Here is a 72,089-nt window from a genome sequence, read left to right as displayed (position 1 = left end):
TCTGGTCCAATCCCTCTGCTGCCTTGCTCTTGCTGTCTTGCACTTACTCTCGCTTGCATCTCTTCCTGGTTTAGTCTCTGTCTATCTCGGCCCAGGGTCTTACTGGATCAGATGTGCCCTTGCCCTTTTTATCCACTAGCCATCCCCAATTTTGCCTTGTGGCTCCAATTCATTGTGGGTCTTCCACTTCCTGCCTATCCATAACAACTTTAATACCCTTGTAGTCTAAATGGAAAGAATCAAAGCATAGAAAGTAAAGCATAATCCAGAAGAGGTGATATCTGAAGTGCTAAATAAACAGAGTTCTTTTAAAATCCTTATAGTACTGATACTGATGACTAATTTGTAATAAATAAATAAATAAATAAATAAATAAATAAATAAATAAATAAATAGAGAATGTGTAATGCTATTTTTAGTAGATATCTAGAGAGTTAGGTTTCACTTTTGTGTGTTAATGTAGAATCTTCTTCTTTGTAGAAATGTAGAATTTCTATCTTATTTGTTATAAATAGTCATTTAGTGTATTGTATTATATTAGATTATTGCTGTGTGTCCCCGAGTGGTCAAGTGGACTCAGGGTCTCACCTTTGCAGCCTGGGTTCGATTCTAGCGCAGGGAACCGACTCAGTAGCTTAGGGGTTACTCTTGGAGTTGGTCCCAAGCCTGGCTAAAATTGGAGGGTTGCATCAGGAAGAGCATCCGTTCTAAAACCTGTGCCAAATTCAGATCTGTGGATCGGATGATCCTCTGTCACAACCTTAAACATGGAGCAGACGAAGGACAACGGCAACATGTTGAATTAACGCTGTAAGTGGCAGGTGATGTTTACAGAAGATGCCACTGCAAAAGCCGTAGGGAAAGGCTTCTGGATCTTCTGGTGTCCATTACATTTGGTAGATTATATTTAATTTTGTTTATTTAATTTAACTTAATTAAACAAACTTTTTATGTCATTTATATAATGATGAAATACAAGGCTGAGTGCAAACAAATGTATTTGCGATGAGATTGTAGGATGATTGACAGGAAGACTTTATATGCTAAGACTTTATATGGTTAAATGGTGGCACTTTCTTCTCACTGCTTCAAGATGCCCAGGGTTCTTGCAAGGTTCTCCAGTTTCCTTCCACTGTCCTGTGACCCCGGCCACCATTAACACTTTATGTACGTGATGGAATGAAGGTTTATGGTTGAAATGAGTTTGTCTCAGAATAACATACAGTAAAGAGTAGACTAGAGGCAATGGGGATGAGGCTGTAGGTTACGGTACAGCTGAAGCTGGTGGATCATGCTTAGATTAATTTTAGACTTGTGGGTGGTATCATAAAATGAGATTTGTTTTAATGCTATTTTATATTTCAAGTATGCACTCTTATTCTCTCCACCAGCTAAAACACATACATGTATTGTCACATAGAAGTATATGTGACTGCTGTCATTTACCAGTTTACTAAGCAAAAAGAAAAATGGGTTTCCCTTAAGGGAATTTGCAATCTTTCAAACATCCTGTTCATCGATTATAAAATTTTCAGAACTAGAACGAACCTGATACGTGGGTACATAAAGCATATAGGGCATAAAGGGATCAGCCTATAGGGTGTGTTTAGCATGTAAGACTGTAGGGACATTATTAAAGACCTGTACTGTGCCCTTAAACAAGGAAGTGTGCTTGTGTGAACAAAACATCTTTAGATTTATAATTATAGATGATTGAACTATTCTAAAAGTATTGCTCATGGTTATTTTATGCAGCAATAATGGAATAAATTAACATTTAAATCTTACTCAGGGCGTCATATTGTTATCCAGGTAATATTTATACACATTAGGTGTCATTTGTCAAGCTGTATATGAACAGATTTATTCGTAAATCATTTGTAGGAGCATTTACAAAGCCTTTATCAGGCTGCCTATGACACACACCCTTATGCTTTTCCTAGCCAGTGTCGACAAGCATGCATTGGTATGCGAGAGCTTTCTGGCTGACGGTTGTCAGAATAGCAGCTTTCTCATGTTATGTGCTTGGCAACCACTATCACCTCTACAGAAAGTGCATTTTTTTTTCTCCATTCTAATGTCTAATTTTCATTTCACCTCACTTATTCAGAACATCACTTCTAAATATGAATACATTATTCTGATTGAACAGATAATGCATAAATGGATATGAACAACAGGCAGAGTATTCTTTTTTCCTTTTTTTTTTTTTTTTTTTTTCCAGGGACTGGGATCCCATCGAAAAAAAAAAAAGAATTGTGTGCGCACAAGGTTTTCACTTTAATGTTAAGTTTTAAAGAACAGCTTGCTGGAGCTGGAGGGTTGACAGACTTCTGCAAAATTCCCACCCCAGCTTCAACTCAAAACCACACAAAATGACTTAAAAATAGCTCTGAATGTTTGAACATAGGAGAAGGTAGATTCTTCTTTTTAGTGGTTGCGCACATTTTTGATTTGCAGTACTGTATATATCTGCAGTATGCGGACATGCAGAATGCTATATTTTCGTACAAACAAGAAAATTTGGAAGATTTACAAGAAATAAACTTTTATGTATTGAAGCCACTTATGATGAAGCTTATGCTGACAACATGCTGTCTTCTTCTTCTACTTTCCCATTAGGGGTCGCCACAGCGAATAATCTGTTTCTATTTAACGTTATCATCGGCATGCTCTACTCTCGCACCACTTAACTTCATGTCCTCATTTAACACATCCATATATCTCCTCTATGGCTTTCCTCTTGACATCTTACCTGGCAGCTCCATCTCCAACATCCTTCTACCGATATAACCATCTCCCTTCTCTGTACATGTCCAAACCATCTCACTATTCTTTCTAACCTTGTCCCCAAAACAGCCGACCCTGAGTTGTCCCTCTGATGTGCTCTGATGTAGAGTTTTTTCCCCAGCTTTATAATGGATTCTGATACGTCCAGCTAATTTAAGTAAATAAGAATTCCTGCCTTCAATCCTGTGTTGGTGGAGTTTTACATGTTCTCCCTTTGCTTCGAGGGTTTCCTCTTCAGTCCAAAGACAAGCATGGTAGCCTGAATAGCATCTCTAAAATGTCTGTAGAATTCGAATGTGTCTGTGAAAATGTAATTCTGGGATAGATTCCAGGTTCCCCATGATCCTGTGTAGGATAAGTGGTACATAAAATGGATATTTCTTGATTTGAGAAAGACGTCGATTTGAAACTCACACATCAAATCAAATTAGAAATTTGAATTGTTCTGAATACTTTCCAGTCTGTGTTTTTCTTATTTTCTGTGTGTGTGTGTGTCTGTGTGTGTGTGTGTGTGTCTGTGTGTGTGTGTGTGTGTGTGTCTGTGTGTGTGTGTGTCTGTGTGTATGTGTCTGTGTGTGTGTGTGTGTGTGTGTGTGTATGTGTCTGTGTGTGTGTGTGTGTGTCTGTGTGTGTGTCTATGTGTGTCTGTGTGTGTCTGTGTGTGTGTGTGTGTCTGTGTCTGTGTGTGTGTCTGTGTGTCTGTGTGTGTGTGTGTGTGTCTGTGTGTGTGTGTGTGTGTGTGTCTGTGTGTGTGTGTCTGTTTGTGTGTGTCTGAGAGAGATAAAGAGTGAGAGGATCATTATAGAGAGGTATAGTAACATTTGGTTGTGTTTCAGCTGGTGTGTGCAGTACTGAGGATGCAGAAAGGACGGGGCATGTGGAGACCAGAGAAAAAGCTTTTATCTCACCTGGCCTGCACTCAGTAAATCATCTTTCATCCTCTACTGCAGCATTCGTTGTCTGTGAGTATTCTTGTTAATATTTCCCAAAGCCTGACATGACAAGGATGAAATCTTACGCACTTAATCAAAAGCTTGGAAATCCAGAGGCTGAAGGTGCATAACACATAAAATCACATAATGTGTATTTACTAGTCACATAATAATAATAATAATAATAATAATAATAATAATAATAATGGGGGCACAGTGGCTTAGTGGTTAGCACGTTCGCCTCACACCTCCAGGGTTGGGGGTTTGATTCCCACCTCCGCCTTGTGTGTGTGGAGTTTGCATGTTCTCCCCGTGCCTCGGGGGTTTCCTCCGGGTACTCCGGTTTCCTCCCCCGGTCCAAAGACATGCATGGTAGGTTGATTAGCATCTCTGGAAAATTGTCCGTAGTGTGTGATTGTGTGAGTGAATGAGAGTGTGTGTGTGCCCTGAGATGGGTTGGCACTCCGTCCAGGCACAGGCTCCCCATGAACCGAGGTAGTCCGGATAAGCGGTAGAAAATGAGTGAGAGTGATAATAATAATAATAATAATAATAATAATAATAATAACAAAAACAACAACAACAATAATAATAATACCATAGCAAAGAATTAATCAATTGAGTCTTATTTTGATATTCATAATGTACAGTGGATCCAGTATTTATAATATCTTGTATACTAATTTGCATAATTTAAATCTTAACAGCATTTAATGTCAGACAGCATTATCCGGAGTGACTTACAGAAGTGCTTTGTAGTCTCTGTCAAAAACACATCCTCATGCAAGTTCACAAGGTCAGGGACTAAAATTATCATCAGTTCTCAGAAGATTAGTATGAAAAGAAAACACAAGATGAAATTTTGTTTAATTGGTATAAAAGTGTGGATTCAAGTGCTTAGTGAAGAGGAAGGTGTTTAGTCATCGTTTGAAGACAGTCAGTGACTCAGCTGTACAGACAGCCAAGGAAAGTTTATTCCATCACTTAAGTGCCAGAGAAGACAGAATATTCTGGATTCTGGTGCAATGAAAAAGGTCGGTGGGAAAGAGACGGTTTTTGCTTTGTAGGCAGATACAGGATGTTAGTGGAGAGAGCGGAATAATGGAGCGGTGTTGGGAATCTTGGAAAGGTTGCAAGAGAGTCAAGTCAAGAGTCAAGAAGATTTTATTGTCAATTCAACCATATAGCTGATGCAGTACACAGTGTAATAAAACAACGTTTTCACAGGACCATGGTGCTACAGAAAACGACACAGATCTAAGGACCGAAGTCCTAGCCATATAAAGTGCAACGTGTGCAACCTACAGTAGTGCAACAGTGTGAGACAAAAGACATGTGCAAACAATTCATGAAGCTCATACATTCATTCATTCATCCTCTACCGCTTATCTGAACTACCTCGGGTCACGGGGAGCCTGTGCCTATCTCAGGCGTCATTGGGCATCAAGGCAGGATACACCCTGGACGGAGTGCCAACCCATCGCAGGGCGCACACACACACATTCACTCACGCAATCACACACTAGGGACAATTTTTCCAGAGATGCCAATCAACCTACCATGCATGTCTTTGGACCGGGGGAGGAAACCGGAGTACCCGGAGGAAACCCCCGAGGCACGGGGAGAACATGCAAACTCCACACACACAAAGAGGAGGCGGGAATCGAACCCCCAACCCTGGAGGTGTGAGGCGAACATGCTAACCACTAAGCCACCGTGCCCCCCTAATTCATGAAGCTGTATTCTGGATTAGATATTGTAGGGTCATCTCGAAACAACAACGAACTGAACAAGAACCTTCATTCAGAAGTAAGAACATACTGTACAGTATATAAAGAACTTGTCTTGCACGTGGTTCCAAGCCATGCCAGTATGTAGAGGATTGCGGATTGGACAGGGACAAGCACGATTTGGTCTAATCTATCTATGGACATGTCTTTATCAGGAGAGATAAAAAGAGAACAACAGGATATACAGTATGTTCTGGGTGTGAATGAATAGAAAACTACCGCCCACATCTAGTTCGAACTGGATTTAGATCACCAAGAGGGTGAAAAAAAATAACCCATATATGACCTTTATTTTTAGATTCAACAATTGTTGTTAAAGAGAAACCTGCCTGATTGAGATCTTGAGATAATCGTGCTCCAAAAAGTTAGTTTCAGTTGTTGAGTAGCCATCCATGATGAGATGTCTGCCAGGCATGCTGAAGACCATGTGCAAATGTGTGTCTGGGGGAGGAAAGAAGAGGATGAGTTAAACATTATCAGCATAGCAGTGGTAGAAAAATTGATAGAGGATATGACCTCACTGAGCCTTGTGGGATAGCAGTAGAGAATCTGCATGATATGAAATTTGAGGTTTATGGACTCTTAGACAGGAGAGATTTATGAGAGAGCAGCCTAGAGTTTAAGGCGTTGGACTACTGATCAGAAGGTTAGGAGTTCAAATCCCAGGTCCACCAAGCTGCCACTGCTGGGCCCCTGAGCAAGGCCCTTAACCCACAATTGCTCAGTTGTATAAAGTGAAATATAAATGCAAGTCACTCTGGATAAGGGTATCTGTAGAGAGCATAACAAAGTCATTCATTGTTTATTTGTTACTCTGGTGTTCTTCTAGCTCTCTAGATATCTGTATGCTTTTAATTTGAGCAAGATGTCATTATATGCCTAGTAGTTTAGTGTGGTGAATGATGGCAGATCCTGTAGGTGTGTGAAACAGCCACTTGTAAAGTTAACCAGCCAACCAAATTGGGTCAACACCCACATGAGCAAACTGAACACATCAATACACCCACCGGAGCGCTTTACATAATCACTCTACCATATCATTATCTCTTACAATAACCTAGCTTTGTCTTCGTAATGTGATGGTTGTCAAAATTCTTACCTACAAAAAGTTGTCCCATAAAAATGTGTCTGTAGTGAGTTTTATTTATAAAGCACATTTAAAGTAAAAAATAATAATAATAAAAATAACAAAACGGTACAAAAATAGAGGAAAATTCAGGACAGACTGATCAGTAGACCTCAGGGACCTGAGCTTGGAGCTGATATGAAGCTTTGATACCGATATCTCCTGACTTGGGATTGCATTCTGGGTGATAAAGAAATCGGTTCGCTTTAATACACTGGTTTATTTTCGATTGTGAACATGGAATAGATTCATATCTATCAGTATCTCTGGGTGGAGAAGATTATGTATTAGGAGTCATCCTAAATGGTTCCTTTCCCAGGTCTGTGTTGTTTTTGAATCTCATCACATACTCACTCATAGACAGGAATCAACATTATAGATGAAATCCTTCTATATCTTACTATTTTTTATTCTCAACCTTTTTTTGTGTGTGTGTAGGGTAAATTCATTCATTCATTCATCTTCTACCGCTTATCCGAACTACCTCGGGTCACGGGGACTCAGGCGTCATTGGGCATCAAGGCAGGATACACCCTGGACGGAGTGCCAACCCATCGCAGGGCACACACACACACTCATTCACTCACGCAATCACACACTAGGGACAATTTTCCAGAGATGCCAATCAACCTACCATGCATGTCTTTGGACTGGGGGAGGAAACCAGAGTACCCGGAGGAAACCCCCGAGGCACGGGGAGAACATGCAAACTCCACACACACAAGGCGGAGGCGGGAATCGAACCCCCAACCCTGGAGGTGTGAGGCGAACGTGCTAACCACTAAGCCACCTTGTAGGGTAAATAAAATAACACAAAGGGGGAGAGAGAGAGAGAGAGAGAGAGAGAGAGAGAGAGAGAGAGAGAGAGAGAGAGAGAGAGAGAGAGAGAGAGAGAGAGAGAGAGAGAGAGAGAGAGAGAGAGAGAGAGAGAGAGAGAGAGAGAGAGAGAGAGAGAGAGAGAGAGAGATTTTCCATCTGCTTTTTGTACTTAATGCATGTGATGGCATAAAAAAGGGGTTAAAAAAATCAAGCTGCTCATTTCCATTAAATAGATTTTCTAACAAATAAATACATGAACTGTCTTTCAGGTATATCGCAAACTTCCCAGCTTTTATTAACTGCATGATGCAAGTGACAAAAGCAATAATGAGCAGAATTCATAGACCACGTCTCACTAATGATTAAAAATCATTTAAAGTCTCATTAGTGAATCCCTGCACTGAACAATAATACCGGAACATTACTGTGCCCTTTAATCTCCTGCAGTTTACCATCAAATATAGAAGTCAGATTAATCTCTATAATTAAAATAAGAAAGATTCTTATCTCCTCCCTAATCCAGCTGCAACGATCCTGCAACGTCGTGTTGTGCAAACCTTCCTTCCTTCCTTCCTTCCTTGCTTCCTTACTTCTTTCCTTCCTTCCTTCCTTACTTACTAACAGAAAACCTTTATATGAAAATAAATTAAAAAATAAAATGCTGACATGACATTTCACATGCTTCTATGAGCTTCTATCTCATAGAATTTGAGGATTATGAATTGTGTGTGTGTGTGTGTGTGTGTGTGAGAGAGAGAGAGGAGAGAGAGATAGAGATCTCTAAACAACAATTTAAATTGTACAGCACAGAGATAATAAATGTTAATAATAATACAATATTGCAAACTCTTAATACCCATTACCATGTAGTATTTGGAGGGGGTGTTTTTATTTTTTTTTCACTATTAGAAACAGAAGTTATTAAATAGAACAGCTGTGAGGGGGAATGCTGGCGTGTGCATGTTCATGCCAAGGGGCAGGGAGATAATTGCAAAACAACGACAACCTGCTTTTCTTGCTGATGTTTTTTTTTATTTTTTTTTTTATTTGTACAAGTGACAAAAAATATGCAGAAATACAGTTGCTCACTGCACATCAGAAAACATTTCGGTTCGTAAAATCTGACGGATCCGTATCTTGTATTTTTTTTGTTGTTGTTTTTTTTTAATCTATACAACACTGTATTTAGATCCATTACAGTTCCACCCCTTAACCACAAGGTATCCGAACCCTTTACTACGACAATGTAATGATGCCGTTATCCAGATATTTAAAAGAGCTCGTATAGCACCCACTAAATCCATTTCATTTTCAATATATATTATTTTTTCATGTCTAATCTCCTGAAGCCCTTAACCTTTATGAAGTCATAATTCAGAGCAGCGGTTATTAATTTTACAAAGACTGATAAGCTTGGAGGAAGCTGGCTTGCTTTCAGGCCATAACTGAGCCTCATAGTTCTCTCCAGTCCACATGAAATCGTTCGACTGTGCTTTTCGAGAAGGCATGATATCGCATCGGTGCTCAGCAACAAGAACAATGAAGTGCTTCGTGCCCCTCTTGCTTTGTTGGTCAAGCCTATTCAATCAGCATATAACACCAGAGCAGCATCTCTGTTCCACTGGTACACATCAGGGGCAGAGTATTTTCCACACTTCAGATGAAACGGTGGTAGTAATTTAATCTCCCTTAACAGCAGATGGCCTGTCATGGTGTGTCTGGAATTTTTTATTTTTTTTTTATCGTCCAAAGTCATCATATCACCCATTTGACCTGTAGAGTGAAGTGTTTGCTTTGGGAGTCCTTGACATCTCTCAGAGTTCATGCCTGCAGTTGCGGTGTACAGTAGCAAGTCCAAAAAAGCTTTGCGAGTTCATTGTGCCTGATAGCTTCACTATGCTGCAGTAACCATATGGGCTTTAGATATAGTGCACGTCATGCTGTGTTATGTCTTTTTGCTCTTTGCTTTATTAGGTTTTATTTAAATAGACAATGAAGACCAACCGTTCTTCCATGTTGGGGGAGCAGTATACTGTAAATATCAGCAGCAGGATTTGTAAAATGGAAAAAAAGCCACTACTAATGCTGCTTTATACTGTATGAGCAAATGTCAAACAGTCATATGTCCAGATGCCACTGCTTAGTAATACTGATATACTTCATATGCATCAGGCTGCAAATTGTGTGCTTCTGTACTATTATAGACCGTATTGTTACATGCCTGTAGAATTTTTTTTTTATATTGCAACCAAACATTAACTCTGTATGTTTTTCCCACGTTTTGTCTTCGTTACAAGCCGGAAAAACAGCTGTATAGTCCATGTCAAGACAATAATATCAAACTAATAAGATCGTTTGTTTTTTTTTATTGGTGGCAAGTCAACGATATGAAAATAGCAAACATTGTTTTATGTAGCTAACATTGCAGCCCTCATCTCCACAGGCTAACTGTATAGGATTTTTGCTATACTTATAATAAGTCTAACTGCAGTTGATAACAGTCTATTAGATACGTCCAAAACCATGATGCAACATAAAAAAACATGGAAGATTACAGCTTGTGCATGTTATCACCTTATCACCATGTAGGAGTTCTTCGGGTTCTCCAGGTTTCTAATAAACATGCTGGTTTTATTTTAGCTCTTCTAAAGTAGGTTTGTAGAAATGTGTGAATGTACAATACTCTAGAAAAGTTGTATTTTATTTAGAAAAATCTCGTTTGTAGCGTATATTTTGTTATTTTATCTTCATTATTGAGTCAGCTGAAATGACATTTTAGTCTTTGTCAATTTATTCTGAATTTTTATACTTCTGTAAAGCTGCTTTGCAAAAATGTCCATTCTTAAAAGCGCTATATTTAGTGACGGCTCTTTAGAGTATTTTGCATATAATAATGTTTAATGTATAAATGTTTTATAGTTAAGAGGTTGGACTACTGATCAGATGGACGTTCAGAGTTCAGATCCCTTGATCAAGGTCCTTAACTGCTAAGTTTTTAAATGAGACTTAAGTTTATACAATTCAATTCAATTCAATTCCATTCAAATTTATTTGTATAGCGCTTTTAACAATGGGCATTGTCTCAAAGCAGATTTACAGACATTAAAAAAAATAATACAAAAAAAAGATATATTATACAAATATTAATATATTACAAAAAAAATCAAGATTAACCTCTTGAGACCCGAATATCCTCATATGAGGACATAACATTTTCTCACACTTAATTGTCTATATATATTTATTGTACCAACCTTATATGAGGACTGTTAGGTATAATTCTTTTGCCAAACTGCTTCCTTGAAAACACTGATTAAATTTATAGTTATCAGCTATGAATTAAGAGAAACAGTCAGTAGAAATTGTAACGTACACAACAGTAGCATACGGGTCTCAGGGGGTTAATATTAGACTTATATTTAAATTGGTTTGTATTAATCCCCAATGAACAAGTTTGAGGAGACTGAGGTGACTGTGGTGAGGAAAAACTAGATGGATGAGGAAGAAACCTTGAGAGGAACCAGACTCAAAAGGGAACCTAAAGCCCTATTCGGACGGGACTAGTTTTCCAAACGACGTTTGAGTTAGAATTTTTTTCAGCCGACGTCTGTCATTTCATGTATGGATTCAGACGGGACTAACATCTCTGTGTTTATTACGGAGGTAGGAGTGTCTGTGTTTTACATGTGGGCGTTGCTCAAGACCACATGTCCAGGATGCGTGGATTGCGTATGGTCATATGACCGATCAATAGTAAAGTGGCGGCGAAAAAGAAAGCGGCACGACACTGGAGTCGGGAGGAAACATTGGGTTTAATTTCTGTTTGGAGCGAACCTACGTTTCAGTTTCAGCTTGAAAATTGTATACACAACCACAAAGTTTGGGTAGGGTAGCAAACACATTTACATCCATTATTGGTGTGCAGAAAGCAGAGACTTGAATACCGGTGCGCTAGGGTTGATACGGTAGTTCACGTTGACCAAAACAGACAAGAAAACACGTTTTGGAAAAAACATTTTCGGCAATCACAGACATTCGCATTCAGACGGGATTAGATTTCTCAGAGGAGCGACCATTTTGCTGAAAAACAGTAGGTAATTTGCTCTGGAATTTTTACACAGGTCGTGTGAGAAAAAGACAGACATGGCAGATTCGGACGGGATTAAAATCACAAAGTACGTCTGTGAAACTGAAATTTCTCTAACGACCCCCTGTAAAACTAGTCCCGTCCGAATAGGGCTTAATACTCATTTGGGTGACATTGGAGGGTGTGATTATAAATATACAGTCTGACAATTGTGTATTTATTATGAGGTTGTTGGTTTCAAAGACCATATGGAGTTGTCATCTGGTACAATTTCTGGATGCCTCGGGATGGGTAGAAAAATAGAAGCAGCGGAACAATTGAGGGTTAAGGGCCTTACTCAGGGGCCCAGGAGTGGCATCTTGGTGGCCCTATGACTCAAACTAACAACCTTCCAATCAGTAGTCCAACACATTAACCGCTAGGCTACCAAATCCCCGTATCATGTCCTTAGCTCTGCCTTGCACCTAATGCTTTTGGGATTATGCCTTCAGTAGTCCACGGCCCTGTCCAGGAAAAAGAAAAATGAATGAATAAACCCGTTTTCCATCACAATTTAATCAACATTTAGTTCAGACTTCACATTAATCTTTTTTTATTATTATTAAGCTCGAGAGCGAGGAGACGTTTTTAGTGCCAGATTGAGTAGGATGTGTTGAGGATGGAGAGTAGGTCAGGATTCTCCAGCACTAACTTCACTGCCTCTCATTGCTCTAGATTTGTGCTCCAAGCAATTTAATACTGATGTTCAAATCCATGTCATTCACTTTTCTTATTAATGTTTAGCAACATGATTTAGCAAGGAATGAATTAGCAAAAACGTAAACGAAACAGCTTCATTTGTTATTTATGCTGGTCGTTACAATCCATTACATAAAAATTCTAGGTCCGGTATTTTGAATGACTGAAATGATCCAGAATAATAGTTTAAGCCTAAGAACGAACAAATGTAAACCACTAAAGAAATTCAGAGGATGAAAGGAAAAACAACTTTACAAATTACGACTCATTATTTGTGTGAGTTGAAGCAAATATAAAGTGGCTGAATATAGTTTATTATATAAAAAATATACTCTATTATTTACAAATTTGAGGTCACAAGCTGTCTCTGTAAAAAGCCTGTTGCTAAGATTTATAAGGAACCATTTTAAATGATATATTAAGAAATTTGTTAAATAATTGAATAGGAAGGCAAAAAACCTCAGGTCTTCTACTCGTCTCCTTCCTGAATGCCTAAAGTGATTTGTGAGATTTACTGAAATGCAAACCAAGAGGAAGCTGCACTATGAATATTCATAACTATGAATCATAATCGATGCACAGTGGGTGAAATGAAGCGAAGATGAAATACGCTCAGTCCTACATGGTTTCAGTTCCCTGTTCTCTTCAATATCTGTTGGTTCAGATAGAGTATAAAACCGGCAGGCATGGAAAAAATAGGATTTGGGGAGGCTGAGTGTTTGAAAAAAGCTTTGCTGTAATCTGAGCCTAGAGTGTAGAGTGTGAAGTCAAGGTCAGTTTTTCCTTATGGAGTGGGGGAGTGAAGGATAGGAAAGCGTGGATGCTTCTCAGGCTTGTGGAAGCAAGATTGGAATGAGGCAGTGGTAGGGAGATGGTAAAAGCTTTGATATTTAGCCCACACATGTGTGTCTTTGGAAAGCAGCCTGAGCTTCTTAAAGACATGCCATCTGAACACGTCACGTAGACGTCACAGAGTTGCAAAACAGCATCCCACACATTCAGCAAAGAGCACTGCAGCAAGCTTGCTTCGGTGATGGTGTAAAAGATTTTCCCTTTCTTACTTCATCAATCAGAATTTGTTTAATTATATATTCATTAAAAGCTTTAGTCTGATGAGTGTAGGACTGGAGTTAGCATCGGTCTCAGGAGCACAGGAACAGTGGGATGTGGTAGCTCAGTGGTTAAGGTGTTCGAGTACTGATTGAAAGGTCATAGGTTTGAATCCCAGGTCCACCAAGTTGCCACTGCAGTTCCCCTGAGAAAGGCCCTTAACCCTCAATTGCTCAGGTGTATAAATTGAAATAAAAAAGAAATGTAAGTCACCATGTATAAGAGTGGTTGTTAAATGAGAAGAAGGAAGCAGCAGCCTTGCAGTTTATTTGTCACTTATACAGCATATTACATGGGTACTACATCAAATTCTATTACCTCTTATTTCTATTCATACTCTTTTAACTTAGTTCTCAATTTATATTTATTTCTATCTTAAATCTTGACATTTGTATCTCAGCTTGTTTGAGTCAGAGCACAGGGTCAGCCATGATACAACTCCACTTGAGCAGAGAGGGTTAAAGGCCATATTTAAGAGCCCAACAGTGGCAGGTTGGCAGAATTGGGGTTTGAACCTCTAACCTTTGGCTCAGTAACCTGGCACCTTCAGCTTCAACTGTCAGGCTACCACATAAACCAGGAACGCACTTGGGACAAAAAAAATGAAAACAATTACAGTTACTGAAAATTAATATGAAGATGTTTCAGAATGAGGAACAAAGTTAATCAACAGAGCTTTAACTTCCAAAAGAAATAACTATATCCAAAAGAAATAACTATATCCAAAAGAAATAACTGCCATGTTGTAACTTATAGGGATTTTAGGTGATATTTGGGTGATTATTTTTTATCTTAAGCCCATGTAGTAATTAAAACCCTTAACCCAGGGGTGAGAAAACCTATCTAAGTTCAAGTGTTGCTGCAGGATTTTTTTTCAACCTCAACTAAAATAACACGACTTACCTGAAGAGTGGGACCGTGTGATTAAACCCTGAAATCAAGACCAGCTCTGCTTGCTTTAAATCAAAGACCTGCAGCCACACCTGCCCTTTTTGGATAATATTGCACACCCCTGAATTGCATTACCTTGGTCTCTCACACGGGTAATCAGTTCTTACTGAATGTGAGAGAAATAAAGATGTCCATAGCCACATCTCAATACCTTAACCTTTGTATAGGTCTCCATTTTGGTAAAATCGTATTTCTATTATATTCTTTTGAATAAATTGTTTGGAAAGAATATTCTGGTGTTATTATTGTATCGTAACCAACGTTGTGGCATTTATAGCATGATAGCACAAATTTAGTAAAGTAGCAGAAGCTTCTAAGTTTGCAAGATGTTATTTGATCGGTTTTGCCGTGATATTAATACAAATGCATTCGTGCATGTTTATTTTCTTTATATAACTCCGTATGTTAAGCTCCACCCATTTGCTTATTTAGTATAATACGTATACTTGGACTGATGCAATATCACTTTCCTGAATAGTTTCACTGGCCAAAATGGAATTTTCTAGTCTGTTTCTAGGAATTAAATAAATAAATCTACAAACAATTAAACAAATAGCAAATATATGTAACTAACACATCAATTAGCTTGAATATATGAGTAGGAATAGGGTTAAATACTGCTTTTGTGACATGCAGCGAACAGACAGGCTCTTGGCCATGAAGTGACAAAAGGATGTCATTAGAATATTCAGTCAGGCTGATTTTAATCACTGGCTGGGATTTACTTACCATCATGCCAACACTTCTCCTAATTATTAGCCATTGCCTTTAGTTTCATTTGTGTAATGGGGGATGTACGGAAGCTACCGAAAGCTTGCAGATTTTCAGGTTTAACTTTTGAACTGGGGTAATACGGGCTCCCATAATGTGCTGCCACATAGAGATAATGTACCAATCAAGGAAAGAGAGTAATAATCCAAACAAAATAAATACTTATATAAAAGATTGTATACGTTTGACATTTTATCGATGATCTCTTTTTGTGATCCCAAAACCAACTCACACAAGCCATGTAATACTTGGTTATTTCTCTTACTTAGTCTAGCTTGACATGTGAGGTTAGGGTCAAAAATTGAGACGAAGATAGAGGAGAATAATGGATGAGATATCAATATTGAGAGCAATGGTGTTCAAGGTCACTCCATACAAAGGGGAAAAACAGTGGCTGGAACAGATGGACAATACAAAGGAAGAAAATGGAAAAATGACAGCATGGCTCTTTGTTTATATTATATGAATCCCAGCAAGCATGAAGAATGCAGGGATTGTACAGGATCTGATGAGGATGTATTTTATTATATTGTATTAAAACGGAAATGAATTCAGAAATGATGCTGATGCTCATAAGTTGCACGAAAGCTCCACAGTTACAGAAAGAAAATGATTACAATCGCAGTATCTGGTGAGGATGAGGTTCCTTTCTGAGTCTAGTTCCTCTCAAGGTTTTTCCTTACCACTGTCGCCTCTGGCTCGCTCATTAGAGATACATACTGTATACTGTATCTATATTTCAATTTGAAACTTTATCATGTTATCCTGCGTTGTTAGATTATTTAAAGCTGCTATGTGACATTGTCCGTTGTTTAAAGTCCTCTACAAATAAACCTGAACTGAATTGAATGTGTTATTGTTTTCAAACTCTTTTGAATTCTACTGAGAGAAGAATGCTAGTAATTCTATATAACGCCAATAATTTACTTTCTAAAGGTCATATTTTGTCTATTGCTTACAAGTAATCATTTGTGATGAGTCTTTTCATTTTCATTCATTCATTCATTCATTCATTCATTCATTTTCTACCGCTTATCCGAACTACCTCGGGTCACGGGGAGCCTGTGCCTATCTCAGGCGTCATCGGGCATCAAGGCAGGATACACCCTGGACGGAGTGCCAACCCATCGCAGGGCACACACACACACACTTTCATTCACTCACGCAATCACACACTACGGACAATTTTCCAGAGATGCCAATCAACCTACCATGCATGTCTTTGGACCGGGGAGGAAACCGGAGTACCCGGAGGAAACCCCTGAGGCACGGGGAGAACATGCAAACTCCACACGCACAAGGCAGAGACGGGAATCGAACCCCCAACCCTGGAGGTGTGAGGCGAACATGCTAACCACTAAGCCACCGTGCCCCCCCTTTTAATTTTCATTTCGATTTAATTCTATTATTTTACAGAATACAGATTTCCCTGCATGTCTCAGGGAATTATGAATATTTTAAGCAGACATTTGTATGCGTCAAGTCTAGTTATTTGATCTGACGTGTGGGACCAAATGTGTTTGCAAGTATGGGACTGTTCTATGGGGCCATGTTAGGATATCTCCCCTTGGTCTTTATTATTTAAAAATCAAAAAGAATGTAAATGAAAGAATTTTGGTTACTGATGTTACGGTTAGGGTTAGATATAAAAAAGTAAGTGTGTGTGTGTGCACGTGTGTGCGTGTGTCTGCACGTGTGTGTGAAATCAATTATCATTAGCACTGAGGTTGCCTGATGTGCAGGTGAGGTCTTCCATCATGCAGCAGCATGTGTGGTGCTCTAAGAATGATGGAGTGTGTCAGTAAGCAGAGCTGTTATAGATTCTGCCAGTTACAGCTGCTGTGTGTCCAGCTCTAGCAATTGGTCACAGTGGGGAGAGCAGAACAGAGTGAGCATGAAGAAAGCTGGAATGAGCAGGAGCTGATGGACTTGGGGACTATAATGAATTCCATGACTCCATGAGAGGAACAGTCAACACCATAGTGAGTGACGTACGCTTCTCACCTTCGGCTCATTCCTGCAACCGAATCACAGCCGCGATGTTATATACACGGTTTTGCATGTTTTATTGCATATATAAAAGTGGCACAATTTTTGGCACCCTTTTAGCCAGTATTTTGTGCTACTTCTTTTTGCCAAAGTTACAGCTCTGAGTTTTCTCCTATGGCGACTGATATTGTTGGAGAATAATGGTACTTATAAAAATAAATAAATAAATAAATAAATAAATAAATAAATAAATAAATAAAACATGGGAAAGACTGAAATCATTAAAGTTGGTGCGAAGCAGAAGGCTTTAAATCTGCCATAGTAGGAAAGTAAGCTACTTTCTCTGAAGCCCTACAGTGAAGACGCTCTTGCAGCTTCTGGTTCCTTTAAGGTTCATCATAACCACTGTGAATACTGTGTGGTGTTAAAATGACAGCAGTACTTTCATTATTTCCATGGAACAGATTCGTTTTCACCGCTGTGAAGGACGAGTCCTAATGGTTTACATTATGAAGAGACTGGAGTCTTGTATAATCTCTATGACAATAAAGCTCAGGCCCGTTGTGTTATCTAGGAGCTTCTCTGATTAATTATTACTGAGATGAGCCAGTCAATCCTGGAGCTTGTTCAGTCCAGAGCTCTTGTCTCAACATTGTTAAGAGTCTGAGCTATGATTGCTTTATTGACAAATATGTCATGCATGTTAATAAGGCTATCATCTGCTCCAGGTTTGTTAAATCAGACTGTGGGGACATTCTGGCTTAAAATAACCTTCACTGGGATTTTTATTTCAGCCATATATTGTGAAAACCATTTAATATAATATTTACTATAATATTTATTGACATCAAGATTTATTTGACTTCATCAGATTTAAATCTGATGAAGATCTGATTTAAGTTCGAGGTTTTGATATCTCTATGTTAGCTCTAATCCTCCTCTGACATTTAAAGCATTAAGGTGCTTTAAATATGTATTACCAAACTCCAGACACAGTTATAAAGTAAATCTCATTTCCAGTTGTCAGAAATCCTATTATTCTGTGTTTTCTTTTTTTTAAAACCTATTTTTTTAGAACCTAAACCAGGATCTTTTTTTAATCTCTCTCTGCATATTATATATTTTATATAATGTATTTAATTCAGTAATTTTATTTGAACTCGCTTTAATCACATATTAACATGCCCAAGCTGTTATTAATCCATATTAAAATCTGATTCTAATGTTTGATTAAAACAACGGTGGTGGCATCGTGCGTCGTTTACTGCAATAAAGTTTTTTCCAAATGCAGACATTCTGGTATTTCTGGCAAAAACAGACAAATTACCAGACAAAAACAAAAACAGACAAATTAGACAAAGTACCCACATCTGCACACACACCAACTGATTAGCGGAATTTTTCATTTGGAAAAGAGTGAGGAAAAGCTCCAACACTACATACAGAACCAACAAGTTGGGTAAATATTAAACGTCTTACTTGTAATTAACGTTTTAATAATATTTCTATTAATAACTGATAATGGTATGAGAGTGACTGAGTATTTGCTAATAACCCATATCATCATGATGTTGTAGTAGCAACTGTTGTGTTTTTTTTTTCTGTTCGAAGCAGATAAGGGAGCAGTTACGGGAGTAATCATCTCCTGAGCCCCCACCATTGTAAGTCTGCATCTTAACATGAAAATGGCTGTAAGAATATTCTGGAGTAACTGACAGGTGATTTCAGTGCAGTTCAGAGCAGCCACAGGATTCACTTGAATCTCATGACAGTGTTGTGTTTTTCTTGATATTCCTCCTCTAATCCTATAAGGATTTCTCTTCCCGAAAAAAAAGGTTTTCCTCAGAAAGAACACTACGAGTTTGTATGCAAGTCCGATCCCGTTTTCGAGTCAGATCAGTGACACATGCTGGCTCGAAGAAGCAGATCATTTCAGCTGAAGGTTTGTGGTCACTACTGAGGCTTGGAGTCATGGGTTTAAAAATCTCAGAGACACTTTTGTAGACATTACTTTTTCCATCCATCATTATCGTAGTATTTTAACCTCGTTCTCTTTCAAGGATACTACACTCTTAGTTAATCAGTGATTTCAGCTCAACTGCCAGGCCAAGAGATAAGAGTCCCTGGGTGATGAGTTTGAGTCCACTAGAGTTACTATACAGTCCTGGATTTTGTACAATGTCTTTATTTTATACCCTTGACATTTTAAATCATTCATCAGTCTAATTAGATTAGATTGTTCTGCCATAATCTCCTCTCATCACACTGTTTGAAAAAGCTCAGTGAACCTGATGAAGCTGTGTACTGAAGCCTCCTGTGATTTTTTTTTCACTGATTTGTGAATTTGTCAGTAGGTCTACAGATACTAACTAGCTGATTGCTCTCTGATTCGTCTTCTGATTGAGGTGTGAACTGTCTACAGGGAAATGTGTCATACCAGCAGGCAAAACTCTACAATACATACTGAAAGTTTTATTCATATTTGCTACTTCAATTTTACATTATTGAAATTTTGAGACACTTACAGTAGATAGGCCAAACACAGATAACTTTATTAATCTGTTAGATACTATAGTTTGGTGTTAAGGTTTAAATGTGGGTTTAAAATTAAAGTTTAAAATTAAGCAAGTTCAATAACTCAAAACCATATACCATAAATGTGGTATAACTCAGGTGAGCAAAAATTAAGATTAATTAATTAAGCCTAAATGTTTTTCTAGATGTTTCTCTAATTCTCTTCAATTTAAAGATACATTACCTTAAATCAGTATGTGCTGCCCTCGGTATAGGAGTTCTAAGTGAAAAGGTTTCAAAATTTTTTCATAAACCAAACAAACTTTAGGTGTGATATATCACATTGTTTATACACAGCTCCCTAAACTCCGGAAGCGAAGCAAATATCACAGTACTGAACTCAACAAAATTAATTATCTTAAATTAAAAATATATTTTTAGTAATCTGTTCATTAGTTTAAACATTTTTGTTATGTATAACAGAACAATGTAAAGCATTGTATTACCTCATATCGTAAAACATTTAACAATAATAAAACACATCAGATGTCACAAGCACGATGCCTCCCTAAGGAATCGAACCCTGATCTAAGACAGGAGAAATCTTGTGGGTCAACTACAATGCAGAGTCCAGACCAAAATGCAGGATAAAGTCAAACAAGGGATTTATTAAGTAAATAACAAAATAAACAAACCCTGGGAAACACTAGGGAGCAAACTAAACAACAGAAAATACAGAAACACGAAATTGAAACACGGGACTGGAGGCACAGACATGAGACAACGACCAATAACAAAGACTCAGCACCATTAAGGACAATAGAACAGGTATATATACAAGGGACAATCAGGGGAACATGAGGTAGAGGTGTACAGAGGCGGGAAACTAGACAATGACTAGAGCAGGTCAAACACACGTGATAACACAAAACATAAAAAAAAAACACATGGCACAGAAATCCAAACACGTAGAGAGATGTCTAAGCAGCCCATGACATCAGAGCATGAGATTTACATACACACAAAAACATCTGGTTCTACTGGAAAATTCAGTTTATTAAACTTTAATATTGTACATAGCTGGATAAAGTCAGTAATATTTAATATTACTCTTATTCATTAGGATTGATAGAATTAATATTCATTTGGACTTTTGAAAACTTTCAGAATGTCATATACTGTAAAACCAGTGAATATTCAGTAGACCTGTAATTTAACACTTATCTTCACAAAGCATCTATAACATGATTTTTCATTTCTAATGTCAGACTGTTTTCAAATCATGATATAGGTCAAGGCTGCCTACGTTGCGTCTGTCCTGTGTTCTTTTTGGATGATGATTGGCTGTCAAATAGAACATTATAAAATCAAGATAATCTCTGAGTTTGGCTTTATATATATATATATATATATATATATATATATATATATATATATATACGTATATATATATATATATATATATATATATATATATATATATATATATATATATACGTATATATATATATATATATATATATATATATATATATATATATATATATATACGTATATATATATATATATATATATATATATATATATATATATATATATATATATATATATATTTATTTATTTATTTTTTTTTAAATATTACACCAAATAATGTTAAAAGTGATCAAGTTTCAACCAGAGACAAAGTTTATGTGCTTAATTCTTTTTCAACCAAATGGCCTGATAATACATAGGTGAAAATATTTCAGTTATTATGCAAGCAGCAAACTAAACATCTCTACTACTTCCACTTACAGTGTAGAGATGTAGAATCTACTACACTATTAGGAAAGGTAAAAAAAGACTAATGATTGAAAATACACAGCATTTATATTACAGCTTATATTACACTAGCCAATGCCTATTAGCTCTTTCTCTCACCATGACCACTCTAGACAAAATGTCCTAAATCTACCCTTAACTGAAGAATGTTAGCTAAGAACTTGGATCAAGTTAAAGAGAACATAAAATTGTACTAAAGAGTAACCTAAACTATAAACTCACTCAGCCAGCAGCTATAATCCTGCCTTAAAGGGCAACTCCAGCAGCCGTTTTTCTGTCATGCCCCATGGTCAAACACATTTACTGGCCACTGAATCAGAGAAGATTAAATTTTGACTGGGACGGTCAACTACAGAAAGATACTCCATGTTATTTACTTGTCAGTAAAAGGTAGAGATTAAGGTTAGAGATTAGAGGTTGTTTTCATAGTTTGAATACTCATCAGGCAAAAGGAAAGGAGTCTTTTATTTCCAAGACGTTAATTCGGACTGTGGGGGACACGGTGGCTTAGTGCTTAGTACTTTCGCCTCACACCTCCAGGGTTGGGGGTTTGATTCTCGTGTCCGCCTTGTGTGTGTGGAGTTTGCATGTTCTCCCCGTGCCTCGGGGGTTTCCTCCGGGTACTCCGGTTTCCTCCCCCGGTCCAAAGACATGCTAGGTTGATTGACATCTCTGGAAAATTGTCCGTAGTGTGTGATAGCGTGAGTGAATGAGAGTGTGTGTGTGCCCTGCGATGGGTTGGCACTCCGTCCAGGGTGTATCCTGCCTTGATGCCCGATGATGCCTGAGATAGGCACAGGCTCCCCGTGACCCGAGGTAGTTCGGATAAGCGGTAGAAAATGAGTGAGTGAGTAATTCGGACTGTATGAAGCCTGCTGTGTTCCCAACTAAATGAGAGAAAAGGGTCACTGGCTGTTATCTGTATAACATGTTGATGTTGCAATGTAGAATTCAATAAGCTATATATGTTTATACTAACCTGATAATAATAGCTTAATAATTATTGATACAATGATGATAATTTTATAAGAACCTAATTGCATATTCAAAACTTTAAATATCTGCTTATTAATGATGAGAAAGCATTGAAGAGACACTTTTCTTTAAATGTTATAACTCCAGTTCTGGAAAGATTACGTTTTGGACTTTGGCTGTAAAATATATTTTAAGGAGTTGTCTCTTTAAGCCCAACCCACAATGTGAGTTTATTTATTTATCTAGTTTAAAATACTGTATTTATTTATTTATTTTAATTACATTTTTATTTATTTATTTATTTTTTACATTGTTCCTTAACTAAACCAGAATGCAAATAGCTTTATTTCTTGCTTTATATGGCTGCAGATTGTACTTTTTTCTTTTTAAATAAAATCTTGCCATAAAATCAATTCAGTGATCTCAACTTGGAATGTTCACATACCCCTTTCATATCATAGTACAACGTAAACACTTGTATATTGTCGAACACTAATATTTTATCTTTACAAATTCGAAAATACATGGCAGAATTGTCGTAATAATAAAATCCAAGGTGAAAATAAAAATCATGAATTATTTATCAGACAGTAACTGAAAAAGGATCAATCATCCAAATGATTGTAGCATTTAACCAGTGTTAGCTCAATAATTGTGCCGTACTGTAAAGTGTATCATTACAACCGGGCTGCACTTCGTAACGATGCCTGTGATCCCCTGAGACACAGCTGACAGAAGTAAATCTATAAATCATACAGAAAGAAATGTTTACTGTAATGGAGAAGGAAGCTGCTTCAGAACAAGCTGCCTTATACCCTTTATATCACGAATACTCTTTAGTAGCATACGAATCCCTTTAAACACTTGAATAGGTGACAGGATATTTAAATTGTGTCGCACACGTACATCAGGGGCGATCCATTGTGTGTCAGTTATAAAAGGATAAAACGGACAAGGGGCCAGCTGAAGACAATTGGATTCCTTTATTGAAATAAGTCAATAGAAATAGTGAAAGCAATTATTAGAAAGTCTTTGTAAAAAAAAGAACAAGCAAATGAGATGTGCAGATGGGACCCTGGAGCTGTGAGGTAGTCAGGTTATGTCACCTATCTATCTACAGTATCTATCTATCTATCTATCTATCTATCTATCTATCTATCTATCTATCTATTTATCTATCTATCTATCTATCTATCTATCTATCTATCTATCTATCTATCTATCTATCTATCTATCTAGCTATCCATCTAGCTAGCTAGCTAGCTAGCTATCTAGCTAGCTATCGTCAGTTTAATTCTAAAGGCTTAAAGTTCAAGAAATATTCTTTAATTGCCTCCTAACAATCCAATATTGTTAACTGGTTCCAGAAAATACCTAGCTGGAAAAAAAGAATATTTGCTCACTCACGACATTATCAACTCCAAGCTAATAATAAATGAATGTCATTTTGAGTAATTAGAAATTTAAGTTTTAGATATAAATGGTGTTTCCTGAAAAACATGGACTTGTTGATCTTTATGTGCATACATTCATTGGTCATTCGGTGAAAAGAAAGGATTTCAGCTTGCATCTGATCTGAACAAAATGGGAATTTTCTTCCATTGATATTTCCACAAGTGGGTGATTCTTTGGAACAATGAATATTTACACACACATACACACACTGCACCAATATGCCTTAAGGCCATTTCACTCCAGAGACATTTTTCAAAGCAGATGTGTTTTTTGTATTGCATCAGAGGCATGTTACGTGTAACTGTTATGACTAGGACAAGCATTAAAATCCACACCGTCCATACTAAAGCATAAAGCGATGTGACATATTGCAGTTGAATTATACTTCATTGCTTTTCCATGTAAGCGAACCATAAACTCCATAGAAAGCCATTGAAATCACATCATCACTCTTTCTATATAATGTAAGCTTTATAAAAAAAATTGTACATCTACAATCATATCACGATTGTGTAACAAATGAATAGTGACAATTGGATAACTGGAAGACCAAACAAAACAAATATGCTGTTTGTCTATTGCCCCACTGTAATTATAGCTGGCTAAACATCCTGATCCTCCATTTTTCAATGACATAGCTGTACATTTTCGCATTAATCTTCTCAACATATCTGAAGTATATTTTCATACCACGTTCACTAACAACCTACGATCATCATGCGTCATGTTTCAAAAAGATGGGAATAACCTTCTCTAGCACTAGAGGAACATCCACTGACCCAGTGGCCCTTGAGCTGTGACACAGTAATGCTACCCACTGTGCCACCATGCCACCCAGGCAGCATTTAAGTGTAGTGATTCATATGAGCATTATGATTTGATCCGAGTCTGTGGGAACAAGCCATCTAGAGTGACTAGAGGACAGTGGATTGGATCAGTGAAATAAAGTGAACTGCCACTGGTAATGGAATTGCTTTTCTGTCTGTCTTCTGAATTCTCAGTTTATAAAAATCTCTGTGGCAGGTGAAGCCCTGAAACAAAACCTCACACAGCCTCACAGACAAAACAGATGAAAGTAGGATTATGGGGTTATGTAATTTCTATTAAAACAAAACAAAACAAAAAAAAAACAATATTGCAAATGACAGACATGCATGAATGTGTGTCTGAGATGTTACCATGAAAGAAGAAAAAGAAGAAATAGGAGCTTTACCATTAAAGTAGTGACCACCTTCCTATTCAAAGAGTACATTCGCCACACTTTTACATGCTAATAGATGTCTGTTAGCTGACTCTAATACATACACGCTCACTGTCCACTTTAAAAGGAACACCTTTATGCCTGCTCATTTCTGCAGATTCTGCAGCTTTGTTACTACACTACAATTGTACTTGGTAACAGAGATAATGTTTACATCAGACATCAGAATTGGGGAAAAGTAATCTCTAACCTTGGAATAATATTATTTTAGAAACTAATAATCACATGAGGTTAGCACGTTCGCCTCACACCTCCAGGGTCGGGGTTCGATTCCCGCCTCCGCCTTGTGTGTGTGGAGTTTGCATGTTCTCCCCGTGCCTCGGGGGTTTCCTCCGGGTACTCCAGTTTCCTCCTCCGGTCCAAAGACATGCATGGTAGGTTGATTGGCATCTCTGGAAAATTGTCCGTAGTGTGTGATTGCGTGAGTGAATGAGTGTGTGTGTGCCCTTAGATGGGTTGGCACTCCGTCCAGGGTGTATCCTGCCTTGATGCCCGATGATGCCTGAGATAGGCACAGGCTCACCGTGACCCGAGGTAGTTCGGATAAGCGGTAGAAAATGAATGAATGAATGAATGAATGAATAATAATCACATGGAATTTGGAAGCAGACGATCTACAGACCGAAACACTGTACATCAGAAAGATCAGAGAAGAATGAGCAGATGTAGTCTATGTTACTCAAATTAGGCAACTTTTTACAAACACTGTGAGCAGAAAAGCATCTCAAACTGCACAACAGATCAAACGGTGAAATGGATAAGATACAAGACCACATTAGGTTCCGCTCCTGTCAGTAAAGAACAAGGATCCACATACATCCAAAATAGATTCTGTTCTTGGCTGCCAGGAGTAAAACCCAATGTGGTGTTTTGCCTTTGTTGCTTTTCTGCTCACCACATTTGTAAAGAGTGATCATTTAAGTTACTATGTCTTTCCTTGGAGCTCAATGTAATCTGGCCATTTTCTCTCTTATCAACATGGTGTTTCCATGTCCCACAAAATTCTCACTAACTCTCAGTGTTTTGTGTTTGTTTTTCTTGCTATTCTGTATAAAATCTCAAGACTGTTAAGTGTGAAATACCTAAAAGATCAGAGTTTCTGAAAGACTCAAACCAGCCCAAAATCTGATCTTTGCCGTGGACATTAACTGAAGATCTGAATGGTTTTACGCGTAACAATGGCACTTCATGATTGGTTGATCTGACAAGTGCTTAAATGTATGTTTACAGATTTAACTTGCACAATTCTGAATTCTGGAACATTCTGTGTGTTTATCACTATATGAAGTCAGCATTTATGCATTTTTCAAGATTTTAAAGGCAATATGTCAAGCTTGCATACATTGACAAATTGCAAATGGAAATAGAGGTTATATACAGTAGCAGCATTCTCAGAAAAAGGTTACCACCAACCTCCCTGACTCTAATGATCAGCTTTTCAAGGTCTGGTGAAAACTGAATTTGTAGTGAGCATGGTCGTGCATTTATCCCTCTATTTCAATATTTCAGTGTTTTTCTCCTTTTACAATAATTTTTTAAAGAAAAAAAGTCATTATTTACAGTAGGCTTGTGAGTTTACATTGTATATGTAGAGCTCCTCAACCATTTCTGTGACATGTGACCTGACATCCATTAAAAGGCAGAGCTCAACAACTAGAAGAAGACTGTAATCCTGTCTGTCCTTGAGGCTGTGTGCATGAATTTGCATTTCCACTGAAAACCTCGAACAGGCTCTGAATGAATGATCCGTGTACAGGTGCTTAATGTGAGTGTCACCCAGCCTCCTCTTGGTGTGCCTGAGAAATAAAGGGATGAGATTCGATTGGCTTTAGATTAGATGAGTTCCATGCTGAGGTTGGCTGGAAACATCTTTTATAGCAGCTCCTGGCATCAACCGGGCTATTGTGTCTGCAAGAAGGTGACGGACTGTGAGTCACGATAAATTGTGGTCTTGGGGAGGGAGGAAATAGCTGTATGGTGGGCATTGTTTGAGTCTGGTGGGGAAAGAAATGTCTGGCAGCTTCAAGGCCTGGAGGTGAAGGTAATGGAAGCTCACACAGGGAAAACATTAGTCAGTGAGAGAGAGAGAGAGAGAGAGAGAGAGAGAGAGAGAGAGAGAGAGAGAGAGAGAGAGAGAGAGAGTATATCTGCAGCATGGCAGCCTGGGTAAACATGTCAATAAAATGCAATGTCAGGGTGGATAAGAAAAATGAATATCTGAGTGTGTTTGGTTTACTCTAAAGAGCAAATCACCAGGACTTTTTTGGTTCTTCACTCATTCATAAGTTGTTTTGATAGCTGTCTTCCCATAGCAGTATTAATACTCGAGAATATTCAAGGTGCTGTGATGATACAGACTAATCTTCACACAAACCCGTATGGGAATGTAGTTTGGAAACAGGGATTTTTATAGTTATGGACCTGATTTTTTTTTCTGAAGTTCAAGACAATGAAACACTCATAACTCACTAAAACTCACTCAATCACTCATTCATTTTCTACCGCTTATCTGAACTACCTCGGGTCACGGGGAGCCTGTGCCTATCTCAGGCATCATCGGGCATCAAGGCAGGATACACCCTGGACGGATTGCCAACCCATCACAGGGCACACACACACACTCTCATTCACTCACGCAATCACACACTACGGACAATTTTCCAGAGATGCCAATCAACCTACCATGCATGTCTTTGGACCGGGGGAGGAAACCGGAGTACCCGAAGGAAACCCCCGAGGCACGGGGAGAACATGCAAACTCCACACACACAAGGCGGAGGCGGGAATCGAACCCCCAACCCTGGAGGTGTGAGGCGAACGTGCTAACCACTAAGCCACTGTGTCCCCCCTCATTAAAACTCAGAGCTTTAAAATCCAGAACCTTTAAACCCACCAAAAACTTTTAGGAATTTGTAAGCATGTATATGTATAATTATAATAATATGTAAAGTCACTCTGACATTCTGTACACTAAAGTTTTAGTTATATATACAGTTTTATATACAGCTTATACAAAACACGTTTTAGTTCCTCATCTGCTCTCAACATATACTATTTAACAGCTAATTAAGAATTCTCCCTTGTGTGTGTTCAATTAGGGGGAAAACTAAGCTTTGCAGTTAAGAGGTACTTTAGAAAAAAGTTGGAAAAACACTGAGTACAGTGACTCAGCAGTCCCAGCTAAAAAAAAAAGTGTTGGATACAGTATGAAGGAAATATCTGTGTCACACAGTGGCCTACATACTGTGGAGGTGCTGGTACCCAGCGTTCACAGTCCAAGTTAATAAACCTGAACTATTTAAACATGTTCCAATATACACTACAGTATATGGCCAAAAAAGGGGGCACGGTGGCTTAGTGGTTAGCACGATCGCCTCACACCTCCAGGGTTGGGGGTTCGATTCCCGCCTCCGCCTTGTGTGTGTGGAGTTTGCTTGTTCTCCCCGTGCCTCGGGGGTTTCCTCCAGGTACTCCGGTTTCCTCCCCCGGTCCAAAGACATGCATGGTAGGTTGATTGGCATCTCTGGAAAATTGTTCGTAGTGTGTGAGTGAATGAGAGTGTGTGTGCCCTGAGATGGGTTGGCACTCCGTCCAGGGTGTATCCTGCCTTGATGCCCAATGACGCCTGAGATAGGCACAGGCTCCCCGTGACCCGAGGTAGTTCAGATAAGCGGTAGAAAATGAGAGAGAGAAAGTGAGTGAGTATATGGCCAAAAATTTGTGGACACCAGACCATCACACCGATATGTGGGTTTTTCCCAAATCTGTTTAATTGTCTTTGCATGTTGTAATATTACAATTTTTCTCTTCACTGGAACTAAGAGTCCAAATCCTCTTGCAGCATGATAATGCCTCTGTAAACAAATCACAGAGCTCCGTGAAGACATGGAGTGGAAGAACACGAGTGTCCTGCACAGAGAAAAACTGTCCTGACTCTTGACTTAACCCTACTGAACATCTTTAGGTGAACTGGAATTCAATTCAAATTGATTTGTATAGCGGTTTTAACAATGAACATTGCCTCAAAGCAGCTTTACAGAACATAAGAAACATAATAGAAAATGTTTAATATTATTCATTCATCTTCTACCGCTTATCTGAACTACCTCGGGTCACGTGGAGCCTGTGCTTATCTCAGGCGTCATCGGGCATCAAGGCAGGATACACCCTGGACGGAGTGCCAACCCATCGCAGGGCACACACACACACTCTCATTCACTCACGCAATCACACACTACGGACAATTTTCCAGAGATGCCAATCAACCTACCATGCATGTCTTTGGACCGGGGGAGGAAACCCCCGAGGCACGGGGAGAACATGCAAACTCAAGGTGGAGGTGGGAATCGAACCCCCAACCCTGGAGGTGTGAGGCGAACGTGCTAACCACTAAGCCACCGTGCCCTAATATAATACAAAAATTCAAGATTAATATCAGATATATTTAAATTGGTCTGTATTTATCCCCGATGAACAAGCCTGAGGTGACTCAGGTGACTATAGTGAGGTAAAACTCCCTTAGATGGAAGAGGAAGAAACCTTGAGAGGAACCAGACTCAAAAGGGAACCTCATCCTCATTTGGGTGACACTGGAGGGTGTGATTATAAATATTCAGTCTGACAATTATGTATTGATGAGGAGGTTATTGTCCACAAAGGCCACATGTAGTTGGCATCTCCTCTTAGAATGTCTGAAAACTTCATGACCTGGAATCCAACTGGATCTGGTACATCTCTCGATGCCTCAGGATCCTCACAGGGTTGGAACACTAACTGAACCCCAGACCTCCTCACTCTCCTTACCATCTCACTAATGTTCTCGTAGCCAAATCCTCACAGCCACAATCCAACATCTAGTGGAAAACCTTACCAGATGAAAGGTGGAATATGGACTGGGTTGTTCATGTCATTTATATGAATAATTTGTTTATCCTGTTCACTAACCAGTGCTCAAGATTCAAGCACATATGCTGTATGTGTGTGATTGTCATGTTTGCACAAAGATTTGCCCATATAGTGTACATGTTAAACTTCCAGGCATTGTGTTTTGATTTTCTATATTATCACTGCTTTGTTTATTGGGTCCATTTTGTTGCCTGATTAATTCCATTTTACAAAAAAAAAAGTCTTTGCAAAAAATAAGCAGAAGCACAACTAATACAACGTAATCGTTTAAACTCTGACAGCAAAAAAACAGTGAAATCAAAAGTGGTCCTTCTTAACACGAATAAAAACAACACACCTTCCTATTACCTTGCTATGTTGAATAATCGTTTTACTTATAAAGCAATTGATATTTCTCAGAGAAATTAAAAACAACAAAAATAAATAAGGTACCAAAGCCCACATTGGCATGGTAATTTAGATCTAGGGCTTTCATTATGGAATCTCTCTGGCTGTCTCTCTCCAGTTAGTGCTCAGTGTAGCTGAGAGAGCTGTTGACTTGACTGGGCAATTAAATTCAGTCAATGTACTAGAGAGAATGCTGAAGCATATTTCCCTGAAGGAGGAATTATTTCATATCTGTAAAAGCTATAAACACTTCTGCAAATCACAAGCTCATGACCGTGGATACATAGAGGGGTAATTTACACAGTATTTAGACACTTTTTTGACGTTTTTCTTATTTAATATACTTTCTGTGCTTATGTACACTTCTAATTTACAGATTTTGTCTTTTGACATTATGCATATAAATGAACAAACACGTATGTGTTCGTAAACATAAACGTTATAACTTTGAAACATTTATGGAAAGAAGTAAGTCGCTTTTTGCAGCAAATCATCTTCAACTATCCAAGGTTACAAGGTAAATCAAATACAGTGATACCTCCAGATACGAGTGCTTTGACATACGAATTTTTTGAGATACGAGCTGTGATTCGACCATATTTTTGGCTTGAGATACGAGCAAATTTTTGAGAGACGAGCATCCGAGCCGCCGCCACCGAAACAAAGATCCACAACAACCACGTGTGCTCTGTTTCCCTGCACACGCCAAACGACGGCCAATAAACAGGAAGTCATTCATTTCCTATGGAGAGTCGCAATGGGGCTGTGTGAGGTGCCGACCATCTGCACAAGTTAATTTTTTAACGGATCCGAAAATTACGGATCCGTTAAAAAATTAACTTGTGCGACCGATATGCCAACCGGACAGATTTTTATTAAAACGACCGGCAGATGTTAGTGAGGAAAGAGTGACAAAAAAGGCAAAAACAAGCGATGAAGAAAATTAAGCAAAATTAATGTAAAGAAAACAGAAATTGTAGCAATTAAGTTCAGTTAAGTTAAGAGAAATCAAGCATCGCGTTAGTTCTGGCAGGCCACGTCGTCAAGCGTGCATCAGCTGTTAATCAGCCGTCCACGACGCGCACCAATCCGGTTACGACATCCATATTACTGACCATTTAAATTCCCATTCATAGAGCCGCTCTAGCGCTTCGCTGCTGCCGCGATCTAAACTCCCTCCTCCAACCCCGACTCCACCATGCCGGAACCTGTGTTCGTTGTCCACATATCTCCACATATTTCTCTCTCTCTCTCTCACTCTCTCTCTCTCTCTCTCTCTCTCTCTAATTATTTAATTATTTATTTATCCATTTATTCATTTATTATTTTCCTTTCCTATTTTTAACTCTATGCATGATTAATGGTTCTGTTATACGGGGGTTTATTCTATTTTCTAGTTGCTGCTCTCCCCGCTCTAAATGAAGTTTAGTTAAGTTCCATTTAAGTGTAAAGTAGCATTAAGAGTGTACAGTAACGAGTAAGTGAACGAAAGCGAAAGTGTAATTCCTCCGCCTGTTTACTCCTCCTTCAACCTCCGTGCGCATCTTCCGTAATGTAAAACCACTTTATTTTTAACATTCTCTTTTATTACTGTATGTTTTTATACAATATTTGTCATTTATAAATACAGGAACTGTACATTTTTCATATTCAAAACACAAACAAAACAACTGGAGTGGAATTTTGCGAGCTGGAACGGATTAATGGGATTTCAATTAATTTAAATGGGGAAAACTGCTTTGAGATACGAGCAATTTGAGATACGAGCAAAGGTCACGGAACGAATTGAACTCGTATCTCGAGGTATCGCTGTATAAGTCCCTTTGATGTACTCACAATTTCTATACATTTTGAATAGACTTCAATTCAGGAAATTGGATAACCCTTCTTGATTTATTTCAGATGAATTTTTGGGCTTGTTGTCATGTTGAATCGTCCAACATCCCCTATGGTTCACTTTCTTGGCAAATGAGATGATTTTTCCTTTAACGTCCGCAGTATAATACTCCGTTCACGTTCAGTACTGTTTGCAGATAAGCAACACAATGTCATGATGCTTCCACTGAATTAAAGGTAGGGTCTCCGTTTGAGAAATGCTTCAGAAAACTGCGTTGAGCCGACAAACAAAACAAAAATCAAAACTAACGTGTAGCCAATGATCAGAAGGGGGCGTGTCTTGTCAATATGGGCGGAGAGAGTGTTCAGTGCGCATGTGTGACATTAGCAGAAAAAAGCGAAGAAAGGCTTACGATAAGGCAAGAAGTAGGACGTGTTAATATAGGATCAGCTTTCCAGCGCTGGAGAGAACTGAAGGAGCAGGAAGTTGGCCACATATTCACAGATTGGAGTTTCCTGAGTCAATAACTCCTGAACTAAACGCTGTTACTACACAAATAACACATCTTTTCTATCGTAGTAATGTAGAGACGCAGCTACAACCAACGTTTTGTGTAGTAACAGCGTTTAGCTCAGGAGTTATTGACTCGGGAAACTCCAATCTGTGAATATGTGACCAACTTTACTTAAGACGCCGAGGCGCTTTTTTCCTTCTCGATAGGTGAGTAACGTTGGTTTTGCTTTGTTTCACAGAACTAATATATGCCGTCCTTTGCATGATTATGCTTGTGTGTGATTTTTGCTCGTTTGTTTATCTGCAATCGTATTGTTCTTCCCTTCGGCTATGATAAAGACACATTTCTTTCCATTAGTTGCCTGGGTTGCGTATGTATGTGTGGGTGGAGTTATCAATACAGGGGTGGGACCCATTTGGGTTAGGGGCGTGTTTGTTTTGGTGATTTCAAATGTCAACAATGGCTTTCAAACAACGGAGACCCTACCTTTAATTCTTTTTTAGCAGAAAGTTAGGAAGTCAGGAAGAAGTAAGGAAACGATTCCAGTGCTTATTGTTCTCTGTGTAACTAATGTTCCGGCAGCTTTCAGGTCATCCTGCAACTCTTTCTCAAGTGAACGCTAGCTTCTCTTTTACTTCTGACCATTCATAGCCCTGGATGATTAGCTGTATTTCGATAAACTTTCCACCTGCTTATGATATATCCAGCCGTACTGACAGGGATGTTTCAGATCTTTGCTAAATCTCTAGCTTTTTCCACAGGAGTGTTGTCCCTGAAAAATTTAAGCTTCACCAGATGCTATTTAGAAGATGCATACCTTGTGTGTGTGTGTGTGTGTGTGTATGTGTGTGAGACTCAAAAGATAAATGCTTACTATCTACCATATAAAGGGGTGACATGATGGATGCAAGGTTGGATCTCAAGATGGGAGTTTTACAGCATTGTAAAGAGATGTGTGTTTTGATATGAACATTGAATGATGTGAGGCTGGCAGAAGCACAAATGCATTAAGGAAAAGATTTTTAAAGCTTTTGTGCTGAACGATATCTCACCCACATGAACCATGAGACAGGAAAGAGTCTTTTTCCTGTTAATATACAATATCTTGCATAAACAAACAAACACACACATACTGCACAGGGAGTTGACGCTGTATATGTGTGAAACTCGTGAGGATGCATACAAATGACAGTAGGATGGGACACACACAAACACACACACTAGCTGATCATGTCTGGAGGCTTGTTTGTGCATATAGAGCATGGACCCTGACAGGATGTGTGCATGGAATATCGGTAACCTCAATCAGGACGCACATCTGTTCTTTAACTTGAGTGGGCTTGACAATGCTGCATAGTACTATAGTTTTCCTCAGATGTTTCTTTGAGAGCCATGAGAGCTTAGTGCAAGAGTTAAAGACATAGCAGTCTACATGAACATCTTTGAATCCAACAGTGCCCCCAGGTCCTCGTTTAGAGAACTGCAGCCCTGTATGAAACCTCTGACAGTCAGCATTTGGTACCGCACAGGGTCAGGATATTCCTAGTCAGTGATGCATCACTTATTGATTAGTTATTTTTTTAATGCATTAAGCAGTAATGTTTCTGTCTGGGGATTTATTTAATAGTTTGCATATTTTTTTAATATTAGATTAGCTAGAATATTAGCTTTGTTGGTATGGATAATAATAATAATAATAATAATAATAATAATAATAATAATAATAATAATAATAATAATAATAACCATTGTTCTGCACTGACATTACCATCATATAACCTGTATGTCTGCCAGCTGAGCTAACTGAATTCCGGTCCGTGGGAATCAATCTCCCTCTCTCTCTTTCTCTCTCTCTCGCCCTCTTTCTCTCTCTCTCTCCCTCTCTCCCCCTACCTCTCTCTCTCTGCCCCTCTACCTCTCTCCCTCTCTGCTCTCTCTCTCTCCCTCTCTCTCTTTCCATCTCTACTCTCTCTGTCTCTCTCTCCCCCTACCTCTCTCTCTGCTTCTCTACCTCTCTGCTCTCTCTCTGCTCTCTCTCTTTCTCCCTCTCTGCTCTCTCTCTCTCACTCACACACACACACTCTCTCTCGCTCTCTGCCTAACCCCCCCCCCCCCTCTCTTTCTATCCACGCCTCATTTTGGAAGCTCTCAGCATCAGCAGCAGCAGCAGCAATAGGCGCGTATGAAACCTTTCCTCTCGAGTCTACCTGCCGTCCGGATCGGAGCCACACCGACAAAACGATGCTCGTAACGACTTTATCGCAGTAACACATTTGTCACGGAAACCGAAAAGGTGTTTGTGTGCATTTTCTTCTCTCTCCGTATTTGTATTCTTTGGCACTTGGTGTGCAGCGCGATGGAGATGAGATAAGTGCAGTCGGTTCTTTCTGCGCGGGGAGTTGCCGCTGTATGAGTGTGAAACCCTTGAGGATGCTTACTAACGGCGGTAGGTGAGTACACACACACACTCACACACACACACGCGCGCGCGCGCGCGCGCAAACTGACAAGCGCGCGCTTAAAAGACATTTAAAGGCGGTCGGACAGAATGAAGACGCACAAACGATACACAATCCTTCCTAGTCGTTACACGTCGTTTTGCTGACCTCCGTGATTGTAGCCCTACTTATGAACGGCGATACCGCCTTCAAGGGTGTTTAAATGTCATTAGGGTTGAATAAACGTCATTAAATCCGACACCTAATTGTGTTCAGTTTCTCTTTATCGGTGATGAGTCGGATATTTCCACCTCTTTCCATTCGGTTCAGTTGTGATTGTGTGTAATTGTTATATCCCGGCAAGTTTCTAGCTCGTTTGTCGTGCGCCATTTGGAACGGATATGATCGTTAAGCGCCCGTTTTCCGTCGCATTTCACACTTTATTTCATACATTAACCCAAACCCCAGCAACCGCGAAAAAGCATTATGACGTCACAACTGTGAAGTGGGAGGGAACAAAAAAAAAACAGAAATGTCTGAGTAATATTACACCGGAGTCCAGGTAGTGTCTGGGTTAAAAAAACAAAAAACATCAAATCAAATCTCTGGCCTTTTGTTCCTGTGTGTGTTCAGAAGAAGGGAAACCAAAATAACTTCATATAACTGCAGTCTGAAGACATTGTCATTACTCTCTGACGTCACTGGGTTATAAATTAGACATGGGGGTTTAGATCCATGATATTTAATGGTGATCCCGGACAACATCCATCTAGTTAACAGAGTGTATACAGTTTGTCGACACAGGTGTAGTTTGTTAAAAACATGAGAACTTTTTTTAAAAAACACTGTAGAGTTGTATTTTGTGGCATTTTAACACATTTGTTCACTGGCAGGACAAGAGGATAATATCCTACACAAGATGGTGTTCCAAGGTTCATTTATATCACATTGATATATAGAATCGATCAGAAATTCTTACAAATCTCTCTCTCTCTCTCTCTCTCTCTCTCTCACACACACACACACACACACACACACGTTAAATTATAACTGATTTATGCACAGTATTGTTTATCCTAGACTCTTCACAATACTGTCACCAAGCCAAGCCATATATTTCACACACAGTACAGCTGCCTAAAGCTTTAACCATGCACATCATTTAAATTCAATGGTGGTGTCTCGATACAACACGTTTTTCAATATCGCAAAAGTAAGCACCACCTGAATGTGTGTATGTGTGGTTTCCATCTTCAACTGATTAAACATTCGTCATTATAAAAGTACAATCATCAAAACTTCATCATGATTCATTTATTCAATTTATTCACACTCTTAGAATCATATAATGGAATAAAGGCTGTGCATTTGAATCTAATGAAACGAGACACTAGCGCTCTACCCAGTCTTTTATTGGCGTACGGCCTTTTCGACCTCAACAGCATGTCAAAAACGATGTAGAAAACTAGTTCACTTTAGTGCACACACATTTTTGGATGTCTTTTGTAGCTAGCAGGGTTGCCAGGGTTGCACTTTTTTAAGTGAAATTGACCTAGCTTGTGTCCATGGGCGTAAACTTTGAAATAATATCATAGATTTCTCAAATCTGGATTGAATTATCTGGGAAAGGCTGTGATGGTTCCTCCTAGTATTAGCATGTGCAAAACAGTGTGCTTTCACACCCCTATTATAGAACTATGTGTTCATAAACGTAGAGCAAATCCGTATTTAAAAGTCTAATCAAGTTTTTGTCATTAGATTAGATTCAACTTTCCTGTCATTAAAGTACATGTATAATGTACATGATGGTGAGAAGCTATCAGGACATAAAAATGGCTGCCTGAAATGAATGGACACTTACAAAAATGTATTTTGTAAATACTGTATGCCAACTATTAGGTTTCCTACTTTTTGTTTCCGGAACAGAATCCTTCTAATGCTGCAATTTATTTTTTTTTTTTGTTAAAAGCTCAAGCACATTAAAAAAGAAATAAAAAAATATATATAAAAGCCTGATCTTCAATTCAAATTCAATTGCTATTGGTTAACTGTGTTTTTATACAAGACATCATCATTTTCTACTCACTCTGGTGATTTTTTTTCCCCTTAAAGTGCAGGGCTATTCCCCCATTTTACTAAATGGAAGGCTAATGACAATAGACCCCTTTAGCAATAAAAAAAAAAATAAAAAATCATACTGCACAGGGCTTTGATGCATGAGCACTGGATAGTGAAAAGAATAGAGAAATTATCCATTGAAATGACAAATGCTTCTTAAGCCTTTATTTTTATATGAATATGGCTATTTCTAAGACCAACCAAACCTGTGTTGGCCATCGAGAGATTCAGGAGAAATATAAAATCTAACCTGGGAGAAATGCATGAGATTGGTCTCAATGTTCATTAAATCTTTTCTGATTGTTTAGAAAGTGCATTTGGATGTATTTGTATTAACAATGAGCAAACCATAAATAGTGCAGTCTTACTGTCCATTTTAAAGGAACATGGTTTATGACCAAGTACTTATTGGCACCGTCCACCAAGCCCAGTGTTTTTTTTTTTGTACCTTTGAGTCAAAGATTTTCATACCTTTTGGTGTAAGTCAGTTTATTCTCATTGAAATGAACTGCTCTACACTGGGGCTTTGAAATCAGACGAAATTGTAGTATTTTAAAACCCACATTGATTGAAAATTGTGCTTGCATTTTGCCAAGTCTAAAGATCGAATCTTTTCCTATATCTTGCAAATTACCCTTTTCTTACTTTCTTTTACTATTATCGCAAAATCATGACATCATGACCAGGTCCTCTCACTTGTAGCCTATAAAAGGACTGTTCTATGTGCAGTAACACTTGTTCCCATAATTGTCTTGTTCAGGAGATGAGGAAGTGACTTCAAGATACTGAGAACTGCACCTTTACCAAATGAGTGCTAATCTTTTAAGTGTTATTGTTTAAATCTACCTGCCAGAGAATACAGAATATTGGTTTTTATGATTGATTTGTTGACAGTGTTTCTGAACAAGACAGACGGTTTGTTGTTTAAAGCAGAATTATTGCTGTAGCAACAGAATAATTAATCTTGAAGAAAATTAAAAGTCTATAAAATCTTAAGCTTGTGTTCATTTTTGAACCAATTCTGCCAAGCCCTGATGGAGCTGGATGATGGACACGATCAATGACCAAACTGTTTAGGAGCTGAACATCTGTGACAGGCACTTAAAGAGTATAATATCATTAGTGACACACAGAGTGCACCTTGCAAGCTATGAAAACACCACTATCTATTCATGAACTTCCTCTGGCACTGCACTGAAGCAGTCAGGAATAGATTTAACAGCAGATATGGCTGCACTATGACTCCACTATGAAGAAGAAAGCAAATTGCCCTTTGTCTGCATCTTATTCCTGTGGGGTTGGGTTTTAATGACCACAGCAGTGGATGAAAGGGGTTATGCAGGATTACAGTTAGAGCATTTATCCAGAGTGACATTCATTTTATACAACTGAAGGCCTTGTTCAAGGGCCCAGCAGTGGTAGCTTGGTGGACCTGACCTGGGGTTAAAACATCAGAACACCTTAACCACCGAGCTACCACATCAGTGCTGCTTTGACAGCTCTGAACGTGAAGGTGGTTTTGTATCAGTCCAGGGAATAATCAAGCCTCTAAAGCATAATTTTACCCAAACCCCAGAGTAACCCCTGCTTTGGTTCTGAAATCACACAGATGACAATGGAATGATTTTTCCATCTGTAACTGGATAATGCTTGTTAACAACATTGTAGTGGCTACTGAGCTACTCTGCTAGTACATCATTTACAGTTTACCTACAGCCTTCATCAAGTGTAGTCAAGTCCAAGTCAGTACCACAGAGTTGCAAGAAACAAGCCAATTGGTTATAATGACTGTGGAACTGCAGTTTCTATGGAGAAAATACGCGAACGAAATAGTACATGAACCAGAACGCCTGACTTTTTTTTTTTTTCCAGATATTTAAGCAAAATGGCCTTTCTGATGGAAAACTGAGCTGTATTTATTATAAAGGTTGTTGACCTTGAACACACCTCCAGCGATCAAAATAGGAATTTTACATCTCTAACCATTTAATTGACCGTCAGCCATATTGCAAAATCAAAAAACAACAAGAGCATGCAAATGCACCCGGAGGTGTTCTGGACTCCCTAAAAGAGTCACATGTACTAATGTCGACTGACAACACAAGAAATGCATTTTTATTAACCTCCTAGAGGGCACAAAACTGCAAGCAGTACTGAGATGAGTGAACAAGCTTAGGAGGTGGGAGGACGCCATAAGACAGCCAGTGACTCAGCTTTTTGGACAGCTAAGGGAAGTTCATTCCATCACCTTGGTGTCAAGACAGAGAAGTGCCTTTGATACATGTCTACCTTATTCTTAGAGAAATGCTGGAGCCATTAACCAACTAAACGATGCTAGAGAACAGGATGAAACATGGTGCAGAGTGGGGTTTGATATGTGCTTAAGAAGGGGGCTGGTGGTCTCTTTTTTGGCTTTATAAGCAAGCATTTTAAATTGGATGCAGGCAGTTACAGGAGACAGCAGTGGAAGGAGCAGTGAGATAGAGTACTGTGAAAGAATTTGGGGAGTTGAATTCTGGATTTGTTGGTAGATAGTCTGACCTGCTGGCATGGGTTGCAATAGTACAGTTTCAAAATGACCAGAAACTAAGCTCTAGGAATAGAAATGGTTGTTAGTTTAGTGATATGAGGTGGGAAGGAAAGTTGATTGTCCATGGTTACCCCAAGGTTATGTGCAATGATTTGAGAGTTGTTCAGGAAGATGAAAAGATCTTGAGGCATCTCCTGGGATGTTCAGCAGCTCAATTTTGCTGGGATTACGTTTCAGCTGATGAGCTGCCATCCATGATGAGATGACTGTCAGGCATTTTAAGATGCATGCAGAAACATGAGCATCTGATGGAGGACATAAGAGGAGTAGCCAACTGTCATCAAGCACAGCAGTGGTGTGTGATATGACCTCACTGAGAGAGCTAGAACAGTGTAAGAACAGAAGCAGACCAATCTGTGAGCCTTCTGGTACACTAGGGGAGCCCATGACCTGGGCAGAGCTCACTTGATTTGACCATCTCTCCAGGTAGGAAAAAAAAAACCTTGTTTTGCTGTGTCACATATTGTGTGTTGATTGCTGCTGAAAGGTCATGGAGTATGAGAACTGATGACAATTTGATGACAGACTTCACATAGCTGTCATTTCAATAAAGTATAGCATTTTGAATTATTTAGGAAAGCTGTATGTTGGTGGGTTGCATTATAAGTACATATTACAAATCTTTGTGACAGCTTTGATGCACAGCCTCAACTAATTCCAAAGGCAACAGCATTGATGTTCCAGAATAAAAGGAAGTAGAGTGGAAGGTTACAAGTGGTATCCCTGGTTCTATGATTGAATGACGGACAGACCAGGGCCATCTGGTTCAGTTGGGGTGACAAGAATGGCCAGAGGGCAATCATGAAGGATGCATTACAGAAAATCATTATCCATCATGCTGTCTACAGATGTACGTACAGTATGTGCTGCTTTTTTTTATAACACTCCCCCTCATCTCAGGCGAATAGCACAAAGATAGCACAAAGATTTCTTTCTTCCTTTTCTTGGAAATATGTGAAACCTTGAATACAGATAATCACATGAACTATATACTGTATGCATTTATGGATGTTGCAGTAATTTCAATCTGTATTTTGTACCGTTGTTATTTGTACCACTATCTCATGGCTCAGCTTCTGCATTCGTAAAGACAGACGAAAATGCACAGTTTCATCAGTGGAGCTAAAGGTGTGCATACAAGTGTGCGTGCAGGATTTTCTGTCTATCTAGTAAAATGTTGCTAGATTCGTTTTGATGTTATATGTCTATTGCATGAATGAATACCGCACACACCTCGAATGACGGCCTTTTGTTTTCTTTTCTTTGACAAGGTGACAAAAAAAAAACATCTTGTCAGTCCTTCACTTAGTTAAAGAATCATGGTTATCACACATTCAATTTTCTGGCGCTCATTATGTGCCATACCATTTCAACATAAATAGATAACCTCAACCAAGTAATTATAGGATTAATACAATATTTAACAGAAATGATCAATGTTAATAGTGAAAAAAAGTCTAAATAATTCATCTTCAGCAACTGCTTTATCCCGATCAGGGTCATGGTTGGATTCAGAGGCAAAGGCAGCACTTAGGGCAAGGCCAGGATATTAACCCCTGGATGGGACTCCAGTAAATTGCAGGGCTCCATAATACACACAGCCACTCTTTCACAGCTGAGCAATTCTAGCATAGCATAGCAATTCTGCCTACTTACATGTCTTTGGAGAGTAGGAGGAATGCGGAGAACCTGAAGGAAGCCCACATGAACTGGTGGAAATGTGAAACTCCTTACAGCGAGAAACCCAGGGTTAAGATTAAAAACAGGATAGTGGAACTGTAATGGAGTAATGCTACTCACTGCTACATCATGCTGCAGAGTCAAAATAATATCAGTGTGATTTTTGCTAAGGTAAATATTCTCTAATAAGAGATTTAAAAGAACAGCACAGTGAAATACTTTTCCTTGCATATCCCAGCTTAGGAAATTGGGTCAGAGCATGGACGCAGTCACGATACAACATTCGGGTAACAGTAAGGGTTAAGGACCTTGCTCAAAGACCCAACGGTGGCAGCTTGGTGATACTGGGGCTTGAACCTTCTGATCAGGATCCCTGGGATAATCCGATTGTTTCCGGAATTGCTTTTAACATTTTTTATAATTGTAAACGGTAGATTTTTATTTATAACCCTGCATTTTTTAAAAAATGATGTGTACATCATTTTCCTAAGTGGTGATAGATAATAGTGCTGTAGTATTATAGTTACAACATATATATATATATATATATATATATATATATATATATATATATATATATATATAGTATCAGTGGCAACTGTTTTACCATGGATCCTGCTGGAGACAGTATGGAATAGATTATTCAGCTCCTAAAGACAGTGTGCTAGAGAGGAGAGGTGGGTTTTTCAACTCAAGTTCCATTCAAAGTGTACCATTGTTTATCCTCAAGCACTCTAACAGCACCAGCAGGGGCTTGATGTAGCATCCTAAAGCAGACACACACTTGAAGCCACACTCTGGAAAAAAAAAAGCTAAATTCAAGGTGCTGTACTTTATGGCTGCTATACTGGAGCCATGCAGTGCAGATCTCCTAGAGATCTTCCAGAGCTCCTACCTGATGGGTAATGGGGGGGAAACAGAGGTTGGGAAGCACACCGGGTTGCTCTTAGGGGTTTCTTTACTTCACAGGTCTGAAAAAAATGATGTGGAAAAAAGAACAGTGCAGAGCAGAAATTCTCAAAGCAAATATGACATTAATACCTCGTTTAAAGTTAGTAGAAAGGTGTCTTAATGCTAAGATTTTTATCGGTGTCTGCATTGATTTTCAGTCTGGCCATATTACCCTATTCCGAAAGGTCAATCCCACTCATTCCCATTGCATTGAAAACCAAAACACTAGCCTCAAACCCAGAGAAAGAGAACACGAGAGAAACAGAGATGGAGAAGCTTACGGCTAATGTTTAAATAAAATGTTATTCACTACAATCCCATGGACTAACTTTTATTTTGAATCTTAATGGCTGAAATTTCATTTGCTTTATGCTGAGGTCAGCACATTTAGTTTCAAACATCCAAACCAAATTCATTATGTCTGGTTGGAAATTTAATTCGCCTGCCAATTGCCACATAAAAACCTCCAGGGTCGGGGTTCGATTCCCGCCTCCACCTTGTGTGTGTGGAGTTTGCATGTTCTCCCCATGCCTCGGGGGTTTCCTCCGGGTACTCCGGTTTCCTCCCCCGGTCCAAAGACATGCATGGTAGGTTGATTGGCATCTCTGGAAAATTGTCCGTAGTGTTTGAGTGCGTGAGTGAATGAGAGTGTGTGTGTGCCCTGTGAAGGGTTGGCACCCCATCCAGGGTGTATCCTGCCTTGATGCCCAATGACACCTGAGATAGGCACAGGCTCCCCGTGACCCGAGGTAGTTCGGATAAGCGGTAGAAGATGAATGAATGAATGAATGAATATGCTCTCTTTCTATTTCCAAACATGTTCAGTCTTTTTTGTAATGTCAGGCTCTGTTATGCTGTTAGGAAAATATATTTAAATGGAAAATATTCAGGATCATTTAACATTCCAACTTGTAATTCTTGGGAATGTTGCGGTACAGTATAGTTGGAATATTCTCTCTTTCCTTTACATATTTTGTCACTAACACACTCCAGTTAAGCTCATTATCGTCAGAAGGAAAGCTTACTAAGAATCCTGCAGTGTGTGCCACAGGTTTTGGTAAATAGTTAAATTTAATGAACCAATCAATGGCTGCCTTGTTGCTGAGAGAATCTCGAGGCAACCCTCGTCGTTTTGGTGTCGACTGATTGATGTACATGCTTAGTAGATCAGAGAGGTTGTAAATTAGAGGATTGGCATGGTTTATCAATCAGCATTACTCCAGTATGTGTTTGTCTGTAGCTCATTTGTATGTATGTACTGTATGTATGTGCGTGTGTGTGTGTGTGTGTGTGTGCGTGTGTGCGTGTGTGTACTGTATGCACGCTCATAGGAAAGGAGCTGAGCTAAGGGTAGCTTTACTGACGCATTCTTTAATTGGATTAGTTTATTTATCTACACCAGTCATGCTGATTTAGGTTGCATTAAATGTGTCACTGTGACAGGATCGATATTTATCAATGTTTAAATGAAAAAAAAAAACTTGGGGTAGGGTTAGGGTATCTGGCAGTGCTATATGCTGTTGAAGGTATCATGCCTTTGTGTGTGCGTGTGTGCAAGTGCACGCGTGCATGTGTGTGTGTGTTTTAGAATGAGTAGCATTTTTCTAAGAGCCTCACAAACCCCATTTATCTGAGATGAGGGTCTTTTCTAGCCACTATCAGAAGGTGACAACAGCTCATTCACACACACACACACACACACACACACACACACACACACACACACTCTTTGGTCCTTTGTCAAAAAGACGTGAATGACATAAAAATCAAAGATGATACTTGGGTCCTCCCTAATGGCTTCTCACATTTTGCTTTCATTTCTGAGAGCTTTAATAGGGGCTTTTTAAATTGCCTCTGTGGTTTTCTTTTTGATTCTTCTCTTTAAATGTGTTCCTAACGTAGATACTCGCATATTTGGTACAGGGGCAAACTTTATTTGGATGGCCATTTACCACAGACCATTAAAACACATTAAAGATTTGAGCTTTCTTTTAAGGAAATGGATCCCAGTCCAACAAAAGAAGATCACTCCCTTTGCTATTTCACTACGTTAATGATTCCACAATTCACAAGCCTCTTTCTCCTTATATTGAAAAGCCTGATGTGTGTTTTAATCTGCGCCTTAACAAATGTAACATTCATGCTTGGTCTTTTTTGCAGCCCTGTTTTTAAGTTATAATAGAGTGGCTTTTCAATACACTCTTACTGCTTATTACAGGTGACCCTGGAAGACTGTTCAAGCATTAGTCTTTAATTAGAGCCGCCACCACCTAGTCAGGGTTGCTGGGTTGAGCCAGTCATAAATAAAGGATTGACTTCAAGCTCAAATCCTAAAATACTATGCAGTCCGCTCTATAGCACATATGGTCAAACTGCAATTACTCAAGAGGTCTTTATTTTTCAGATCCCTCGCTCTAAGAGCATTGCTTTATCTATACGGCGGTCACTGTTGTTCCTGTGGTTACATAGTGCCCTGATTTCCACTTCCAAGTAGGTTTCCACATCCATGTTTTTAGATTATAGATTCTACATGTGGAGGAAATGCAGAGAGAGAGAGAGAGAGAGAGAGAGAGAGAGAGAGAGAGAGAGCACTTGAGTAAAGAGCAGTGGAAGGTTACTAGAGAAGAGGCTGAGGAAAAATGTCTCTGCTAAACAGGAACAAGGAGCAGAGCCAATGTGAATGATAGAGAGTGATATGATGACACATTAACACATGTCAGAGCCACTCTGGGGAATAGATCCCTAGAGCTGCAATGGTGATTATCTGTGTAAACTGAACCAAGAGTATTAGCGTTCGTACATCCGTGTGCATGAATGTGTTCCCCAAAGTCCTCTGGGAGTATTGGAAAGGTATTTAAAGATGTTCCATTTACAGCTCCTCAAAAAACAAGAGAAAGAAAGACAGAGAGAGTATCATTTTTTATATCAGAAAGTAAATACTCCAAAATGTCAATAATTAATGCTATAATGCAATATTTAATTCAAGACTTTTATACTGACTGGTCTCTCATGTGATCGGTTTAACGTTTACTGGAAATGAAATCCTCACTGGACTTTTCTGCCAAAATCGTGATGAACACTTAAGTGAGACAAGATATTATGATGGTATTGTCAAAGAAATGGTCTGGTATCTCTAAAAAAATATACACTGACCGTAATTGTAATTAGGAGCATTCTTTAAAATTACTAAAAGAATATCCATCCACTGCATACATTATGTGACATGCACAGGACGATAGAAGTTATACTGTATGGTGCTGCTGTGATATTATCAGACAGGAATTATTATAGTAATGTTATATATATATATATTTTATTTTCCCTAAAAAACCACACTGTAACACAATGTATTATTGAATCAAAAAAGTGTTTTTTTAAAATTATTTTTTATTATTTTATCTAGTTTTAGGGAGGGGCACGGTGGCTTAGTGGTTAGCACGTTCGCCTCACACCTCCAGGGTTGGGGGTTCGATTCCCGCCTCCTCCTTGTGTGAGTGGAGTTTGCATGTTCTCCTCGTGCCTCGGGGGTTTCCTCCGGGTACTCCGGTTTCCTCCCCCGGTCCAAAGACACGCATGGTAGGTTGATTGGCATCTCTGGAAAATTGTCCGTATAGTGTGAGTGCGTGAGCGAATGAGAGTGTGTGTGTTCCCCGTCGATGGGTTGGCACTCCGTCCAGGGTGTATCCTGCCTTGATGCCCAATGACACCTGAGATAGGCACAGGCTCCCCGTGACCCGAGGTAGTTCGGATAAGCGGTAGAAAATGAATGAATGTCACAGTTTTGACAGAAGAAAAAAATGTACAGTGGCTAAAAAGTCTACACACCCCAATTAAAATGGCTATTAAAGTGTTTGTGTTGTAAAAAAAAATAAATAAATAAAACTAAGATAAACATTTTCCAATTTTAGTGTAATGTTAAAAAAATAACTTAACCACCTGGTAAATTGTGTTATGGTCTGGAGAGAGAATGGTAGAATGTTTTGGGGCAATTTGAAAATAAGTAGTTGTAATAATAATAATAATAATAATAATAATAATAAGAAGAAGAAGAAGAAGAAGAAGAAGAAGAAGAAGAAGAAGAAGAAGAAGGAGGAAGAGAAGAAACAAGACAGTTTATAACTCAACGAATACCATAGTGAAGCATGGTGCTGGCAGCATCATGTAATGGAATTGCTTCTCTTCAGCTGAGACTGGGCTCTAGTCACGATTAAGTGTTTGCAAAACGAATATCTGCCAAGTTGGCAGATCCAAACAGTCTGTATACTTCTGTGAACAAGGAAAAGGTGCATTTTCAAAAAGTTACACTTAGGGGGTGTGTATACTTATGCAGCCAAATTATTATAAGTTGTTTCCTTTTTTTTCTTGAAACCTTTGCATTTGTTTTCCATTTCCATTTTGTTAGCTGCTACAGTACAATATATCACATCAAAGGTGGAAAGAGCTGACATATATCTCTGTTTCATATTTTACCAAAACCCTTGATTTCAGTAGGGGTGTGTAGACTTTTGTATGTTCAATTCAATTCAATTCAAGTTTATTTGTATAGCGCTTTTTACAATGGACATTGTCACAAAGCAGCTTTACAGAACATAAACATAAAACAAAAGATAAACATAAGGAGAAATATAAAGAATTAATATAATAAAAATTCAAGATATATACAGTTCACAGTGTGTATGTATGTATGTATGTATGTGTGTATGTGTATTTGTCCCCAATGAGCAAGTCTGAGGGCTCAGGCAACAGTGGCAAGGAAAAACTCCCTTAGATTGGTAAAGGAAGAAACCTTGAGAGGAACCAGACTCAAGGGGAACCCATCCTCATATGTATGTCTCTTGAATATCCTCAAAGTAGCAGCGATGATTTTTAAATAATGAATACAACTGTTTTTATCTGGAATCATCAGCCTGCGGAATGCAATGCAGGACTTATTCACTGTAGAAATTCAATTAGTCACTTAACAATAACTAAATGAGTCTTTTTCTGTAAGATCTTATGCTTAATTACATGCTAGGAGTGAAATGGCATGATCGGGAAATATCTGCTGTACATACTGGGGGGTTTGAGCCCAAGTATTTAAATGCAGACATTTTTTTTTAGTTTACATATCATTTTCACTTTTACCCTTCTGTTTCAGACGGGATGTGTTCTGTTTGCTGTTTTCCTGGCAGTGTGTGACTCTAAATATATGCAGTAAAGAGACAGGGCTATATTGACGAGGGTGTTTCAAAGAGACAATGAACTGGTGCCCGTCTTTGTCTATATACAGAGGCGGTGTTTGCTACTGTAGTAGTCGGTTGGGATGCTGATGGTAGGTTGGCTAGAGGAGGCTACAGTATATCATGCAGACTTTCATTAGGGCATGATTTAAGGAATCAAGGCTTAATATGACTGCAGCTGTATATTTTTTATTGAAGTGCACTAGATTAGTGTAATCTCAGGGCCTTTTTACACCTGGTCACTTCATGTGTTTTCTCTGATCCGATAGCTGTCTGATTTGTTAAAACTGTTCCATTTACATTAGGCCACATAAATGCATCTTGGCGAATCGGATATCAATCCGATCTTTCTACTCCCGCCCAATATGCAAATATATTTTACCTCATTTCCGGGGTAATTGAAATAGAACACACTTTGGTGTATGCGGTTGCTACAAAAAACAGCATTTACTGTTTGCTGCATTTTCGCTGGCGGCAGCAGTGCATTTTAAGACCCAACGAGACACCTGGGTGAAAGATCGGAGCCAGCGCTGGTGGGAAAACATATTTGTTTCTGGCGCGATGCACGACTCGCGAGTCACCTGCGAGTGACGTACTTCCGTTTGGGAGGAGTATAGCGCTGATGTATGTGGCTTGAACAACCACATGCATTTACACCTGTCCAGTTTCATCTGAAATGCGTCCCAGACCACCTCCTGAAGTGGTTTGAGCGATCGGATTTATATCCGTCTCGAAACCGTTTCGGAGGGCATTTAGACCTGGTCTTTTTACCATCGGATAGCTATCGGATCACAGAAAACGCATGAAGTGACCAGGTGTAAAAACCCCCTAAGAGAAGGAGAAGAAAGAACCCTTGGAAGTGAAGCTTTGACTGTCTGCGTATTTTATCTTAACTAAACAATGCACTGTAATTTCTTTTACATTGTTTTGTCGAAGCCAGTGTCAAGTGAAAAAGTGGAACAAGTGAATAAGTTACAAGTCATAATGCAATATCCCCAGGCCAAGATTTTGGCTGATATGCTAATGTCAAATAAATTATTCTGCTCTATTTCATAGTTGTTGCTTCATAAGAAGCAAAGCATCCAAATCTAGAACTTGTCAAATTTATGCACAGATTAGGTCAGATTTGGGCTCAAATACGAGCTGTGTTTTAGCTGGACATCTACTACACTAATGAATCTAGAAAGCAGCATGTTATATGGGATGTGGGAAGAAACTGCAGAACCCAGAGGAAATCCATACAAACTGAAGGAGAATGAGCAGAACACAACTGTCTATGAAACCACCATGGTTGTGCCCACACCTATTCTGGGTCACCTTTGCTTGTCTTGCACACTTTCCTGAGTTATAAACAGAGCTGGACTGGATTTCTACAACCTGGGTTTCTTAAAAATCTTCTACCACCATTATCCATACCACTTTTCTGTGACCTCAGCTTTCTGAATAATGGCGAAGGAGGACTTGATGAAAGGGCGCCCAAGAGGACACGAGGCAGCTTAGATGAGTAATTTTATCTTTAATTAGTTCTAATTCCCTTGTGTTTAACACCCAGCAAATTGCAGTAGCATTGTTGTCGTTTTCCTCCGGCTTATAATTATTGATAGTGTGAGGGTCAGCATTCCCTCATAAGCCTCTTAGCAAGAGTATGAAAGGGTTGTAAAGGAGGTCCTAAGAGCAGATGAGAGACGAGGATGATCTGCTTGCTGCTGCCTCGTTCTTATTCTCTCATTCTGCCTTTTCTTTCTCTTCCTGTCAGATCGTCAGTAAGTACTCGGCAGTGTGGAACAATAACCTGTTCCAGGACAGTTCATTGGTCTAATTAAGGCCTCTTCTCTCCCCAGCCACACTCAGAGTGAAGCCATTCAACTCCTCTGGCCTTGCCCTCTTCCTGGTAGCCCGGAGATGGAAAAGGATGTGAAAGGGAAGAATACAAATGAAAGGCTTGAGCCCTGTCCAGGGAAATAGAATAGCCCACAGTGATCAATAGCATTAGGCAGTTCCAGGGAAGAACACACACAGGCTTCAGAGACAGATTGAGCTGGCCAGTGTCAGATCAAGGGTGCAGCTGTTCCTGTGCAAATTAAAAGAGCATCTTTTTCTCAGAATAAAAAAAGTTTTTTTTTTTTTATTTAACGGTCATTTAGATGATACTTTAACTTTGGTATGTTCTAGTATTATAGTTTATTAAGGATGCCTCAGCACCTACAGTACTCTGGTATTAAGGTGTCAGCCCAGTGCCATATTCATTCATGTGTTCCTACAAGATGCACCAATACCTGATGATATTATGATAGAGAAGCTTTTATTCGTCACATATTCGTGCTTTTCTTCTCGGATCCTTGATCAGAAGATCAGAGTATAGGGTCAGCTATGATACAGCGCCCCTGAAGCAGAGAGGGTTAAGGGCCTGACTTAAGGGCCCAACATTAGCAGTTTGGTGGTGCTGGGGCTTCCAAATTGCTGATTAGCAACCCAGAGCCTTAGTTATTCCCTTAAGTTCTTCTCAGAAGCCAACAAATGGACTGGTTTGTTGTGTCCATGTTGAGCATTGAATGTTTCACTCCACAGTGATTGTTAATGTGAAGCTTATATCAAAGTAGACACTGAGGACTCAAGAAATTGTATGCGATTCTGTTTTTCCCAAGACGACTATATTTCTATATTTCTATAAATGATTATATCCATAGCAATGTAATGATGTCCAACCCATTTCTGCTCTCTGAGATGCCCCAGGTGCTTCTTCATAAGCTGCTCAAATTTTAAGGCAAAAGTTAAAATAAATTCTATGTAATAGCAAGTTGCTCCGTTCCTTTATTGACTAGAGATCGCTTATGTTTTCTCTTGGCTCTCCATACTGAGGCTTAAATCTCAAAGATGACAAAAATATCGCTGGAACCCAAAACAAAAGTAACTGCTACCAAAGCAGAGAAAGTTGAGATTAAACTCGAATTGTTTTTAATTACCTCCTCATCAGCTAATACTGCAGCACTGTTCTTATTCTAGTCAGTATAGTCTCCCTCTTGCCTATCTCTCTCTTTCTCTTTCCATCTTAGCATGCAGTCTTTTATAGGCAAATGTTATAATTTATTGCCATTTCCTTTTTTAGAGCGAGCACTTATGAAAAATAGTTTTTCCAACCCGCTGCGTCAGAGGGGATAAATTTTAAATGAGTAAACAGTATTGACTTTGCTGAGGCACTTTTATATCATTCAAGAGGCACTAAATTCTACAGCCATGAATCAGCAACTGGTTTGCAAATTGCTAGTGTTTTTTCCTCTACCATTTTGGCCAAGGATCAAAATTGAATCTTAAATTTTCTTCTCTGTTAGCCATTCCTCTGAAGGAGGAAGGAGAAAGGAACGATAGATGAAAGTCAGTCACCTTGATTGCTGGTTATTTAGCAAGTGCAAATGATGGACAGAGAAATAGAACGGTACGCGGGTCGTCTTGTAGTGCTTCGTCTACCGTTAGAACAACTGGAGCAGTGCAGCATCGTGCTCTAATAGGATTGTAGCTGTAGATCATCTCCCATCTTGCTGACAGCAGCAGGATTTAATCTGTCGAGTGATGTGCTACAGCGTACGGAACCTGCGCCCTCATTTTTAAAGGTGCATGTGCACAGACTAACAAAGGCGTTTACGCCTAAAACAGAGTTTTAAAGAGTACCCGAAAACCAGACTTGAGTAAAAGTACAAATACCTTACTGCAAAAATGACTCCATTACAAGTTACAAGTCACCAATTCCAATACAACTTGAGTAAAAGTCTAAAAGTTTCACATTTTAACAGCACGAGTATTTTACTCATGCTGAATGTAGGCTCAAAGATGCACTAGACCTCAACACTAAGAGATACTGTCAGTAAAAAAAATAACGAACAGATCATTTGTGAGTTTTTTTTTTTTTTTTTTACTTATAATAGTAATGAAAACATACACCTTTATATTTCATTAAATCTACATCAACAGCCTCTTAAACACTGCAGAACGAAACACAAGTCAAACAAGTAAACATGTCAGTCTCAATCAAACTCAGGTGTTCCAAAACGGCATAAAACAATTTTTAGTTCATTTAAAGTACAAAAAAATAGTATAAATAAATGAATACAATAATTTTAAAGTAAAATCTTAAGATATAGGGGGGCACGGTGGCTTAGTGGTTAGCACGTTCACCTCATACCTCCAGGGTTGGGGGTTCGATTCCCCCCTCCGCCTTGTGTGTGTGGAGTTTGCATGTTCTCCCCGTGCCTCGGGGGTTTCCTCCGGGTACTCCGGTTTCCTCCCCCGGTCCAAAGACATGCATGGTAGGTTGATTGGCATCTCTGGAAAATTGTCCCTAGTGTGTGATTGCATGAGTGAATGAGAGTGTGCGTGTGTGCCCTGCGATGGGTTGGCACTCCGTCCAGGGTGTATCCTGCCTTGATGCCCGATGACGCCTGAGAGGCACAGGCTCCCCGTGACCCGAGGTAGTTCGGATAAGCGGTAGAAAATGAATGAATGAATCTTAAGATATAATAAGTTATATTAAATATTAAGAGCTGACTGCGATATGATTTAGCCCTCAGTCTCAGAGGGTGGGAGCAAAAGCTGGTTCTCAAAGTTCTTGGAATTTATTCTAGCTCTTTTTGGATTAAAAATAAGACCAGCTGTGCTGAAAAGATGTTCACAGGCAGCAGACACAGGTAACGGTGTGTTGAGCTCTAAAGACAGCTACAGCAGAAGTGGGAATGTTTTCAGGACACCCATGTTATCACCCACACATGACAGATAGCCTTGAAGCACTGTTGGGCCTTGTCGTAACTGGGATGACTTCAATGGCTTGAAGAAATCCTCTTAATCTGTGAGGACTCCTTCATATTTCCCTTTATGAAGTCAAGACCTACAATAAAATACACGTTTAGTAATGTTTCTGCAACAATTAAAACATCATTTCACGCCACGTTGCACTGGCTTTTGTCATTTCAGTAACTGTAGTAACATTCGGTATCGGCGACAAACACCAAAGTTCTGGTAATTAACATTATGTCAACGATACTATTGTGAAATCAAACATGGTCTGTATAAATGTAATAGTAATAAAAAACTTTCAATTACCGTTAAATAGTCTCTTACCTCAAAGAGTTTCTTCAAATTTGACGATGAATTGTTAAAAGCACTTATTTGCGTGGTTCGTATCAAACAAAGTAGACAGTGCAGCCTGTAAGAATCATTCTTCATTCCAGGAAATGAAAACTAATGACATCTCTTTGTTGATTATTCATTCATTCATTCATTCATCTTCTACCGCTTATCCGAAGTACCTCGGGTCACGGGGAGCCTGTGCCTCTCAGGCGTCATCGGGCATCAAGGCAGGATACACCCTGGACGGAGTGCCAACCCATCGCAGGGCACACACACTCTCATTCACTCACGCACTCACATACTAGGGACAATTTTTCCAGAGATGCCAATCAACCTACCATGCATGTCTTTGGACCGGGTAGGAAACTGGAGTACCCGGAGGAAACCCCCGAGGCACGGGGAGAACATGCAAACTCCACACACACAAGGCGGAGGCGGGAATCAAACCCCCACCCTGGAGGCATGAGGCGAACGTGCTAACCACTAAGCCACCGTGCTCCCTCTTTGTTGATTAAACCTTGAATAACTACAAATTCCTAAAGCTTGAGTTTCTACTTTTATATAATCCAGTAAGCAAAACTGTTAAGTTGGACATGACTAAGACATTTAGGACATTTTAGACTCTGGGAGAAATAGTTAAAAATTAAAAAACAACAAGTAATCAGATAAATCTGGTAGCATGTGCAAGGATTATTTATGCTATTTAACCAAGATAAAGGAAAAATAGAACATCAACAAAACAGAAAATCAGTCATTGGTGTTGAAGTTAAATATCAAAACACTCAGATATCGTCTACTTCTTTTTATCTAGTTTGAGAAACTAGACGTTCCTGTAATTGTTTGATCGGTAAACCTGTCTTCTTCAAATACGTAGATTCATCTTGACCATTAAATTTTATTTGCAATACCCATATTGTTCGCCACTTCACCATAAATGGGCGCATTAATTGTTTTTATTTTTATTATTGAATTTCCTACTCAAAAAGCTAGGAAACTGATTTAAACATATAGCCTGATCCATTATGTAATCGTAGACCGAAACATATCACAACCATAATATCTGTAAGGTAAAAACAAACAAACAAAAAAAAAAAACGACAATATTTAACTGTGTACTAGTTTTAGCATGGAATCTTGTGGAAGTTCGTCTAGGTGCAGTGTAATGGCATATGATCATTTATTCAGGGAAGCCTAAATGTTGTTCGAATGAATGATGGTGAGGAACAAATCACCAACAGTGTGTTTCTGAAGACATCTACAACACCTTATACTCCACAATGTCTTCCATTTGACAGGTTCTTAATTGTTCACTCTTTCTTCTATCCATAGCAGCACTTAGTTCCTTCAGAGTCATCTGCTTATTATATAATAAAACCATGTTATTCATTGACATCAGGGTACGTTCGGGTAGCCATCTGATTATGTTCAGATTCTAAAAAAAAAACATTTTTTTTAATCTGTATCAGTGGTCCACACCGTAAATGTTAGACGTAAATGACGAGATCTAGCACGTCACGCCTGTGTAAAAACTCCTACACTGCTTTGTGTGTTTTTTCCTTAGTCTGATGTTCCTGTGACTAATTCTGAAGATTTCAGTTATCAACCCTTCGCTTTTCAAGATGGCTTTTTTTTCCTTTTAAGAAAATAACCATACAAATAATTTGGTACGTGTGCATGAATTTTCTTTTCAATGTGTATGTACGGTTTAGTTGGGAGTCATATTGTGCATATGCAGTTTGTTATACTATTCATTCTATTGGTCTTACACACACACACACGTAGAATGTGATTATCTCACAGGAATGTCGAGGACATTTGATTGTTCCATTGTTGCTAGATTTTAAACCAGATTTTTGGATTTGCTTCTTGCTAGATGTGAAAGATGGCCAAACAGCACTTTTGGCTTTATACTATGGTACTTAAAAGCCTATCGGCTCCTAATGTTAAAGTGAGTACAACATCAACAGGAGACAAAGAAAAAAGACTCTTTTTTTCATTATAAGGACAGTAAATTATTATCATCACATAACTTTTGCTAATGTTAGGAATACTTACGTCTGAAATCAAATTTCCAGATGTTCCCGATCGTAGCTATCTAACTAGAATACACTGGCATGACAGGGAGGAGCTGAAGACAATGTATTGTATGAAGTGAAGTGTATTAAGGCAGTGGATTATCAAATAGAATTAATTCTTCTTGACAAAACACAGACACAATTACATTGATGTAGACATCTGGATGATCAAAAAATGGCCACACAGACCAATCGTCTTCTCTAAGATATTATATATATATATATATATATATATATATATATATATATATATATATATATATATATCGTCGCTGTCGGGCGGAATCCTCGTATCTCCAAAACCGTTATTTTTCAGTAAATTAAAAAAACGCCGTACCTTATCTGCAGTGCACAGGGTTTATTCCGCGTTGCAGTGGATTGTCTTGCGCTAAATTCCTGTCCTCAGACGAGCACCAGAACTAGCGGGGGTCAAGATTTTTTTTTCTTTGAGCCCAGTGTTTTGAAGACATTTACCTCAGAAGACGTGTTGATTCGTTGCGACTCTTATTAAGGAGAAATATGCCGCGAAGCTCTCCCGCGGAGTGAGGAAGAGGTGGACAGTTGAAGTGTCCAATGGAGTTAAGAGATTTGCGCTCAAGCTATTTTCAAGACTTTAGATTGGTTAATAACTTGTAAAAATAACAGACCCACGTGGGGACTGACCAATAGCATCGATATGTGAAAAAATATGAAATTGATTAAATTTGGACATACGAGGTTTCCGCCCAACAGCGACGATATATATATACAGTATTGTGCAAAAGTTTTAGGCAGGTGTGAAAAAAATGCTGTAAACAAAGAATACTTTCAAAAATGGAAGTGTTAAACATTTATTTTCATAAATGAACAAAATGCAGTGAATGAACAAAAGAGAAATTGAAATCAAATGAATATTTGGTGTGACCACCCTTTGCCTTCAAAACAGCAGCAATTCTTCTAGGTACACTTGCACACAGTTTTTGAAGGAACTCGGCTGGTAGGTTGTTCCAAACATCTTGGAGAACTAACCACAGATCTTCTGTGGATGACGGCTTTCTCACAACCTTCTGTCTCTTCATGTAATCCCAGACACACTCGATGATGTTGAGATCAGGGCTCTGTGGGAGCCGTGCCATCACTTCATGCTGGTTTGATGGCAAAAGGTTGTAACACCAAATATTGATTTGATTTAGATTTTTCTTTTGTTTGCTCACTTTGCATTTTGTAAATTGACAGAAATAAACACTCATTATTTAGATTTCTGAAAGCATTCTTTGTTTACAGCATTTTTTCACACCTGCCTAAAACGTTTGCAGAGTACTGTGTATGCGGAATTTTGTTATTTTATTTAATTTTATTATACTTTATTATATTTTAATTTTAATATACTTTTACCTAAATATAATATAATTTGGTTTATTCCTCATATCGTCTCAAAGAATTTTGCCTTTCCATCGTCACCTCTGGCTTGCTCATTGGGAATAAATGAAAATAAAAATGTATAAATTATTTATTGAATATTTAGAGTTCTGTAAAACAGTTATTGAATTGGTGTTCATATAGCTTCATGTAAAATGTTTCCTCGTTTTTATTAACGTGGAATGATAGATTTATGGTTAAAAAGTCATTTTAGCCCTGTATTCCAAGATATTCTAAAATAAAATAAAATAAAACAGAATCTTCTTCCTCAGAAGAGAAGAGAGACAAACTCCCAGAAATAGGCTGCTTCACACATTGTGCTTATGCGTATGGCCTCTCTGAAAGGTGCCAAAGGATTTTTTTTTCTTTTTCAGTCCTCTAAAAAATGAGACATCACACATGTATTCATCCTGTGAAGCCTATGAAGCCTCACAGAGTCACGAAAAAGAATGAGGCAGGATGACATTTGAGGCAGTGATTCTCTTCTAAGCCTTACTCTTTATTGGATGTTTGCCAGTTTACCATTTGTGCCAGTTGAGAAGATGACATGGAGGTCAAAAACGTTCTGTGAAAAGACAGGGAGAAAGGACAGAATATTAATCATCAACTCCAGATTGTGTGGAGAGCCGTGTGTGTATGTGTATGTGTGTGTACTTGTGTGTGTGTGTTTGTGTGTGTGTGTACAGTATGTGTACACGTGTGTGTGTGTGTGTATGTGTACGTGTGTGTGTGTGTGTATGTGTACGTGTGTGTGTGTATGTGTGTGTGTGTGTGTTGATAAGGTTTAGTATGTATATAAAGCAGTTGGCCTCTGTTGGAACTCTGCACCTTGTTGCAAACAGCAGCTCCTGGCTGGGGATTAAAGGCTGTCCCATCTGTCCAGCAACAGCTCTGCTTTAAACTGCTGCACATCACACTGCATTCAATCATCCCACCAGGGTCCCGTCTCAATCACAGAGACACCTGCAGTCACCTTTATACTCACTTCAGAATGTACAAGAAACACACATAGTACGTGTTACTACTGTACAACAACCTAGACTCAAACAGCAATAAGCAGAGCAGGGGCAGGAATAGTAGAAGTTTATTTCCTACATGTGGCAATGAGAAAATGAGTAACATATATATTTTCTTTTTTCCCCCCACGGTTAAAGATCTGCCTACAAACTTTGCCACTTTAATTGTAATGGTGGCATAGCAGAGGTGTAAAGGTACATTCCTGCTGGGTCAGAGTACCAGGCAGTGTAATGTTCTCCCTGCTCTAAGTGATGATTCAACTCATAAAGGGCACTATATTTAGGTGACTAGTTCATTCAGCAGGGTACCGGTGACAACAAGGGCAAACGTCTGAAATAGTTTTTCTCCAACAGCTTCCTTCCTGTTTGAAGCCTATTTAAAGATTATTCGGGAATACAAATGAGTAACAAGTAGGAGTAGACGTGGTGGTGATGGTGATGGTGATGGTGGTGTCTGCATCTACGTCGACGACCCCGGTGCCAAGTTCGACTTTGTTCTTCAAAGGTTTAAAAATGGTCTGTCAGCTAGATTGGAATTAAAAGGGAATTACAAGGGAAGAGTGCAGAACTAAATACAAACTGAGACTGGATTCTTTCTGATAATAGGGTTGGGTCACAAAGAGAGAAAAGATGGAATGATGAAATGTGAAGGAGATAAAGAACGGTAGGTGTTGAATTGAATTTGTCAATCTTACACAGGCTGCGTATGAGCGCCACACGAGGGACGGAGATTCAAAGCAATGCAAATGAAAAATGATGTAAAACGCTAGAAGGATTAGGGCTTGTGAGCAGTGTGAGTGAAACTGTCATGGCTTACGTGCTTAACTTTTAGCACTAATAGCAGTGACAGCAGTCTTAGAGGGATTTCTAAGCAGATCATACATATTTAGCTAGAGCATTTAAGAGGGATTGTCACTTTTGTTTTCTCACAGATGGTGCATTTTATTTCTTTTGGATTACCATAAACAGCATGCTTGGAAGTGGAATCTCTGATCTCTACGATTTTTGGGGATAAATTTCAACCAGTCAGCCAAGTGATTTAGGTATTTTTGGTATCATTAGCATGTGCCCATACTGCTGTCTTAGTACTAATGTTTAATGATTGATTGGCATCGGTCAGTGGGCCAAGTGCCCACAGCATTTGGCCAGTCTTTCTGTCAACATATTATCTCTCTTCCTTTGCTCAATTTGTGAATGCCAGGACCAGCAAAACATCTGTCACAGTAAAAAAGGAAAGGTTGCTGGTGTCAGGACATTTGGGTATGTTGCGATAACATTTGCTACAGTTCAGTAAAAAACATTTACTGTGCATAAGGTGCTTATGTGTTTTAAAGGTTCTATGTATAGTGCGTGATAGCTCATGTTGATATAAAAAAAAAATAAGGCTCGTAAAAGGTCATTTTTTTTGCTGTCTTTTTTTAGTTTTTGTTTTTTCACACTACCGACTGCAATCCACTTCTTTCCATCTGTGGTGATTAAATATCTAGCAGCTTTTTTTTTAAAAACATGGTATTAGTGAAATCACTGTATCTTTGTTACAGAAATCAGACACATGATGTAGGTTTTTCTTTGAAGTACAAGTAATAAACATGTTCACCTTACTTGACAATATTTCTTTGATTTGCTACGAAAGAGAAAATACTTGTAGAAGCCAGTGAAAGTGGAACACGGTGTAATAGAGAGTCTGACATTAACGTAAATGGACTCTTGCGGTGTATGAGATCAGTCAGACTGACGCAATAACATTCGGTTCGCACTCGCAGCACGCACCAGCGTACCAGGAGCTAAAGAACGCACTAAAGAATTAAAGAAAGCCAGCACGCTTCTAATGTTCTTTGCAGGTCAATTGCAGTTTCCATTTCCTTTGCACTATAATATGTGAAGTATATTGGCATATTTTGCTTTGCATGTTAGGGTGTAATTTGCATTCTCATGTGATATTTCATTTGAAAGAACAATTGTGTATTCTGTGAAGTATTGTACTTAAAGCTGTGCTGTGTATAAATATTTAATACAGTATATGAATATAAAGCCCTTAAATTGGAAGATTAATCACTTCGGGTACAAATTATGTCTATAGCCAGGTGTCTGCAGCTGTACAAGTTATGTGCTGCAGTGACACATTTATCACCCCAAGCGTTTTTTGTCTTTGACTGTTCTTTCTTCTTTATTTCTAAGCTGATGCAGTGGTGATGATGCAGATGGTAGTCCATACATGCAGCCTCACACTGCGTGGATAAGATCATTAATTACTCTCGGACGTTGCTGGTAATAAAAGCGGTGCTTATCATACGATTCCATTGTTTTATATTAAGCTGAGCACTGCTCTTGTTACAGAGATGGTGGGGGCACAAATAATCTGGGATACAGTAGTACTAAAAAAATGTTGCTTTGCACTGTTCATGTCATAATATGGCATGTTATATATATGCTGTAATAGTGATGAAATATTCTCGTTCTTTATACGACAACTGTAAGAAGAAAGCCTTTAGAGAAAATTGACGATGAATCAAAACATGCCAACCCTCACTATTATGCACACATACACTTTTATGCTTCAGTTCCTACCTCCTGCTTTTCCTGCCCACCAGGTCTTAATGAACATGTCAGTGAAATGTCAAAAATGTTGTCATCTGAGGATTTTCAAAATAAAATACTATAGAATCAGTTTGTATATACTGATTATTATTTGTGTATCATTATATTTACATTATGAAGTATTCTTGATGTTATGTATATATATATATATATATATATATATATATAGATAGATAGATAGATAGATAGATGGATAGATGGATAGATAGATAATACCACAAATTTCCTTTGCTAAATAGTCCTCTTTTTTGTGCAGGTAACCGGTAGGATGGTGGCAGTGGAAGTAAGTGGGCACAGCTACCTGGTGGCATGCTGGCAGCCCATCCTAATTCTAATGCTTGCCACTGTGCTCTCTGGATCTACCACCGGCTGCCCATCCCGGTGTGAATGCAATGCCCAGGAACGTGCTGTTGTGTGCCACCGCAAAAAGTTGATGTCAATTCCTGAGGGTATTCCATCTGAGACAAGATTCCTAGACCTCAGTAAGAACCGCATTAAAACAATTAACCCAGAGGAGTTCTCTGGGTTTCCCAACTTGGAGGAGCTGGAGTTGAATGAAAACACCATATCCACCATTGAACCTGGGGCCTTTAACAACCTGTATGGACTTCGGACTCTTGGGCTGCGCAGCAATAAGCTTAAACTTATTCAACTAGGTGTATTCACTGGCCTCAGTAACCTTACCAAGCTTGATATCAGTGAGAATAAAATAGTTATCCTGCTAGATTACATGTTCCAGGATCTCTACAACCTACACTCTCTGGAAGTGGGTGACAATGATCTGGTGTTTATATCCCACCGAGCATTCCATGGCCTCAACAGCCTGGAACATCTGACACTGGAAAAGTGCAACCTTACCTTTGTTCCCACAGAGGCCTTCGCTCATTTGCATAGCCTCAACACTTTGTGTCTGCGCAACCTCAACATTAACAGCATCAGAGATTATTCTTTCAAACGCCTCTCCCGTCTCAAAGTTCTGGAGATCGCTAATTGGCCATACCTGGACACGATGACTACTAACTGCTTGTACGGTTTGAATCTTACATCCTTATCAATCACCAATGCCAATTTAACTTCAATCCCATACGTGGCGCTCCGGCACCTGGTTTACCTACGATTCTTAAATATGTCTTACAACCCCATTGCAGTCATTGAAGGGAACAAGCTTCATGATCTGCTCAGACTTCAGGAGTTTCACTTGGTTGGTGGAAGACTGGCCATAATAGAGCCATACTCATTTAGAGGACTCAACTATCTAAAGATCCTGAATGTGTCAGGGAATGCTCTGTCTACCTTGGAAGAATCAGTTTTTCACTCAGTGGGGAACCTGGAAACACTGGTGCTTTATGACAACCCTCTGGCATGTGACTGTAGGCTTCTCTGGGTGTTCCGTCGGAGATGGAGGCTCAATTTCAACCGCCAGCAACCCACATGCACCTCACCGGAGTTCGTCCAGGGAAAAGAGTTCAAAGATTTCCCTGACATCTTACAGCCTAATTACTTCACATGTCGCAAATCAAGAATCCGGGACCGCAAAGCACAGCAGATGTATGTGGATGAAGGAACTACTGTGCATTTTGCATGCCAGGCAGATGGCGATCCAGCCCCGGTGATCATGTGGCTTTCGCCTCAAAAACAGTTCATTACCCCCAAAACAATAGGAAGACTTACCATGTTTCCTGATGGTACTTTAGAAGTGCGCTACGCTCAGATCCAAGATAATGGGACGTATGCATGTATTGCAAGTAATGCAGGTGGAAATGACAGTGCTCTTGCTCACCTTCATGTCCACAGCTACTCTCCTGACTGGCCCAACCAGCTCAACAAGACCTTTGCTTTCATTTCTAACCAGCCCAGTGACAGCGGAGCCAATGGGACGAAAGCTACTGTTCCTTTCCCCTTCGACATCAAGACTCTTATCATTGCCACCACTATGGGATTCATCTCCTTCCTTGGTGTTGTGTTATTCTGTTTAGTACTGCTGTTTCTGTGGAGCCGGGGTAAAGGTAACACCAAACACAACATCGAGATCGAGTATGTACCACGTAAATCAGATGCAGGACTAAGCAGTGGTACTGCTGATGCACCTCGCAAATTTAATATGAAAATGATTTAATCCATGCAAGGAGTGTTAAATACACAGTAAACACTAAATGAGTACTTGTGAGTAAAATTTCAAACTTATCCTGATTAACCAGTGGATCCTGCAACTTTCTTATAGAGGAAGTGTTTCTGATGTTGTGTGTTTGATGTTGAAAATGGGAGGAGAAAACTACTGCATTTCTCTATGATGACTTTTTCTGCCTGGCCTTCAGGGACCATTTCTTGAAAGACAATTTTCTTGTAAAACATTCTACTGGAATTTTATGGGCAAAAAGGAAAAAGACTAACGAACCCTTCTCGATGTCCGTGTGAACCGCCAAAACACAAAAGACCATTGTCCTCCTTTGCTGTCCTTTTGCCTGCATTATGTGTTACTGTATGATTTATTTTTAACATTCAAACTGAGAATGTTTTATCATACAGAAGCAGCAGACATTTTTGGGTTGAAAAGCACATTAACAAGTTCAATGCTATGCTAAATATGTCATTTGTTTCAGAGGATCACTGCCACACTCCTTGAATACTGTTGGTATCCAAGTCAAACACTGCACTACAAATCACATTCACTGTACAAAGCATTTTTAAGACAATAGTGTCTTGAAAACACCTTCTAGGTTCAGTTGAGAATGACATTTTACTTTAATTCCTTTTTTATTTACATTTTTACTCATGTGCAGAAACACAAGAAAACACAGTTGTGTATCTAGTTAGTTTTGAGAATAAAGAATGAACGTTTTAAGCCATTCATAAGAGTCTTACAACCTTTAGCCAATTGAAATTTTAAATTTTAACACAACATGGTTCCCAGGGAGGAAGCATTCATCTCTCACATGAGTGCTTTCAGGACCTACAGCCTTCACAGATGCCAGATGTGGGTGGCAAAAGGTTTCATTTTCAGCTCTATAAGGCCTGGACTCTAATGAATAAATGTGACAATTGTAGGTGAAATCAAAACGTACAGATTCAACACACAGTACAAAGTAGGTATTCAATCATTTCAACCTTTATGATTAAAAAAATGTTATTAAGCGATATATCAGTTTGAGCGAGCAAATGTGTATTATGTAAAGTTCCTCTCTTTGATGTATTGGCAAAGTTCTTGCAGCATTCTTTTAAACCTCTTTAATACTGTGTCACAGGCTATAAAAACCAATATATAAGGCTCCAATATGCAAATGGCTGCCATGCAAATTACAGAGAACTACATGAATTACAGGATAGGATACCTTACTGTACCTTTCCCCAACAGTTGGACAGGATACCGATATAGAATTAGTTTATTTGCTGGGTGCATACATGGGACATTTCTAACACATTCATAAGCACATCGAGCATAAACCATGATCACGAATTTTTATGACAAAAGTCAAATAAAAACCTTTTACTCTAAGGTAACATCAGATGATTTACAGAATCGTAAAGGAAACCGAGAAAAGGGGAACACAGCATTATTTTTTAAAAACAGTTATAAAAGTCACACTAACCCTAACAATGCTTAGAGTACATGTAACAAATGAGAATTTGATTACCACTTTAATTTAAGGACATGAAAATCATTCATTTTGCTGCCATATGGGAATTGGTAATTGAATTGTAATTGAAGTTACAGATCCCTTAAGGGGACATGGTAATTGAAAAAAAAAAAGGAAGATGGAGGAAAAAAAATCATGTCAGTGCTTTGCTGTGTACTTGGAAATCTTTGGGTTCTCACGCAAAACTTTTCCGTCCTGCCGTTATCGAGTTTGTACAAACAGTGCTTATAGTTTCATTTCTTACTGGCTGCGGGACTAAGGTTAAGGAAATCGCTCCTCCGAAAAGCAGGATTAATGTAGTCACACATACGTAAGGGAGCATTTAATTGAGGACAGCTTTAATGATTTTTGGTAGACGGTGATAGGCTTCTTTAAGAGGTTCTTTCTCAATCTGCACACAATTCAGTGTAAGTGAAAAACACAGAAGCAGTAGATATTTAGCAGGTAAATCTGTTTGTACTTACAGATTTAAGATAAAAGGCACTTTAACAAAAGGTCTTACGGCTGCCTTCTGTTCTGCTGATTGCACTCTGTAGCTCAGCTCTAACCGAATGCTAATACTGTAGCTAGCCACTAGTTACCCATTTGTTGTTGACTAGTAGCACTCAAATGGCTCATGTTGACTATGTAGACACTTAGCAGTGAGTACATTATAAAAGAAAAAAGGCAATATAACCTTATCTAGGACAGTTATACAGTAAAGTGTTAACTATGAGAAGTAATAGGAAAAGTTTTTAGAACATTATGTTGTTTCAGTTCGTATTAGAAGAGAACTTTCTGCGTTCGTTCTACAATCACAGACATGATTTGTCATGGTGGAGAGAAATATTTTACACTATGACTAATGCTTTCATGTGGTCACAGTCTTGATGACTAGCTATGCTAATGACTGTGGAATATGTAAGTGACTAAGTAAACTCTGACATGTCTGTGATGAGCCGTAGCATTTTTACTTCCCTTGGCTTCTCTTAGCCTTACTCATCTTAATTTGATTGAATTTATTTACAAAAATATGCAGTAATCGGTGAGACTACCACAAAAATATATTTCTACTTGGACCAACAATGTCAGTTTAGCTTCTGTCCATCTTTGGTAATAGTAGCTTACTGAGTTGTTTTCTAAGGCATGGACTACAGGTAAAGAACAAATACGTTAAATAAATCTTATAAATAGTACTTGAACTTTTAAATGAAACATACAAAGGCCTATAAATCATAGTATTATGGAACGTTTGCAATCCGTGGCCTGTTCTATGGATATTACATGCAAGCATTAAACTTTTCAGCGGGAACAACAGTGATGGTAGTATCTCTTAATTCACTGTCTGGTGACAAAATAAATCAAAAACAGAATAGCAACATTAACGAATGAGGGTCATTATGTTTGTTTTCAGACAGAAATGAAGAAATCAATGCTTATTCTGATTATGCAGAGTTGTGCAAAATGTTTAGCTAACCGAATGTGGATCTAACAAAATTCAAGGAGATTTTATTTGTATTACAGTATATATTGTTTTACAGTTATATGATTCGTTTACCCATCGTTATCTTTGACTATGATATAACCAGCAGGTCTTACAAAAGTTGGTATATATGCTATGTTAGAGCTTGAAGTTCCAGATAGAGACCAGTTCTATTTTGGCGTCTGTTAATTCCATTTTATTTTACGTTTACTAAGACTTTAGCAAGAAGTCTCCTGGTTACTATTTTTGGATTAAAATCTCTACAATTTCATCATTGTAGAAGGTAAGTTACAGAATGAGTGTGTATCGGTAAGCATTAGGTTTATTAAAGTTAATGTGCTTGACAACCCTGATGTTCATGTTGCCTGTAATTACTTGTCTTATAATCCAAAACTGGCTGATTGGTTAAAAAAAAAAATGTTTCAAGTTAAATTAATCACTATTTGAATAAATATGTCTAAAATAGTCCCAAACAATTTTTTTTTCATATGACTTGTAAAAATGAAATCCTGTTCCTTGATAATATGAGTTGCACAAGAATTTAAAGAGCGGATGATGAAATGATACTGATTGTGATTTTGGCTTTGCAGAAGCGTATTTGTGTGTGATGTTCTTACCTTAGTGAAAGTCTGTAATGTGGTTGTCGGAGCTTTGTGGATGTGAGGGGGATAAAGCAGGATAGAGTGTCGGTTTATAGACAAAGTGGGTTAAATGCCAGAGCAATTATTTTGTTGCTCTCATGCTGATGGAATGCACAGCCGATAGAGGAGCACAGATGGTTTCGCTTGCCAAATTTAAAAGAAAATTCTATTCACATCCAATAGTGAGATGCTCACACACCTTACCATGCCATTTGTTAATGCTTTTTTTGTTTCAAACCTCCAAACCTACTGTGCTCATGTTGTGCAAACTCCCCGACAGAAAATACCAAGAAAATGCTGTTTACTCATTTCTTTCTACCTACATACCAAGATGTTAAATAATGTGGTCCAAAACATCCTTTTATATTGGGGTAAAAAAATTAAATATGAAAAATATGTTCAGATTGTTTTGTGCAATAAAAGGTAATATGCAGTTTTTAATTAACGGTTTGATTGATGTTGAATTGTTGAAATTATGGTATGTTGTATTAAAAAAAATTATGGAGTTTTCATAAAAATAACAAAAAAGCTGATTACTGTAATGAGGATTAAAAAAAAAATCATCAAAAATCATAAAAAAAAGCAGGATGTCTAATCAAACAAATTGCATTTTTAACATGTTTATTTTGTCTTTGATCTTTCTAAGGTTTATGAGCTAAGGTTTATTTCAGGGGAATGCATCATGTGTCAAAATTTGACATTCACGATTGAGTTAATTGAAGTTGTTTTTTTTTTCCAATTAAATTGCCTAAACACAATTTACGCACGGAGCGTAAAATCTATATATCTTTCATTAAAAAAAAAAAAAAAAAAAACATTCACACTTGTCTTGGATCATCCAAAGCTACTAATTTAAAAATGTTTAGTCTGAAAGAGCAAATATTGGATTTTGTGCGAATGAGCTGCTAAGTGAGATTGCTAAGTGTCTTACATTCTTGTTAACAGAGCTCCTGAAGTTACATTTTTACATATGACTGTGCTATTAATGATTTAAAAGTTTTTTGGTGGGATTTTTTCATTTTATTTTGCTAAGAGATAGGACTCAGTTTGATTGGTTTTTCCATTAATTTTCAGGAGACAGCTTGTGTGAGGGCAGTGCAGTTATACAACATGGCTCCCTGCAAAGTGACAATGAGTTCTCACTTGTCTGTGCTCAGTGCCTTTAGCTTTTCAAAAAGGGAGCTCAATGTATTACCGTCATATACCCACTACATTTTAATTACACCGTAGCCCCACGGTCGTTTAAATGTCATCTGCTAGCCGCATTGAGCTTTTTATAATTCTGTTTTTGAAGGTTCAGCTTAACTATTTAGACTGATACAACCAACATTCTGTAAACGAATTGCCAGTTAGGACCTTATTCCATGTTATTAAATTAAAAATATATTGTTAAGAAATAAGACATGTTAAAATGTAATATAAAATTATTAAACTTTTGAGGAGATGATCTTGGTGAAGGGGCTTTGGTAAACTTTCAGGTCTATGTCTGGGGAGAAGTCAGATAAAGGGCAATCCTATTGCTCTTAGTTTCCTAAGTGAACCTAGCCATATAACCTATTCAGGCTATACCTGACAAAATGCTAATGGATGACATGACAAAATGGAGTCATCTTATAGGCTCATCACCTGCAAGAAGAAAGGTAGGACTCAGCTACTGGTACCAGCGAGCCTTATACTATTGGTCAGTGATTACCTTTGTTATTGTTTATACAAGACTTTTTGAGAGCTTTAGCAAAAAATATCGGCAGGACTGTTAACTGTTAATAATAATAATAATAATAATAATAATAATAATAATAATAATAATAATAATAAGAGCTACTTATTGCACAGTGTGCCAAACAGATTTACCTGTTAATCCTAAGAGAGCCTTATGAGTTGCTTGAAACATTTGACAGAAGCTTCAGTGAGAGGCATATTTTAAATCACACCACAAAATGTTGTCTTCTGTGTACTATGTGTACGAAGGGTAAGGAAATTGTTTCTGAAGAGACCATGATCAAATCCTCAGTCATAGGTGTAGCTCTAAGAAAGGCTGTCTTTGCCAATCATGGTGGTAATCCTAGGGCATGCTTGTAAACACGAGTGGTGAGAGAAGATGCAAACATGAAGAAGGAGGGTTTCTGCTCATGGAGGGTTCTGCAGATTCAATTGAGTCATGTACGAGATAGAGTAGATCTGTGGCAAAAATAGTTGAAGAAGCAAAATCTTGGAAATCGGAAGAGTTTAGAGAGACTATAGAAAAAGTCGATTATGTGCTCCAGTGATGATCTAGCAAGGCATTCGTCTTCTTAGCATCTGTTATACTATCTATACTAGATAGTATATATACTATCTGTTCAGAAAGCAATAAAAGGAAAAATTGTTGTTTTGGATGTCATTTGGCCAGAGATGACATCAGGCAATGTTGGGGTCGTGTGGTTAACACATCCCTTCAGTGTTGCATGGAGATCTAGTCCATTGCCTTTGGACTGAACAACTAGGATTTTCCATGAAATGTCTGTGCCAGATTTACGTACAGAAGACTCTACAATAACATTCATTCTTGCCATTCACTTTCAGTCAAGGAAAAGTCTTTATTATTATCAAGCATCAGTGTGCCATGACTGTCACTGGTTCAATTGTTGTCCTTCCTTGAACAACTTTTAGTAGGTACCATGCACTACATTCTGGGAACTGCAGTATATCTGTATAGCATGAAGGGTAAGTGGAAATCTGGCTATATAGATGTCATTCAGAGGGTGACAAATTGTTCAAGATGTTTACAGGGCCTCTGAAAGAAAACTGTGGCCATTTTTTTTTACCATATACTGTTCAGGGACTGCATGTCCTGCCTTAGTAGTTTGTAGACAGGCTTTGCTATTTTAAAAAGTCCAGGATGAATAAATGATAATAGCCTAAGAAAGCAGTGAGCTTCCCCACTCCCCACCCCTTCTGTAGCACCTTGGAGATTAATAACTGTATTACCTTCAGATTCTTGGGATCAATCCTCACTCCTTGAGTAGATACAACATAACTGACATCCTGAAAGAAGAGTTGATACCTTTTGGGCTTTAACTTCATCTGATGATTCTGGAGGGTTTGAAGTTTTTTGTGAACTCTCTTGACAAAATCATCAAAGTTCTTTGCATTAGAAAACACATCATCCAGATATTGGATAAAACTTTTGAAAGAATATTTAAAATGCCAAAAGATGCTAGGTCAAGCAATTCCCTCATGCAATTATGAAGGCTATGTATGTCTGGATTTAGCCCCTGTCATAGGTTTTCCCCGGACACCCGATATTCAAACACAAATCCCGAATAGCCATCAAGTGTGTCAGTCAAATCTTATATTTTAGGCATTCAGGTTTAATCTATATTCTGATTTGAAAATGATCATCTTTGGACAGGCAGAGGTCCTGTCTTTTTTTTTTTCAGACACATTACATTCATTCATTCATTCATTCATCTTCTACCGCTTATCCGAACTACCTCGGGTCACGGGGAGCCTGTGCCTATCTCAGGCGTCTCGGGCATCAAGGCAGGATACACCCTGGACGGAGTGCCAACCCATCACAGGCAGACACATTACAGCCTTAGCCAAATATGGGGACTTGGATTTCCTAATCCGGCCTTTCACTAGTTACTTATTGGTGTTACTATTTGAGTATTTTCTTTTGTGCAAAACCACTGATTAATTACAGAGCATTTTCTTATTTTGCCTGCTGTTCATCACTGAGGAGAACTCACATGAATGAGTTTAATTGGAGGCTGACAGGAAGATCGAGTGCTTTTGGCCAGCTACAATGGAGCAGCAGTGTTGATTGTTATTTGTGATGTAAAGCTTATGATTTTCATCCCGGGATCATGATAAATAAAGCACACCATTAGGGGGTTACATACAGTATAACACTTTAGGGGCTGTACCAGTGGGTGTGTATCCCATCTGGGTTAAATTTAGAATTTCAAAAACTATTTAATCTTTAATCTTATTCGTGAAGTGGGCCAGTGTTACTACAGGTTTGCATTTCAGCCAAACAAGAGGTACCAACAGCTGTCATCATCTTTGCCGAGAAAGGGCATTGGCCACAAATTGATTATAGAGACCTTATTGTAATTTATATTCAATACAGTCACGCTTTTCATCTCCCATCAGCAATTAATGATATTTATTTATATTAGAAATTGGAATATGGAAAATTATATTCATTGCCACATATTTACATTATGAATATTTAGTAATGTTTTGTGGTTTGGTAAACACGGCATTACTGAGGTTCATTACTGTTTTATGTGAATATCTTAGTGGATCCGGGGTGGGGTACAATGATGATCTTGATTTTTCACCCTCAGGGAAAGATTATATACATCATCGCCAAGATCTCCATAAACACCCGACAAAATCACCTTTATGCCATTTCACAAATAATCAGAGAAATCAGTCCAAAATATTCAGTCATATTCCTGGGTTATATGTTTGAAGAGCCTTGAGTAGAAACAGATCACAACCCAGAACTGCAAAAGATTTGTAGACTATCCTATAGACTCCCTAATGAAGTTTTTACCCCCGTTTCACTTTTATTAAGGGTTTCGGTTTTATGACAGGTCCCTTGACCTTAATCCTAAAGCAAAATTCAAGACACTTCAAACTTTCAAGGACTACTTTACAAGTTCACCTTTTCCTTCCATCCAGATGCCTCATACACTTTCTTTCTCAGCTTTTTCTATTCTAGGAAGCTATGACCAGAGATGAATTTTAATTCAGGAAACAAAAAATCCTTCGTCATTAACGCAGCTTAACGCATTCTTAATTTTGACTGAACACTGACATCTTAAATACGTATGTTAAAATATCAAAAGAAAAACCTGCCTGTTATCAGGGCAGATAGACTTTTTTTTCCACACAGTTCAAGTTCACTCATAACTACAATCAATTCCAAGCATTCCAAAGCCTTTGGCTTATTAAGATTTCATTAGGAAGCTCAAGAACAGACAACAAACCATCCTGTCATGAGAGCTCAAGAAAATATCCAGCACAATCTACTTCTCAATAGACTCCTTGAGACAGTTCCAATACATTATTATCCTTGGTCTCATATCACGGTTGATTTTATTACTGCTCTCTCTGTCTCCAAAAGTTAATCTCATTCAGCTGGATGATTAGTCACACCACAAAAACTCCCTATTGTTATGAAAATCGCTGGAGGAATTTAATAAAATGTAAAAAAATGATGGAGAACAGAGAACACTATGTCCTAGAATACAAGCCCCCAATGTTTCTGAGGTCAAGGAAACCCACTAAGATGTGTGCTGTAAAAGAATTGATAAGAATAATCCCTCTGGGAATAAAACTTTGACCCAATATGTGCAAAGGGAAAAGGATCCACCCACTTCAATTATTTTGAAATGAACAAAGCATGATCAAAATGATCAAAGTGGAATTGATCATAACTGCATCAGCTTCGATTCCAGGTTTAACTCTCGAGTATTTTCATTAGTATACGAATTTAAATGCAACCCTCAGATTTGCTCAACAAACCTCATTTGTTGAGCATAGAGATCTTCGAACAATTTACTAGACATGTCCCCACACTATTTCTTAGATGCCTTGTTTAAATCTTTGGGATTGTCAACTGCACAGTTGGGGAATGACAGCTTTTTATTTTCTTTGTCTCTACATTTCACTCAGCATTGGAATATACATGGAGTTTTCCTCATCCTGGCTTGAGCATAAAGCTTTTTTTTAAGAATTCTCTAAAAACATCTCAAGTCAAGTCAAGTTAAGTCAAGAAGCTTTTATTGTCATTTCAACCATATATACAGTAGTTGACGCAGTACACAGTGAAATGAGACAACGTTTCTCCAGGACCAGGGTGGAACATAAAACAAAGACAGAGCTAAGGACTTAGTCAGTAGTCCTAGCCACATAAAGTGCTCGAAGAACTTCAATAGTGATTGAGGCAGGACACTGTAGACCTTTTTGGCATTGGGGACGATAGTGGTTGTCTTGAGGCATACAGTATAGGAACAATATCGCTGCTCAGGGAAATGTTAAATATATCAGTGAAGACATCCATTAGCTGTTCTACACATTCCACCAGACCACAGCCAGGGATGTTGTCTGGACCAGCAGCCTTCTGTGGGTTAACTCTGCATAGAGTTCTCCTCACATCAGCTGTGGATAGATAGAGTACCTGATCATTGGGTGGAGGGATGGTCTTCATTGCCGCTACGTTGTTCTGCACCTCAAACCGAGATGAACTGTGTTATCACTCAAACCAATTATTGCTTTAACCACTACACATTTCTCTAAGTGAAAGTGACGTGACATACGGCTAAGTATGGTGACCCATACTCAGAACATGCACACACACAGTTGGGGGGGTTAGGGACCCAC

The 72,089-nt window shown here is 38.6% G+C and overlaps 1 protein-coding gene across 2 annotated transcripts; it reads left to right on the top strand.

Moving 5' to 3' along the window:
• The first annotated feature begins 34,938 nt into the window (after positions 1-34,938).
• Positions 34,939-66,154, top strand: lingo1a (leucine rich repeat and Ig domain containing 1a). Of its 2 annotated transcripts, none has more exons than XM_060887497.1 (2): positions 34,939-35,218; positions 60,230-66,154. In XM_060887497.1, the coding sequence occupies exon 2, from the start codon at positions 60,242-60,244 to the stop codon at positions 62,087-62,089; it is 1,848 nt and encodes a 615-aa protein (XP_060743480.1). In that variant the 5' UTR covers positions 34,939-35,218; positions 60,230-60,241; the 3' UTR covers positions 62,090-66,154. The 2 variants fall into 2 exon arrangements, with proteins under 2 accessions (XP_060743480.1, XP_060743479.1); XM_060887496.1 differs by having other exon boundaries at positions 34,939-35,222.
• The last annotated feature ends 5,935 nt before the right edge of the window (positions 66,155-72,089 follow it).

The sequence above is a fragment of the Tachysurus vachellii genome, chromosome 14 (genome assembly GCF_030014155.1).
Source record: "Tachysurus vachellii isolate PV-2020 chromosome 14, HZAU_Pvac_v1, whole genome shotgun sequence".
Lineage (NCBI taxonomy): Eukaryota > Metazoa > Chordata > Actinopteri > Siluriformes > Bagridae > Tachysurus > Tachysurus vachellii.
This window is presented reverse-complemented; position numbering and strand designations above follow the sequence as displayed.

What these genes read in the sequence shown, in the direction of transcription:
- lingo1a (XM_060887497.1), top strand. Translation starts at nt 60,242, where the DNA reads ATGGTGGCAGTGGAAGTAAGTGGGCACAGCTACCTGGTGGCATGCTGG.